The sequence below is a fragment of the Aegilops tauschii genome, chromosome 7 (genome assembly GCF_002575655.3).
Source record: "Aegilops tauschii subsp. strangulata cultivar AL8/78 chromosome 7, Aet v6.0, whole genome shotgun sequence".
In the NCBI taxonomy this organism is placed as follows: domain Eukaryota; kingdom Viridiplantae; phylum Streptophyta; class Magnoliopsida; order Poales; family Poaceae; genus Aegilops; species Aegilops tauschii.
The window spans coordinates 96,970,418-97,028,847 of record NC_053041.3 but is presented as its reverse complement, the minus strand read 5'-3'; the positions used below and the strand labels follow the sequence as shown (position 1 = coordinate 97,028,847).

Sequence of the window (58,430 nt, the reverse complement as noted above, 5' to 3'; positions counted from 1 at the left end):
TCATATGCTGACTGCCTTCATCCAAGAAGAAAAATGGAAATTTGAGAAGGCCAGGCAGCTGAAAAGAAAGCACAGTACAGGAAGGAGAAATTCCTGAAGAACAACGTTGTCTCTATGATAGTTGATGAACTTGTGAAGATCCAGTCTGAAATCAAAACCCTCAGCGATGACTTCAATGCTTACTATGCTGATTGGAAAGGAGCCAAGGTCAGGTTTGTTAAACTGACTAAGATGTTCACCTCCAATGTTGCAGCCCCATCGCAATAAGAAATTCCTTAGGCTGAAGCATCTGCTCAGCCAACTGAAGAACATGCCCGCACCTCTGATGACAATCAGGCTGCTGAAGAAAATGTAAGTTCCAGGGCTGATGACTGCTTTCCAGCCATTGATGAAATTGCCAGGGCACCCACTAGTTGTGCGCCTGAAGAAAATGAAGAAGTCAAGGCAACTGCATTAGTTGTGCCTGAAGAAAATCAACCACATTCCTCTGCTCCTCCTGCGCCTACTCCAACTCCAATCCTTCCATCTGCATCAGATGTGAAGAAGACCAAGGCTGCAGAGCGTGCAGCAGTGAAGAAAAGGAAAGCATCAGCTCCTTCAGATTCTTCAGCACCGAAGAAGATGAAGAAATTGACAAGCTCATTTGCTAATCCAATTGATGTTGTTCCAGTTTCCTCCATGCCATCAAAGGAAATGGTCCCTTTTGATGAAGAATATGTGATCCCTAGCGGATCAGATGAAGAAAATCCTTCTGCTGCTTCGTCAGAGTAGATGGATGAAGAAATTGAAGTGGATAAAATCCCTTCAACCCCAACAGTTTCCTCGCCTATGCCTCAGTTTACTGCTGAAGAAGCTGGCGTTGAAGAAATGGAAGATGAAGATGTGGACATTGGCTGTACCACACCAGTGATGAATGATGACTTTTGGGAAAGTCAGCACCCCAACTCTCCACTCTTCACTCCAGTTCAAATGGGATCTGATGAAGCTCATGAACAAGTTCCAGCCACTAGTGCTGAAGAAAATGAAAATGAAAAATTGAAGACCCAGACTGCCACTGAAGAGGAACCAGAAATTCCTCAGCCTGAAGAACCTGAGATTGCGATTCCTGAGGTTGTCATGCAACTGACTGACACTCCTCTGCCCAAGCCAAAGGATCCATTCTCAAGGAAGCAAAAATTCAAGGCTAATGATTTCTTCGGCGAGCACGTATTCTTCACTGACTACAACCCCTATGACTCTGCTTGCATTAGGAAGAGGCGTTTCTGGACTGCCAGCCAGGCAAATTTTTATTCCTCAGTGCTGTTCAACAAAGACAAAGTCTTCGATCATGAGCACATTCCTCACGTGGATATGGAATCTCTGCCATGCTTCGGGCTAGTCCTCAGTGTTCTTTACGACGCTGGACTGTTAAATTTCTGCACTGATATCAGTGATTGGAATGAAGAGCTCATTCTTCAATTTTATGCAACTCTGCACATCACCGGAGACTCTGAAGATGTGAATTCATGGGTGCTGGACTAGATGTCTGAAAATACTCACTACAAAGCACCAGCTACTGAATTGCTTTGGGCTTTGCCTCTCAGTCCTCCCCTTGAAGCTGCTTGTTGCATCTACAGTGAACCTGAGCTTACTGATCACTATATGCAAGTGCTGATGAAGCCTTTGAAGCCAGGTCAGGCCCCAAGAACAAAATTCCTTGTGAAGGAATTGTTATATGTGCCTCGGACTGTCTATCGCATTCTGACGAAGACATTGAGTCCTATCAAGAGCCACGACTCGAATGAAGAAGTCGTTGGCATCATGAAGAATCTGCTTTTCAATATCATTCATGGCGTTCCCGTCAACTTCCATGATTTCTTCATGAGGACTCTGGCCAATGTCGCAATGTCACCGTTTGAGTTGAAGCCTTATGCTCTATGGATTATGAGATTCATCAGAACAAGGTCTTCACTCAACTACAAAGCTGATACACTAAACCATTGCAGCTACTTGCCCCCGATTGAAGTCCTCAAACGGACATTTTCCTCAGCTGATGAAAAGGGCAAGGCTACTGCTGTCATTGATGAAGGCATTCGTCCATTGGATGGTCAATTTCGCAAGGCTGCATCCTACTCCACCAATGATGACTCTGCCGCCAACGCAACCAAGCCAAATCCTCAAGGCACAGCTCCCAGGGTGATGACTGACCGTGAGCTTCTCCTCAGTCTTCACCAGAAGGATGATCGTCATCACAAATGAGTCAAGCGTCAGTTTGGTTCAATTCTTCACAACATGACTGCTACCCACAATGCAGTGAAGAAAAACCACTACTACCTTCATGAAACCCTCAACCGCACCTGGGCTGTTCTGTCGCACATATATGGTGAAGAAGATCTGAAGAAAATGGGTCTCAATGAAGATTTTGACTGGGCTGCACCTCCTCCGAAGAAGTACAAGAAGGTCAAGGTTCCTTCCTTGGTGGCCAGCTCCTATTCTTCATCCCGTGACACCGATGAACATGAAGACTTGGACGACACTGCGGCAGGCCCTACTCCAACAAACGACCCCAACAACGCTGGCGCTCCTTCATTAACTTGATATTCTTCAGGGGCGTTAGTCCTCATTTTCAAACCTTTTGGTCATTTGATGACAAAGGGGGAGAAATTTGAGTTAGTCTTCAAGCGGGTCTATCTTATATGGGCTTTTTTTCTAAGTTACAACTCTCGTTCTTCTGATGACTTTGTTGCATCGGGTTGTAAACTTAAACTCTATGGTGGCCTGATACTTTTTGCTGTTCTTCTGCATGCCTATTCCTCGCTAATGTTATTGCACGCATGCTGAATTACATCAGTCACCATATTTCATCATGCATTTCAAATTCTTCATATATTATGTCAAATGCGTGTATGAATTACAAGATATAGGGGGAGATCTCAATGATTCAACTCTTCAAGTGTGCATTGCTTCAAAAGCAAATTCCTCACTATGCACATCTTCAGGGGGAGTTCTTCTATATCTTGCAATCAAATTCCTAAATATCAGTATTTACACTTCATATGTTTATCCCCGTTGAAAACTTAACCTATATTGTCATCAATCACTAAAAAGGGGGAGATTGTAAGTGCATCTAGTGCCCCTTAGTGATTTTGGTGTATTGAAGACTTATAGGTTAAGGGACTAATGTGTTTATGAGTGTACACACGTCTATAAGTCTATGAGGAGTTTGATATTTAGAGAGAAAGTCGACCCCTAAAAATGAAGTTCTTCGACTGAAGACTTTGGATTTCTGAAGACTTTGAAAGTGAAGAAATTGGTGTGACCTTGAAGACTTGGTATTCATTTGAGGAACATGAAGCGTGAAGACTTTTGTTTTCATAGTTTCATTTTCTCTTTCTTGAGTCATAGGAAACACCGTACTGTTAAAGGGGGTCGAGGAAATTACTAAGGAAAAATTTCCATGTGATGCTCAACTCAAAATCCTACACCTACCAATCCCTTCGAGTGAAGCCATTGGAAATCTCATACAGTTCAGTCATATTCTTCAGTGACAGAGACGAAGTTCTTCTGGTCTCTGAGGAATTTGTTCTGACTGAGGAGTTAGGAATTCGCCAGTGTGGATTGCCTACACAGTGAGGAACATGATAGCCCTGAGGAATTTGATACTTAAATTTCCGACCGTTGCTGTGCTATACGCCAGCTGTCCCAAAATATCTACCCACCTAACGGTCATATCATTTAAGGGCATTTATGTCTTATCATGCCGGGCTGCTCCCTAGGCTATAAATAGCCGCCCCCTACAACCACTAGCTGGTTGGCTGCCTGAGAGAAACTGACACTTGTCATTTGAGAGCATCCCATCCTTCGAGGACTTTGAGCGAAAATCATCAAGTGAGGAAAACCCAAACCCAAACATCCACAAACCCAAAGTGATTGAGCATCACTGAAGAGATTGATCCTGTGTGGATCCGACGCTTGTTGCCTTTGAAGATTGTGCTTCTTCTAGACGGTTAGGCATCATGGTCTGGAGCATCCAAGAGGAAATTGTGGATCGCCGAGTGACCGAGTTTGTGAAGGTTTGGAAGTCACCTGAAGACTTACCACGAGTGATTGGGCGAGGTCTGTGTGACCTTAGCTCAAGGAGAATACGGTGAAGACTGTGTGTCCGGGACTGTGTATCCTCAGGTTTAAATACCTAGCCGCTCCAACCAGACGTACAACTGAGACAATAGTTGGAACTGGTCTACCAAATCATTGTCTTCACCAAGCTTACTGGTTCTATTTCCTCAACTCTTTCATTTCCTCATAACTGTGTTGTGCACTTGTTCATATCTGTGTTTGAAGACTTTGACTGAAGACTTTCGCAATTTCCTCAGTTCAATTTTTTCAGTCTGTTTGTCTTCATCCTATGCTATCAAGTGTTTACGCTTTCTGTACTCTGTGCTTGTCTTCATTTCATCATGATGACCATGCTTGTGTTCTGCTATGCATTCTTTTGAGTACTTATTCCGCTGCAAGTAGTTCTTCGCTAAGGAATTTCCTCACCTACAAATTCCTCAGTGAAGAATTCATAAAAATCGCCTATTCACCCCCCCTCTAGTCGATATAACGCACTTTCAGTTGGACAACTGAATTCTCACTGTATTGATTCAGAGTTACATGGGTGCGTTTATATACCACGCGATACACATATTGTTACAACAGAAAAGAGGATAAGCCAGCGACTACCCAGGAGGTGGAGCGACTACGCTGCATGCGGAGTAGTTGGCGATCGTGGGAGCGTGGTCACCGTGGGACTCGGTCCAGCCCGCGTGCCTTCTGTACGTGCGTTGAGTGATGTCTTCGAGCACCCCCCCGCAGCCGAAACGGGGTGAGAGCGGACGTTGAGGCTGGCTCGAAAGGCGGCGAAGACACTGGTCGGTTGCCCCTTGGTGAAGACATCCGCGAACTGTGACGCGGTCGGCACGTGGAGAACGCGGATCTCGCCCAAGGAGACGCGTTCGCGGACGAAATGGAGATCGATCTCCACGTGCTTGGTCCTTTGGTGCTGGACAGGGTTGCTAGACATGTACATGGCACTGATATTGTCGCAGTAGACGATAGTCGATCGTTGCGGTGGCCGCCGGAGCTCGGTGAGGAGTTGACGAAGCCACACAGCCTCGGCAACGGCGTTGGCGATGCCTTTGTACTCGGCCTCCGCGCTGGAGCGGGAAACCGTGTTCTAGCGCTTCGAGGACCAGCTGACCAGATTGTTGCCGAGGAAGACTGCAAACCCGGAGATTGACTTGCGGGTGTCAGGGCACCCCGCCCAGTCAGCGTCCAAGTACGCCATGAGGTCGCCACCAGATGACCTGTAGAACTGCAAACCGAGATGAGTGGTGCCGTGGGCGTAGCGCAGAACGCGTTTGACCAGCTAGAAGTGAGCTTCGCGGGGACCGTGCATGAACAAGCAACACTGTTGAACATCGTAGGAGATATCGGGCCGGGTGAGGGTGAGATATTGCAACACCCATGCAAGGTTGCGATAGAGGGAGGGATCGTGGAAGGGTGCGCCGGTGGTGGCGGACAGTTTGGAGGTGGTGTCGACGGGGGTGGGCGCAGGTTTGCAGTTTAACATGCCGGCGCGATCGAGGATCTCAAGGACGTATTGTTCCTGAGAGAGGTGGAGGCCAGTGGTGTGGTGATGCACGTTGATCCCTAAGAAGTGGTGGAGCGAGCCCATGTCAGTCATGGAGAACTCGCGGTGGAGCGCGGTGATGATGGACTGGAGGAAGGAGGATGTAGAGGCAGTGAGAATGATGTCATCTACGTATAACAGCAGATATGCGGCGTGAGGCCCGCGATGCATGGTGAAGAGTGACGAGTCGGCCTTGGACGCAACGAAGCCGAGGGAGCGAAGGTAGCCGGTGAACCGGGAGAACCAGGCCCGGGGGGCCTGTTTGAGCCCGTAGAGCGACCTGTTGAGACGACACACGTCCCGAGGCCGCGAGGAGTCGATGAAGCCGGCAGGTTGCGCGCTGTACACCGTCTCAGCGAGATGCCCATGGAGGAAGGCATTCTTGACGTCGAGTTGGTGAATTGGCCACGAGTTGCTGGTGGCGATGCTGAGGACAGTGCGAATGGTGGCGGGTTTGACCACGGGACTGAACGTCTCGCCGTAGTCCACACCAGCCTGTTGAGCGAAGCCACGAAGAACCCAACGAGCTTTGTAGCGTGCCAGCGAGCCATCCGGGTTGAATTTGTGGCGGAAGATCCACTTGCCGGACACCACGTTTGCACCTGCAGGACGGGAAACCAAAGACCAAGTGTCATTCCGCAACAATGCATTAAACTCCTCTAGCATCGCGTTGTACCAGTTGGGATCCCGCAAGGCTACTCGGTAAGAAGAGGGTATGGGGCTAATGGGAGAGGCAGTCGTAGTAACAGAGAGATCGAAGTGTGTTTTGGGTTGAGAAAAACCGGTCTTCGCATGAGTCCGCATGGAGTGTTGATTGGTGGGTGGAAGAACGGGAACAGCGCGAGGCGGGAGCGGCTGGGGAGGTGGCGGCGCAGGAGAGGGCGCACGCGAAACGATGGGGGGACAGGATCCAGGCGATGGGATAGGACTGGAGGGACCAGGCGGCGTGGGAGGGCTATCGGCTGGTGGGGGGCGAGCAGGAGGGAGGGTGATTGGCTGGGGGCGTGCGGGCCCAGTGGGGCAGGCGCAGGGTGGCGTGCGGGGAGGGGTAGTGCGCGTGGGGCCGGTGGGAGCAGGCGGACCAGGGCGTGCCGGTGCGCGCGATGAGGTAGGTGGGATCCGCGCGCATCCCGGGGCAGACAAGGTAGGTGAGATCCGCCTCTCCTGCATGGGATCCGGAGCGGACGTGGGGGTGGGATCTGCATGGGATCCGGAGCGGGAGGCGCAGGTGTGGCCAGTTGTGTGGCAAAGGGAAATTTCTGCTCGTCGAAAATAACACTACGCGAGATGTGAACTTTGCGAGTCTGGAGGTCGAGGCAACGATAGCCTTTGTGCTCGAGGGGGTACCCAAGGAAGACACAAGGGGCAGATCGCGGAGAGAGTTTGTGCGGGGTGAGATGAGTGAGATTAGGGTAACACAAACATCCAAACACCCGCATGTGGTCATATGTGGGATGAAGGCCGTGGAGGAGGTAGTAGGGGGTGAGGTTGGCGACGGCGGAGGAGGGGCGTCGGTTGAGAAGATGGGTTGCTGTGTGGAGAGCTTCGACCCAATACTCGGGCGGCATGTGTGCGTGGACTAGGAGGGTGCGCAGAATGTCGTTGGTCGTGCGTATGAGGCGCTCGGCCTTGTCATTTTGGGAGGAGGTGTATGGGCAGGAGAGGCGGTAGACAACGCCGGAGCGAGAGAGGAAGTCGCGAAGAGAGGAGGACAAAAATTCGCCTCCATCGTCACACTGCAAACACCGGATGGCAACGTTATATTGGGTGAGAATATAAGAAAAGAAGCGTAGTAAAACAACGCTAGTGTCAGATTTGTGTCGTAGAGGGAACGCCCAAGAATAGTGAGAGAAGTCGTCGAGAATGATGAGATAGTATTGGTAGCCGGAAAAACTACTAACGGGCGAGGTCCACAAATCGCAATGAATCATATGAAAAGGAGCAGTAGTATAAGAGGAGGAGGTGGGAAAAGGTAATCTTGGTTGCTTGCCCAATTTACAAGATTCGCATACATGGGAAACTTGCAGGTTATTACATGAATCTAAAAAGTCTTTAGCTAAAATGGAAATAGAGGCGGGACTAGGATGGCCAAGCCGCAAATGCCAGAGGGCGCCGGAGTCGGTGGTGGAGAGCGCCATGGAGCCGCCTTTATTCTGAAGAAAAGGGTAGAGGCCGCCGCTGCTACTGGAGCGCATCAGGGTTCTCCCCGTGGCCATGTCCTTCACAGTAAAGCCGAAAGGGTCAAAACAAACAATACACCAATTATCACGAGTAAAGCGGCGAACAGAAATGAGATTTTGAACTATGCGTGGAGAAAGAAGGATATGGTTGAGATGAAAGGGTTGGGGAGGTAGGGTTTTGGAACCAGTAGCGAGAACAGGAATCACCGAACCATCGCCAATAGTAATGGTAGAGGGAGTATGCAAAGAAGGCGGAGTGAGCTTGTCGAGGTTACCACTTGGTCCGGCGATGTGGGACGTGGCACCGCTGTCCATGATCCACTCCTGGCCGCCCGACGGCTGCTGCAGCTGCATGTTGGCGAAGGCGTGCGCCATCATCGCCTGCTGGTCCCAGTACGGGGTGTTGGAGGAGGACGGGACGCGAGCGGGGTACGCCTGGTGCTGAGCGCCGGGACGCGGGTCGAGGACGCCCGCCGAGTTCGGCGGCACCCAAGGAGCGTGCCACTGCTGCGGAGAGGGAGGCGCCGAGCCCCACGGCGCGAAATACCACAGCCAGGGCTGCTGGCCGCCGTGCCCGATCGGCAGAGGGGCACCACCGGATGGGGTGCCACAGCCACGGCCGCGCTCGCGCCCGCGCCCGCCGCGCTGATGATCGCCGGTGGAGGGCGAGGCCGGCCCCTTCCCTTTGTCGGTGGGGGAGGCAGGGGCCTTCCCCTTGTCTGTGGGATCGCCGGAGATCCCGCCGCTGCCATGCCGAACGGAGAGAGCAGAGATGCCCTCGGCACATTCACGCTCGGCCAGACCGATCTCTTCCAGGAAGAGACGGGACCGGGCCTGGTTGAACGTGAGGAAGGGCTGCTGCATGGGGAGCAGGGTCGCCATCATCTGGAAGCGGCGGCTCAGCCCACGGACGAGCTGCAGAGTCAAGGTGTGGTCGATGACGGGCTCCCCGACGTCGGCGAGGGAGTCGGCGAGCTGCTTAAGGCGACGACAGTACTGGGCGATAGAGATCGCCCTACACAGTGGCCCGGAACTTGGCGCCGATGTGGATGGCGCGTCCGGCGGTGTTGTCGCGGAAGAACACCTCCAGCTCGCGCCAGAGGGTGTAGGCGGTGTTGTTCGGCGACTGCACGACGTCGTAGAGGTCGTCGGAGATGGTCGTGTAGATCCAGAGGACGATGGTTACATCATTGTTCCTCCAGACGGCGTCGGCGTGGAGCGGGTCGATGTCCTCGGTGACGTGGTCCTTGGCCTGGAACTTGGAGAGCACGAAAGCGAACAGCTGCCTCCATTTGGAGTAGTTGCCGCCGTCGATGGGGAGCTTGAAGGGGATGAAGCTCACGATGTTAGCAGAGTGCATCGACGGAAGGGGTGGAGGGGGAACCTGGGGGTCTGGATCGCGCAGGGCCAGTGCGTGCACGGGGGCGGGGATGAGGTGGTCGGCGCCGCGGCCGGCGCCGCGCCCAGCGAGGGGGAGTGGGGCGCGAGCATGCACCTGGCTGGCGCGAACAGGGCCGGCACGGACAGGGACGGGGGGCAACGGCACATGCACGTGAGCAGGCGGGGCCGGAGTGGGCTCGGGGGCGACGCAGGGCAAGTCGTAGACGGCGTCGGCGTCCCCGAAGGAGCGAGTGCGACGGAGAGGGCATCGAACGCTCATGGCGGAAGCAAAGGAAAGAGACGTCTGATACCAAGTTGGACAACTGAATTTTCACTATATTGATTCAGAGTTACATGGGTGCGTTTATATACCACGCGATACACATATTGTTAAAACAGAAAAGCGGATAAGCCAGCGACTACGCAGGAGGTGGAGCGACTATGCTGCATGCGGAGTAGTTGGCGATCGTGGGAGCGTGGTCACCGCGGTCACAGTGGGACTCGGTCCAGCCTGCGTGCCTTCTGTACGTGCGTTGAGTGATGTCTTCGAGCAATTAAGAGTTGGGCCATAGGAGTTGGATGTAGACCCCGCATGTCATAGGAGTTATTTAATTTATTAATATTTTCTAGGTATCCATTGGGTAACCCATGGCCTCAATCTTATATCTACGCTTTACCCATATATTTTGCGGGCATGGATACCCATTACCCATGGGTATAAAATCTTGCTAAGTCTTGCCCATGCCCACTATTTTTGGGTAGGGTACCCACGAATACTCATACCCATGGGCGAAATTGCCATCCCGTCATCAACACATAGACCAGCTATCAGTCACTTCCGATAATAGGTGTAAAACAAGGAAGACAATAGACAGGATCGGAAGTAGCTTTCTGAAGCAGAAACTTAACACAGTAAGAAGATGATGTAGAGCAAGGGGGCAACACTTGAGCTGAAAGAGATGAAGTGGCCTGCTCATGGCATACGATGACACAAAAGTGTCAATGTATAACACATTCTGATCAGTAAGTTTAAACATAAACCATTTCCGTAAGGAACAACAGATTGTTGGAAGAAACTTCCTGCACATACACGTACCTCCATTGCATGTCCTGTGTTCATAAGTAACGCATTCGGAACTAGTATTTGCTATTTGTGCCAGAAGCCATTTTTCTGCACTTGGAGCCCACTGACGTTACCATCGATAAACACAACTGTGATCACAGTGGCATCAGTGTGGGGCTTCAGGCCTAAGACTTGGTCCGGCTTGGGACAGTGAGGGTAGTGGTTGAATCTGGCATACGTGATGGCATCCTCTTCAATCGACGAAGTAGTCCTCATGTAAATCAAGCATCTTGGCCAGGTGCCTGAGGACAAGGCTGGCAATCTCCCTTCACCTGACTGTGTACTCACACAGAGCATTTCTGAAGAAAACTGAGTGATCAGAATTATTCAATGGCTACTCATCAGTGAACTTTTCAAATCATGCATATTGATCCTGGATTCCTGTTAAAAGCCTAAAAGGTACCTGAAAGGAGGATGATGTGTGGTCCGGTTCGGCTACAAGGTACAGCCGGTCACACCAGTCCAGGGTCTGCTTCTCTGATACGACTATGTCGTTCCCGTACTTCTGCTTTTCTTCTAGTGGGAGCTTGTGACAGTTTCATCATCTCACGGAGAAAACTTGGCTCTATTCCATGTCCAACAGAATAAGTAAAGATAAATCACAACTCTATCTGACTGATAAAAAATAACACAAAGAATTGATCAGGACAAACTTAATAGGAAGAGGCCCAGTTCTCCAACGCGGACTGCATCTTGACAGCCTCATCATCAGGGCTGTTACCAGGGGCAGGCAGACTGCTGAGTTCAATGGTTGGGATCTGCTCAGCCATCTCGGAACAGGCCACATCAAAGGCGGTCTTGCTCAGGAACCACATACTGGCTTGGTGTCTCCTGTACGCCAGTCACCAGCTACCAATTGGCAATTAGTGAAAAGTACAAACTGGTGAATCAGAGTAATGCATGCCAACACATGCCATGTTGTCTTCTTATATGGTTTGTTTTGGCTCATTAGGTTTTCTTCTTGAGAAAAAAGGAGTAGCCATCATCACTCTGATCTTTTTGGTGTTTGTTGTAGTGGTTGGTGACTGTCCTACTCACTGATGACAATGTGTGCTGAGAGGGGACTGAGACGAAGGCAACTACATCTTGCGTAGGGCAACATCTTCCTTCAAGAGAGCACAACAACCAAGGAGACAGCAGACCACCAGGATCAACAAAGAAATATCCAAGAACTCCAATGGCTGATGAGTCATGGAGGCTGCCGAATTCAGTGCAGCAACTGGCTGCCAACATGCAAGAACCACCAAGCCAGTACTTGCTCAGAGAGCAAGAACTGCTTGGTGGGAACCTTGCTGGTGCCGAGATGCCGGAGCCCATCACAACAATTGATCTTGGCCTGCTGTCTTCATCCAACGATCCTGAGGAAGCCGCCAAGCTGCGGTCGGTGCTGAAGACATGGGGATTCTTCCAGGTGAGTTTCTTTATTACTTCGTTCTTGAGTTTCCTGTTCCTAAGATTCTCTTCTTTTTTTTTTTGTATTTTTTGTTCATGGTGACTTGGTATTTCTGTAACACGCATCAGCCTATATGTAACCAGGTTTCTAACATGGAATGGAGACCTCTATGATGGATTCTGTGATGGCCGCATCAAGGGAATTTTTTCACCTACCGCTCGAAGAGAAGAAGAAATGCAGTAACCTGATAGATGGGAAGCATTTCCAGGTAGAAGGGTATGGAAATGACCAGGTGAGGACTCAAGATCAGAGATTGGACTGGTCTGATCGACTGCACCATGAACATTACGCTGGAGGCCAAGGACCAAGAATTGCCGATGCACTGAAGATCTAAGTAAGATGGCTGTAGTTCCATGCTAGAGTACCCATGGAAAGTAGTAAATAATTGGTGAACTTACAGGGAGCAATCTGGCTATAATGAAGAATCAGCCTTGTTTATGTTTGGTTTGTATTAACATGCTCTCTGAGCACTTTCATATTCTCTTATCTGCTCAAGTGTCTCCACCGTTCCTCCTTATACACTCGGTAGCTTTTACTCTTCAAAATGCATAAATCCTGTTCCCATAACATGGTGAATAATGATTTTTAGGGTGTAAAAATGTCAGCACTAGTCACTGTCATGTTGTGTGGAACTGACAGACATGTTTGGCATGGTGTACTCCATGGATGTCACCTTTTGCCAAGATACTTCCCTTCAGGAATTTGGTGTCACGGCGTAATTTTTCCCTTTTTTTGCGAATTATGTAAATTTCGTTAAAGGGTAATATATGAATATTAAGTTGATATCAAGTATATCAGGCATCGACATACGACATCAAGAGCTAGTCGAGATATCCATGATGCACTCATCCAAACTATTTAAAAAGGAAGATAAAAGACATAGCTCCAAAATTCAAGCATGAACAATCAATGGCACAGTAGCATACAACAATTTCCACCTTGGCAACACTCCGGACAGCAACAAATGTTCTCCAAAACAACAGTGCTGCACCTTAAAAAGATGGTGTCATGTTGATGCAAAGTCATCTTTCGGAAATATCATGTCCACACACACCTTTGATGGAAGGAAATAACAACATGTTATGTGTTGTTTCAATTGAAGCTATCATCCTCGTGGCCCCAGCGTAGTTAGATTGGGACAATATTATGTGAAAAAATTAAGCAAATTAGATGGAGTAATATATTGCACGTCTTTCTTCACCAGTTCAAACTTTTGGAGTAATTAGCTGGAGCATCGATTTATATGTTATTGTTTCTAAAAGTATATACTATCTCGTTTATACAAACAATTATTTCGAAAACATTTACACTATTCCGGGTGCTAGCGCTACTGTGCACTTTGTAGCTCTCTCCCGTGTGGCTGTCGTTGGATTACGACAATTTCCAACCTTTTTCGTGGTGGGCCGGATCCATCTGGCAGCAGACAGACACGGGCGGTCCGCCGTAGAAATCGCGCAGGCGGCAACGAGACCCGGCAGTGCGGCGCGGCTAATAAAGGGGAAGGGCCCGCCGGACTCGCCAAGGAGACGCGGCCTACCTCCATGCGGGGAATCGCCTCGAGGTAAGAAGCAAAGAGCACATGCATGCATTTAACTGATCTGAATCCTAATCCCCCACTCTCATCAGCCCAGAAATGAATGCGTGTGCTCTTTCCTTCTTACCCTCGAGCCAACTCCCGGAACCAGAGTTGGATTTGCAATCGCACCTACAGAGGTTTGTTTGGTTGGGTCGATTGTATGAGTTCTCCGTTGCTATGTTCTGAGATCTGAACCCGTGACATGAGAACTGATTGACAAATGATGATTTTGTAAATCAAAGTAGAAAGCACCACCGTTTTAGAATACTTCTATTTTTCTGCATATTCTTCCTACCGGCAAGGTGCCCCGGAAGATGGAACGTAACCGCAAAATTCAACTACGCATTTCGGCAAACACGCTGATGGGGTGCTTCAGATGAACCAAGATTAGACCGCTGACACCGGTTTTTACCAAGTTTTTGTTTGTTTACTCTTGTGTGTGTGTGCTTGGGGGGCGGGTTAACTGGTTCACTAGTTTTACCAAGATAATTCATAAACTAGTCCGGATCAAGGCTACATCAGCATTGACATGAATAAGATAATAAACTGTGTTTAATAAGATTGGCAACAATGGAAGGCCTCTCCCAGTTAGATTATCTGATGAAACGCTTTGATGTATGGTCCAGTGTGGAATCTTTCTCTCATCCTGTGGTCAACTCTTGGGTTCTCACAGCCTCATTTCCCCTACTAGCTGGAAACGATTGTCCTGGTGTAGTTTGTCCCCTTGGTTATTTCACTCTGTTAAAAGATTGTGGCTTTGTCAGGTCACTCTAGTTTAGAATATTGTTGGCGAGGCATACCCAATTCTTGATTAGCAAGCTGACTTTGTCTTAATCAGCATGGGCATCGACGAAGAGACTAGCCATCAGTTACTAGCGATAATACGAGGAAAATAAGGAACCAATAGACAGGATAGGAAGCACCTATCTGAAATAGAAATTTAACAAAGTAGAAGATAATGTAGAACAAGGGGATAACAGTTGAACGGAAAGAGGTATCAAGTGACCTGCAGATGGCATACAGTGACACAAAAGTGTCCACATATAGCACATTCTAATCAGACAGTTGAAACATAAACCAATGCTGTAAGTAAGAACAGACTGCCCGTCAGTCTTTTGCACTTCATAATCACATTCAGATCTCATGCACAACAGTCCATGCAGACTGAGATTAAGACAACTTGCTAATTAAAAATGAAGTCATCCATCTTGCTTAGTGCCGCTCTTCCTTCAAAATAGTTCATGCACAACAACCAAAGGCAGAGCAGACCAGAATAAGCAAAGGTGACACATCCTAGAACTCCAATGGCTGATGAGTCATGGAGGTTGCCAAACTCTGTGCAGCAACTGGCTGCGACCGTGCAGGAGCCGCCGAGCCGGTACTTGCTCAGAGAGCATGAAGGTCTTGACGGGCACCTGGCTGGTGCCGAGTTGCCAGAGCAGATCCCAACCATAGATCTCGGCCTGCTATCAGCATCCAACGATGCGGAGGAAGCCACCAAGCTACGATCTGCGTTGCAGAGCTGGGGATTCTTCAAGGTCAGCTTCTCTTCCTTATCCTACCCTTCACTCTTGTCTGTGTGCATCTCACGATGCATAAGATGCGGGACTTGGCTACTCCATTATCTCAAGGGGAAAAAAAGCCTTCTTCTTGCATTTTTTGCTTCTAGAGTACTTGCTTTTCTGTAACACACATCAGCCTGTGTACCAGGTTTCTAACCATGGAATGGAGACCTCTATGCTGGATTCTGTGATGACTGCAACAAGGGAATTTTTTCACCTACCGCTTGAAGAGAAGAAGAAATGCAGTAACCTGATAGATGGGAAACATTTCCAGGTAGAAGGGTATGGAAATGACCAGGTGAAAACTCAAGATCAGATTTTAGACTGGTCTGATCGACTGCATCTTAGAATTGAGCCAGAGGGTGGGAGAAACCTTGCACATTGGCCAACACATCCCAAATCTTTCAGGTAATCTATCAGCGGTCACAGATACCTGTTGTCTGTTTTGTAGAAGAAAGTTCATTTGCTTATTTATGTCTTTTTTTTTTGCGGGTTTGCTTATTTATGAATTTTTTTTGCGGGTTTGCTATATTATGTCTTGAGTGACGTGGGCTACAGAAACAAAACAGACACTAGTAAACTAGGCTTGGTTTAATTGGACTACCTCTACCTGAGCTCTGTTTGCAGGGATGATCTGCACAAATACGCATTGAAATGCAAGAGAATCAAAGGCGACATCCTTCGGGCAATAGCCAAGCTTTTGGAGCTTGATGAAGACTCCCTCGTTAATCAGTTTAACAGTAACGCCCGCACTTATTCTAGATTCAACTACTTCCCGCCGTGTCCAAGACCTGATCTTGTCCTGGGCGTCAAGCCTCACGCGGATTTCTCTGTTCTCACGGTTCTTCTCATGGACAAAGATGTCGCTGGGCTGCAATATCTTAGAGATGGAACCTGGTACAATGTTCCAGCTGTGTGTAACCACACCTTGCTGATCAACATTGGTTTTGCAATGGAGGTGACCATCTCTGAACATCCAGTAATTTTTCTCCCAGATGATACCACTATAATCAAGTTCTTGATGACTTTCACCTGACCATTTCTCGCGCAGATAATGACCAACGGGATCTTCACAGGGCCAGTGCATAGAGTTGTGACTAATGCCGATAAAGAGAGGATATCAGTGGCCATGTTCTATGGTGTGGACCCTGATCATGAGATTGGGCCAATAGCTCATCTGTTGAGGGATGAGCAACCGGCACGGTACAGGAAAATGAAGGCCAAGGACTTGCTAGTCGCGCAACTTGACCATTTCTCTCAAGACCGAGGAGCACAAATTGCCGATGCATGCAAGATCTAAGTGAGATGACTGTACTTTCATGCCACAGTACCCATAGAAAGTAAATAGTTGATGAATTTACAGGGGATGAATCTGGTTAAAATGAAGAATTAGTCCGGTTTATGTTTGAGTTTGTATAAACACGCTCTGTGAACACTTCCATATCCTCTTATCAGCTCCAGTGTCTCTTCCCTTCCTTCTTCTGTACTAGCTTTTATTCTTAAAAAAATCATATCCCCATGAGTGAATAAATCATTTTTATGATGTTCAAATGTTGACACCAGTGTTAGGGCCATGTTGCGTGAGACTGACAAAGACATTTTGGCATGGTGTACGGCATGGATGCCACAGTTTGCCAATACATGTATCATAATTCGGTGTCATGACATAAGTGTGGCCGATTTTTTTAAAAAAATATTAGTTTATTATTAATGAAATCTTAAAACTATATTACTGATTTTAAAATTTTCATTTCTATTACCTCATTTTATTTTCTTTTTATTAAGCAATTGTTTGCGAGGTTCACTGGATCATCTTTTTGTACAAACGCAAAAGCTTAAATTGTATACTCTGACATGCATAGTCGTTCATGCATTACTCCATTCGTTGAAGTACATGCCCTGCTCCTCCTAAGATGTCCTAGAGCGGTGGCACTTTGGCAAGCGATGGCGGAGCAGTGGCGGATCCCCTTGGCGGTGTCGTTTCTATGGACGGGCTCGGAGTGGCTTGCCCAAACGCTTTGCGACCTACCAAACACGAAGAGAATGGAGCTCATGATGACACTGGTGTTGCTGGCACATTCGCAACGAGACAACACACCATAAGCAGCCACCCTCAGTCGAAGCATCCAAGAAATATCTTCTAAGCTACGTGGACTCACTAATTGGTGTCCAGAACAACCCAGGTGCTGATCCAGTTAAAGGCCAGCAAGTTATGGATGTGGTGACACCCAGCAAGCCATTACCGCATGCTCAACCCATCAATGGCGCCCCACCCAGGTAGTCTACGTTGACGGATCGATTTGCGCCACCTCGGGAACTGCGGGGGTGCGTATGATTCTGCGCGGCTCCTCCGGCAACATCATTTTCTCATCCTGTAGAAAGTTACGTACATGTGCAGAACCATTTGAGGCCGAACTCTCAGCTTGCATGGAGGGCATCAACCTCGCCCTGCAATGGACGAAGATGCCGATAGAAGTGGAGACGGACTTCCTTGTCGCTCTTAACATGAATAATGGTCTGAACAAGACCAGTCTCACTATGCCATGTTGGTTGATCAAATCCAAAGGCTTTTGAGGGAAGAGATAATGTTCAAGCTATCTCATGTTCATAGGGAATAGAATGGTGTAAGCCATTATCTGGCCTCCTTTGGCTGGACAGAAAGTCGAACTGTGGTGTGGCTGAGTTCGAGACCAGGAAACGTCCTTGATATTTGTAAGAACGACTTATGTCCTGATTGATGAAATATAAAATCTCCCTTTCACCCATAAAAACAAAGAAGTACATGCTCTTTGTTTTGGCAGTTGCCACTTAAGATGCCGATGATGCGGTAAGGCCGTGTACATGACACAAAGGCCGATGATCATTTGCCTCTTTCGATTTTTGCAGTCTTTTCTTTTGTTGCAAAAAAGGCACCGAGATCTATTTATAAAGAATCAACATCAATACAAACGACCGTAAAGAAACTAGAAATTGCATTCCAGTCCACAGAGCATCAAAAAACTTCAGCCACCTGAACGAGACGTAGTCGTGCCGCCGCCGCTACGCCTACGCACCCGAAAACCGGCCTGGCCTTGTAAAGGGTGGACCACCTGGCGGATGGGAAGACTCCAATCTACGGCTCTGAAGGCGCACCGGTAGAGCCATCGTCGTCGTTGAAGAAAACCCACACAGGATCGGGAGCCACGAACCACTACTAAAGACACCGAGCCTTCGACCGTTCCCTTGACCTCCGCATCGGCTTGGCGACAGTGCTACGGGCGCCATGCAATTATGGCATTCTCGACAACACCCTCCTCCCATCCACACACGCACATGCGCACGTACACACACCCAACACTCCCATGTGTGTCCCTCGTGAAAACTAGAAATCCCTTGATTTATCCGTTTCGAAAAAAAAGAAATCCCTTGATTTGGGCGGCGGTGCCCTGACATCGTGATCTACATGAAAGCACTGCCTTTGGACAGTGGGGTGGCGGGCAAGGCTCTTGCACGGGTGTTTGGCCATCGACGGCGGCTGATGTTCTTCAATGGGGGTAGCATAGTGGCAGGACATGTTTGTAGGCTTGTCGCGTTGCGTGCTGACGTAGGGGTGCGCAGCTTTGCAACTTTGCAAGAGCTCTGTCTCTGTTCTATGGCGTGGCTGCACTTCTTCTTCCGCCATCTTCTTTGGCGATTCCGTCCGGCAACTTGTGTTCTGCACCGTGGTCTGTTTTGATGCGTGAGACATGATGTCTGAGGCTGCTTCGTGAGGTGAGGCACCTGTGCCTGTCGTCCTTCCTTGGCCACCACTTGGCCATGTCCATGCATGGGGTGCATCTCCGCATGTGGATGGCACGGCACCCTACGAGCCAGGGCGAGAGGGCAGGCCGTGCCGTCTTCAGAGGCGGAGACGGACGTGATAGTGTGGCATCGGAATTGTCAGGCCGTGATAGTGTGGCATCTGATTTGGCAGAATGCCGTCCCAAGGGCATAATCTGCAAATCTTCCTCCAGGTTTGAGCAGTTGGGAGATGATCTAGAGGCCTACTACAGCCACGTGCATTTATAGTTTTATACGTAACCCAAGAAAATCCGCTGATGCATGGCACATAAAATGTCATTGTTCTGAAACCGTGGATGTGTACACGGCTCGATTTGGGTGCATTTTCGGGAGGTGGATACACTATGCTATATGGCTGCCTGAGTGTCTGAGTGCCTGGTGCTCATTAGCATGCAATGCCTGGACAACCTATGATGAATAGTTCTGGTACGTTTTCACTGTGCAAAATACAAATACGAAGCATGGAAAAAAAGGTTCGAAATGCCATGCTCTAAATTAGTTGAAGATACCGACAACACCGTATAAGTTTCTTAGTAGAATATTTGTAGGCAATAGGTTCAAAGAGATTTAGCAAGAGTTTAGGTTCTTCAAATGAATACCAGACATCTCTGATGGACATGCATGCAGCACCAAGTTTACCAGAGAACCGAGCATGTTAATTCATGGAAGGATACCCCAAGGAGATGGTGTAGACATTCTTAGAGCAGGTGCAGCCTCCAGAGTCACATCATATGATTTAGCCCCTAGGAGCGTGATGAAAACACATGCTGTTGATTTCCTTGGTGATAAACATGAAAATCCACGGAAGGATACTCCAGTGAGATGCTGTTGATTTCCTTGGTGCAATCTCCGTGGCCAAGTGATTTAATCCCAGTTTCCAGTTCCACGGTCATCCTTCTAAGAGACGGCGCGCATCTAAGAATCAATTTCAAGACATCAAAGTCATGATCTTCTCCTTTTAGGCCTTTGATTTCCACTTCTTCTAGATGAACCATGGAGATACTTTGGCTTCTCCAATTTTTGGGAGAATCACATGGACAATTCCCTGGGCATGATTGTACCACCTAAAGCAAATGAACAGTATTACAATGTATTATATTTATTCATGCTAAGCTACGTATTAAAGATCTTATCTCATGGCTGCCTACAGAAATTGTGTTTAACAGGTACTCCGTATTATGGATGCAAGATATACAAGTACATGGAAGGATTACCTCGGACTTCCCCGGACTCAGTAGGATGACCTCCAATATTTTCAAACCAATATGAACCCGGAACACGCTAAAGAGATGCAACAAAGTTGCCCCATACATGTGCCCTATTGGCTTGAGGCTTAGGTACAAGGCAGAGAAGTTAGTAATCAGAACTTTCTCTATTTCTTGGGCAAAGTCCAGTTCGGTACCCCCCGAGGAATCCTGCAAAACAGTATGGCAGGGTGTCATACATAAAACCAATTTAGCCAGTAAATCAAGTAAATTGAGCAGGGCAAAAGACATACCAAAGCATACATGAAAACATACAGGGCATGGTTGTTTGTGACAAACCTCTGTCTATCTAAGCTCAGAGAGTGAAGGTGCCAAAAACCAAACACAATGGGCAAACCTGTATAAGAGCGTTCCAACGAGACATTCTCCAGCATTGGTGCCGATATGAACACATTGATGTCTTTGTCGGCCTCAAAATCCATTGTCAATTGCTTAAGCATGGGAGTCACAATGTCAACACCACGGCATTCCGTATAGTAATCCAGGAGAAGCTCCTGCAGCGATGTTGAGTGGATCGTGATCTCACATTTGGACATAGCTGCCTTCACCTTCAGCACACGAAGGCATGGGCAGAGGGAAACCAAGGTGCTAAGGTCGTTGATGATGCATTTTTTAAGGATCATACTGTCGAGCTTGGAGAACTTGCCACCAAGAAGCCGTGTGAAGCAGATTTGATACAGTTTAATCTTGATCGAGACGGCATTGGGAAAACAGGGCAGGTCGACATCTCTATACTTCTGGTCATATAGTGTGTCAATTAGGTGAGTGAAGACGAGCTCTTGCGGGGAGAGCCTCGCTGCGGCGCGGAGAAGGGTGGCATTGGTACCATGTGCACTACAGAGGTGGATGCCGAGTAGGGACACCGAGACACCACCGTGTGCCGCCACAGCTTCGAGTGTGGCCAGCGCTGGTTTGTGTGAGTCGGGCTCAACACCATGAAAGGTGATACTGATGTTGCGCAATCGTGGGCAGCGGTTCAGGAAGGTGCCAAGGTCGACAATGTTGCCGTCAAGGGCCAGCGTCTTGAGCGCGGGGAACTCGCCGGCTGACTGTGGCGTAAAGGTCCCAAGGTCCAGGATGCAGGCTTTGAGGGACAGCCTCTCCAGCGCAGTGAACTCGCCGGCCGGCGGCGGCATGACGCAGAGCCAGGTCTCCAGCTTGATCGATATGGTGCGGTCGAAGCAGGGCAGCTCGATGCGGTCCATGTGGCTCAAAACTAACTTACTAGACCCCGGGAAGTCGAAGAATAGCTCCGCTGGAGAGACTATAGCGGCGGCGCGCAGCAACGAGTTGGCTTGGGCGGCTGTATGTCCCACCCGGATGCAGATGTCGAGGAGGGACACCGCCGGCGAAGCAGCGAAACTGGCGAGCGCCGATTCGACCTTGGCGGGCGGGACGCCGCGGAAGGTGAGATCCGGGAGGTAGGTCCAGAGGCCGCGCCACCGGCGCGAGAGGAGCCCAGTGCGCGCGGCGGCGCGGACGCAGCGTAAGCGCACCAGCACCAGGAGGAGGATATCATCGGGGAGGGCGCCGATTAGGTCGGCATCTCGTGGACCACGGCCGTGGCAAGCTACATGCGGCGGCGGAGGCGAGCTGAGGCGACGCCCCGATCTCGTTTCCATCGGTGCGAAGCCCTACGAAAGTGCGTCCTCACCGATCCCATCTCCCGGAGTGGCCCAGTTTTTGTGCGGAATTCTTTTTGACCCAATTAACAAAGCCCAAGTCCATAACTGCTAGTGCAGCCCACAATTTAACAGCATCACGCATGATATTTTTTTTATACTTCGAACCCCTAAAAGAACCATATATAGTTCAAAAAGAACGGCTATTTCCCAAAGTGCCTTTCTAAGCTCGAGTGAACAGCTAAATAAATAAAAATTCAGAAAATTCTTAACCTTTTTTAGCAAGCATTGACAACTATTTTTACTGTTTGCAAAGTTTGAATCATGAAATGATATTCGTGGAAGACGTGGCAAAAAAAAAATGCTCCAAAATGCTTTTGAAAATAAGTTTTTTGGAGCATCTTTTTTTTGCCACCTCTTGCCGGCCCCTCGATCCAATCCGACGTGTCCGGTCGCCCCTCCTCTGGCGATGCGGTGGACGCGTGGAGCAGAAGAAGTGCCCCGCTGCCACCTTCCACGGAGCGCGCGCGACCTTTGCCGACGGCCTCCTCGGGTGGCGGCGAGGGTGGGTGCGAGGGAGGGAGGGGAGCGGTGGCGCGACAGGGGCGCCCCCGTGTAGCCAGAGTAGGGGCGACGCGAGGGGGGGGGGGAGATATTTGACAACGCTTATGGGCTTGTAGAGGCGTGACGCGTAGGGATTGGTCCATAGCTCTCTCATTAGCCCCATAGCCGATGGGTCATCGACGACGTAAGAAGAACCCATCGTGACGGAATTTCTTGGCGCGGCTACCAAGGTGCTTAGCCATCTGGAAGTCAACTCACAAATCCCTCTTGGCTTGCTCAACGGGGTTATATCCACTGATAGAGAGATGACTTAAGGCAACTTCAGACGTGTCTGCGGACAACTTTAGAGGAACTGGCCATCCAACCCAGTGCACCAAATAAAAAGCGGACGCAACATTTTCCTTTGTATATTTTTTACATAGCAAAAATAACCGACCCTAGTCTACTCTTTGCCAGGTGTGTGCATGCCGTGACCCACGTCCTACTCCTTCTCAGAGTTTGCCGCCAGTTTGTCGACGTCGCAGGTGGAGGTGAGGTCGATGATCGAAACAGACGGTCCGGCTCGTAATCGTTGTGGCCTCACGTGAATGACATGGAGCTCCTGACGCTGGCAGTGTTCCCCTCTGGTACCGCCTGGTCGCCTTTGCATCCGCCTCCGTCGTGATGTCGTCGAACATGCGGTCGTGCTCCGCCTCATTGACGCGGAGCTGCCACCACTCGCGAAGGATGGTGCGGGCGCTGCCATCGAATCTTACAACGCCCGCTGCTCATCCACGAAGCGCCTTTGCATCCGCCTCCGTCGTGATGTCGTCGAACATGTGGTCGTGCTCCGCCTCATTGACACGGAGCTGCCACCACTCGCGAAGGATGGTGCGGGCGCTACCATCGAATCTTACAACGCCTGCTGCTCATCCACCAAGCTAGGATTTTCCCTAAGCATGGCCGCAACGGCCTGCTCGCCGATGGACCTCTTTTTTATTGCGGGTAGAAATTTGTATTACTCAAGACCTCAAGTCATTACAGTCCATCGCAGCCAACTCCAAAGCATCTGGAGGTCCCAAACCAAGCCAAGTCATGGTTCTACCCTCGCTACGAGCAAAATATGCTAAACTATCACTAACTTTATTTTGGCTACGATTTATATGAGTAATACAAAAATCACGGAGGGACAAAAGATATTTTATCTCCTTGATGATGGACGAGTAAACCGATCTATCAATATCTAAAGATTGAATCAATTTTACTGCCATTAGGGAGTCCATCTCAACCTGCGCTGGCAAGTTGCTCCTCTGGATAGAAAAGGATAGACCTTCCATGCATGCAGATAGCTCAGCTTCGAGCGCGTCCCGACAGTGAAACAATTGCCTACAGGAAGAGAAAATAATGGCACCCCTGTCATCCCTTAACACCATACCTCGCCGATGGACCTCGAGGAGCTGCAAGTTGTATCATTGCTCCTCCTGCAATGTCGAGAACGCAGAGACCAGCGACGCCTGCTCCTCCAACTCCACCTTCACCTACTGCAGGGCAGGGACGTAGCTGCCTCATAGGATCTGAAAATCCTTCACTAATTTAGTACTAGTCATTAACATTCATAGAAGGATGAACCCACTGTCATATACATGACCCCATCCAACTTTTTTTCTAGCTTCGTCCCTGCTGCAGGGTGAAGCTGGCAGCCGACACGGGCGCCTACTCCTCCTCCTCTGCTTCTTCCATTGTCTTGTCCACCTCGTCCAAGCTCTCCTCCTCCGGAGAGCTTGGAGGTTCTTCCTCCGTAATGCGAGCCGCGCAGGGGGCATGCCATGCATCCACCTCGGCCTTGAATGGTCCCGCGGCGAAAGGGTCTTCCCCCACCAATGGTGGGTCATGATAATTGGTTGCGGAGATCTAGAAGGAAGAAGGGAAGAGGTGGTGCGTCGGCGGCTCAGACGGAGGGAGATGGGATTCGGAGGTGGTACGGTTGTGTCGTGGCCGACGGTCTTTAAATAGTAGGCGCCCAAGCAGGCAAAGCTACGGCTCAAATGCGTATGCCCGGAATGGCTTCTCATTTGCCGCGCCAGGCGGACGGATGATTAGCCTGCTTCGATACGGTCGGAAGACTTCCCTTCATCGCATCCGACCACGCCCGCTCTGACCGGCATGAACATGGTGTGATGAGCGAGCGCATGCGGCGGGCCGAAGTAGCTTTCTCGACCACGCACCGGTGTGAATGCCACGTCCTCCGCTGCAAAACGTTACATATCGTCTTCTGCTGTCTTTTCTCCCTATTTTATCAAGAAAATAAAGAAGCAGCTAACTCCCGGCTGGCTTGCTGCGATACGACTATACGAGGAGAAACGAAACGAGATATGGATCGTGCCTATTGCACACCCCGTAAGTATCAGAGGCGATGGCGCCTTCGTATCAGAAAACATGAAAATGTAAAAGGTGTTGAGCTTAATTAGCTCGGTTCATAAACTACCTAGTGTCTTTACGCGGCTCCACAGGTTCGTGGCCATCTTGAAGCACTGTAACGCTTGTATCTTCGACAACAGAGCACAGCTATCCCTACTCGGCTCGTCCAAACAGGAGCACTCTCGCGCCTGGGAAGGGGCTGGTGCCATGGTGCGTTGACGGCAATGCTGGCAAGGCTGTGGCCACTTCCGAGGCCAGCGTAATTTTTTCCTCGGCTCAGTAGCCGCCTCATGGAAGATTTTTCTCTTTTTCGAGGGGATGTTCTTCGAAGCTTCTCCGGCATCATATCCTTTTCTTGCCTCCACCACGTGATAGGCCAAGAGTCCTAACATCCTATTCCTATGGCGACGGACCGATATCATTTCTTGGAAGATAATCTTGCAAGACACCTTAAAAAATTTACCTTCGTATCGAGGTCTATCATTCACCAACTTGGAATACTCCTCCGCCGAGAAAACCTCGAGAGGATTGCCGGGAAGTTCCTCTTCAGGGTAACATGGTATCTTTAGAGCAATCGCTACTTTAACTAGGCCCCAATTCTGAGGGTCAATGTTTGAAATCTTTTTCAGGAGCTCACCGGCAGGCCGCAAGGACTCGGCGTGCTTGTTCACAAAATGATCATAGTTATACACAACAGCCGTCGTCTCAATGATTTGTTCATTAACCATCTCCGGTTCGACTTTCAAGTTGTAACGACCCAGGACAGCTTCCATCCCTTTGCTCATACGGAGGTGATCATCCTTACTCAGCTCCAACTTCTCCGAAGGCACTAGGTACTCGAAGCAGTTCTTCAGGCCCCACATGAGCTCCATAACAGTGTCATCGTACAGGCAGGATATTCCCAGCTTGTCTTGAATGATGCGTTTGTACTGAGGCTTTCCAACAGCTAGTGTCTACTGCCCGGGAACGATGTACTTCCGGATCATCGTAGCGAGATCGTTGTCGACGCCAGTAACGGGGTGAGTGGCGCTGCTCGTGTTCTCAAAGCATTTAAATTCTTTCAGCCAAACAACTGATTCTGCCAGGTAACCCTTGACGAAGTCCGCCCAGATGTCCTCCATTGCTTTGGGTCGGAAGAGTTTGAGGCCATCGTATGAGAAAAGTGCAAACCCAGATAGCGTCTCGAAAAGCACCAAGATGGTTCCACAATTACCCAACTTGACCACTAGGTTATAGAAGTTGTCCGGCATCTCCGTATCGATCCTCGGCGTCGCCTCCGTCCGCTCCGTCTCCACCTCGTTCTCCGCCGGCTCAGGCTCCGTCTCCCGCGGCGCCATCGAGGGCTGGGTTTTCTCCGCCGGCTCCGCCTTGCCCCGCGCCATTGAGGGATGAAAGATGAGATCCAGAATCAGAGGGATGTGCTGCTTATTATGTGGCTGGTTTCGGTAGGTTTTTCTTTCGATCTACTCCTTCTGTCCTAAAATATAAGGACGTTTTTGACACTACACTAGTATCAAAAACGTTCTTATATTATGGGACGGAGGGAGTATCTATGTACGTCTGCTGCGAGTACACCGTCGACTTCCTAAAAGATATCATACCAACCTTATGTAGGCGTGTAAGACAAGAAGAGCATCGTATTGGAAAGGATTTAAGATGGAAAGGAACTCTTAAATGAAAAGTTTGGGTCTTCCGATCAAGCTGTCAAACCGTGCGGCGGCCAACTCGGAACCCTAGCGTACGTGAGGAGGCGGAACACAAACAATCAACAGGTAGTACAACGCAGCCGGCAACGCAGAAAACCCAGGCAAACAGAACACATGTCCGCAGCAACAGGTAGTACATGTCCGCAGCAACGCGTACGTCCAAGCTGACGTTCGCGAACCGTAAGATTACCACCTAATCTCTATCTTGCATGCATGCACTGAAGTTGCACTGCTCGATGCCACGATCACGGCCACCGTGGCGGAGTTACCCAGAGCGCGTGGACGAAGTGCAACCCGGAGCGTGGTCTTGGCTAGCCGGAAGGACCGCATCGTGTCTAGCTAGCCTCGGCATTGGAAGCTGATGCAATGCAGCTCCATCTTCAATATGAAGCAAAGAAACCGCGAGTAAAAGGAAATAAGAGAAACATACATCACGAGAGCTATAATCTTATTGATTCATGTTGGATGATACAAACTAAATCAAGTTCACTGGAGCTAATCAAGCTTTCTTCTGGACAAACTAAGACGGATAATACATGCAAGTTTCATCTTGGCTAAGTATTATTCATCTTAGTTCGTCCAGAAGAAAACTCGATTAGCTCCAATGGACTTGACTTTAGTTTGTATCATCGAATATCGATCAATAAAATGATACCTCTTGTGATGTGTTTTTCTCTCTCTTTTCTTTTACTCGCGCGTATTAAATTCGTACCGAATATGGAGTTGCATTGCATCAGCTTCCACTGCCGAGGTTAGCCAGCCTCGCCCCCCTGGCACACATCACCTCCAGGGCACGCCATGGTATGCTCACCACGGACGCTTGTTGCTTGATATTCTCCAAAATGGTGGAGCACAGTCGTATGTGGCAAGATAAGTCGTTACCATAGAGACCCGATGAATCAAGCACCAGCCGAAGCTTCGCTGCCTTGTCATCCAGCTTGAAAAGGCGGCCGAGGTCGATGAGAGGGACCGACACTGCAACCACCGTGGCAGGCTCCTGGTCTGGTCATGCTGTCTGAGCGCCATGTACTGTGCCAGCCCGTCGGGTGTGACGAGGGCACCGGCAAGCTCCTGCACCGTCGTGCTCACTTGGCTCCACCCATGCTTTGCATAGTTGCACCACCACCCATCGTGTGATCTTTTCAGTGCAAAGTAGTGCTCGTCGACGTGACGTGTGACAATATTTTCCTGTTGGTCACTGCTAAGTTATCGTGCCCTATCTTTCAGTACTACGGACGAATGTTGCAGTCTCGACCATCCTCATCCCCACATGCTATGTTATGTGATATGTCGCCGGTTGTCAGCGGGCTACAAAGTGCCGATCAGAGGTGTAGCCGGCTAGCCGCCGATCAGAGGAGTTGTCATTGCTGCTGAAGTAAAATGAACTCATATATAGCCTATTTTATGTACGATGGACTTGTGGCATAGGGCTGACCCAACGATGAATGGAATCGTGGCACACACCTCTTGTGTATGGCAAGATTGTAGGGTATATTGAAATTCCTTGACCAAAGTGAAAATTTCATCAAATAGAGTGGCCTCTCATGGATTTTACTATTTGTGCTAGTTTCCCAAGAAGATTTGCAATGACGGAGGCGAGACACCATCATAGAAGATCAATGATGTGCCTTTGCTAGTGTATCCATATCTTTCCCTAATAATAAAGTACGGGTTGAGTTGGTTGGGTTCACCATCGCGGCATTTTTACACAAAGGTCCCTGTGCTTTTTGGAATTAACCCGCAGTCCCTTTTAAGTGAAACTGAGAAAACGCTTCGTTTTTACAAAAAACCCCTCTATTAAACCAAAATAACCAAACCGATCCTCCGCCTCCTCTCCTGCTCTCGCCGTCGCCCTCAGAACTCCACCAAATCCCTCGCTCGCTCGCCGAGATCCAAGGCGGCTGCGGCAGCTGGGAGCCGTTGCGCGCGGGAGGAGGATTTCGGCATGCACGAGCTGGAGGTGGCCGCCATTCTCGAGGACCTGCCATCCATCGTGCGGGCCAGAAACCGCCGCCGCCGCCAGCAGCAGAAACAGCAGCAGGCGTGGCCGGAGATCCCCTCGTGGGGCCGGTGCCGGCCGAGAAGTCCACGCCCGGTGACGATAGGTGTGAGGGCGTCGCCAGCTCGGACACCTAGCTCGCCATCCCCGAGGACCATGAGCACGACGAGGCGGCGGCGGCAGAGGACAAGGACAAGGCCAAGGCCAGCGCTGCTCCGGCGGCCCGCGCTGAAGGCGGGCGTCTACTCCCTGGGCGTGCTCCTGCTGGAGCTCCTCACCGACAAGTCCCCGACGCACGCGTCCCGCGCAGCCCACGGATCATCACAAAGAAAATCCCCCGATCCTCTCTTCTCTGTCCCTACAATCGCCGGATTTGCCGCCGCTGTTGGCTGGATCCGGTGCTGCCGGATCCATCCTTCCCTTGGATCCCCCAGCTCGACGCAACCGCGTCGTCCATCATGGCAGCGACAGCGAGCTCCTTGCTGCCCGACGAGACGTCCGTTACTTCGTAGAAAAGGCAACTCTTCCTCCTCCGGGATCGATTTCATATCCAGCTTGCTCTGCCACGGATGGATCTTCAGTCATCCATGTCGTCCGTGTTGTGCTCCCGCCGCCGGCCGTGTGTGAGTGGCATGGGTGGCGTGACCTGCACGCTCTATTGGCGGAGAAAGCAGGCAGTTGCAGGCAGAGGAAGCGGCTTGCTACATGCAGAGGAAGATTAGGATTGCATAGCACGATTAGAATAGCTCACTTTACTGGTTTTGGTCTGGATCAGTAAACGACCGTGAATTGATATTTGTTTCTTGGTGCAGGAGCTTCAAGGCAACAGGGCTAGCAGGCTTCACGCCAACACATTCTACGTTTTTCTTCCCAAATCTGAAATTATACATGCACTGCACTGGTGTATGAATGTTGACAATTTGATTGCAGCAGGGACTGGCAAATAAAGTGCAGTGCTCATCGTTGCATATATATTCAGGCCAACATCAAACTTCAGTGTGAAGAGCAGGCAGGTAGCTTCATGCATCATTGGTTGTGAGAATTGCTTACTATATATTGGGAATTGTTTCTGTATCTTGGAGACATTTACCGTAGCTTCTTATTAGTGCCTACCATGGTGAAAGAGCTATATTATTGTGCCTTTCTTGGATTCAGATTCTTCTATTCCATATGGTCACAAGGAACTTGAGAGTATTTCACAAATCTTTGCCTAGCCAAAATAAGGGTGACTGCAAACTCACTTATTCTGGCCTATTTAGTTTCTGGTTGCTCACTTTCTTATTTGTGTGTTGAGTTAGGAGTTTTCACAAATTAAAGGTATGGTGAAACTGTACATGCCACAGCCAAAAAGATGGAACTGTCCTCTCGCCCCCGCCATGTCGTTGTTCTATTCCACAACTAATGACATCGGCCTCTGAAGCTGCTCACCGTCGCGGGGATAGACTGACTTGTAGCAAAGAGCTGGCCACTGAAGATTAGTGCGTGCAGGGGCAAATCATGATCCAGAAGCAAGGGTAGACAATACAAAAGTTAGAAAACATCTCCAAAGAGATGAGCAGAATACCAGTGTGTGCAAAGAGTATTTACATGAGCATAGAAGAATGCAAAAATATTCGTGGCATAAACAACTTAATTACAACATGGTAGTTGTTGCTGTATTTCCTGTTCATTCTTTCTGTTTTTTTGTTACAATATAGCAATCCTTCACATCATTTGGAAAGAAGATCCCTAAAACTTTCTGTTTGTTGCCTGAGAAATATACATAGTACTCTACTGAGCTCTTACTGAAATTCTAATAGTATTTGCTTTCTTCTCTTTTGGTGCCAAAAACCAAATGAAAAATCAGTAAGTAAAACATTTTGTGGTAGTCTGAAGGAGTTACAGTTGGCTGCACAACGCCTGGGTTGGACTATTTTTTTTTCTCAGTGACAGAGTTGTCGAGTTGCACCGTCAGAGTGTATTGGGAAGCTGCTAATTGTGAGAGGGTAGTCCTGATGTTCAGAGCATGTGACCATCATGTGTTGGTCCATTGAACCTTGATTTTCTCTCTCTCAGAGAAACGTGGAAGCTGGAAGGTAATGAGACATGTATTCCCGCCGGTGTTACAACCATACCTTCATAATTATGCATGCAATTGTTATTTGATCTATTTCACGCGTTTCCTTGGTTATATTCATCCAGTTTTAAATCTAAAAAGGTGAACATTAGTCATTACTCTGAATAATAATTTGTGGCCTAGCGTCATGCATAAACGTTATCACCATAAAAACTGTAAAATTGGAGTCTTCTATGAAACTAATTTTCTTGCAATTCCTACTCTTAAAGTCAGAGTTTATAAATGGAAATGTCTAAATTACATTCTACTATTATATCTATTCACACAAATACCTTGGCACTTTTCAGTTGTTAATACATAATAAAGCCCAATAAGCATGTCTCGGGTTGGTACGCAAATAGAATCCCCAATAACGGAAAATAAGAATAAAATGTTTAAAAGAATATCACACGTAAGTATATTTAGACGGCATTTTACGAACATCTTCTTTTATCAAGTTAATATATCTTTTTATTAAGGAGAACAATGTTCAGGTTTAAGAAAAAATATTTAAGGTTTCACTACAAGAAAGAAATATGTCAACTAGTGACCTTGTGTCAGTGACCCTGGAAGAATTGGTCATAGATCTATGACCATTTCAGACCAATTGGTCAAAAGCTGTTCGGGGGCTCCAAACCCTAAACTATAACGACCATTTTGGTCAGAAAGGTCGTAATTTCCTTACACGAAATGGTGATAAAGCAGATGGCACTGGTCCGCTGCCTTATTTCTAGCTGATCACGACCAATATAGATGGTCATAACCTTGTAAATTGTGGTGGGTTGCTATGACTAGGCGCCACCTCATCAGTTTTGCCTATGTGTCATGTCCATGTGGCAATTTTTGCCCCAGGTTGTGCAGCAACCTATATTTCTGTCATTCCCAAAAAAATCTCATAAATTCTTTGGGTCATATCTTCGTCAAATATGTAAAAAACCTTCCTTGCCTAGTTCAAAAATAATTCAACAATATTCATTTTCCTATTCTGTTCAGCACTTTATGAAGGAAGTACCACTTTGGCATGTCCAAATAGTATCCATTTTCTACGGTGCTTTCCTATGCCCAAATATCCATCCTCCACCAAATGCCAGCTCAATCCATTCATTATTTTGAGCCTAGCTTCAACATTCGTATTTATGTCCAATGTGGTATTTTGCAAAGCAAGTACCACCTAGGCTCCTCCTTTTGAGCTAAAAATTTGTGAAGACGGTCTTCTTAGTAACTGATCATCCTCAGCCAAAACTCACGCCTATTAGCCATGTGCATTTCCGGTACCGCTAATCAAACACTTGGCTGCTAATTCATGTTTGAGCATCGATCGGTCTCCTCGTGAGAATCTTATGTTGTAATTTTCTTCCTAGCACCTACCTGGGGAGTGCCCAACCCACTAGACATGCCTAGGCCGCCCAGAACACATGGCAACGCCACGGTCACGCGGTGACCACGCGGCGGGCATGCGAGTTTACGCGCTCTAGAGTTGGGGCCCTCGGCCACCGCCCAAACCTCGACGTATCACCACCAAACCATGTATTTATGATTAAATAGGTACTTATGTAACTAGAAATGATTTTTGGAAAAAATAAATAGCAAACTATGAGGCACATGCAGTTCAAATTTAACCCGCTTCCAACTGAATCGGCGGGAATTTGTCTTTTTCACGAGAGGTGGATCAAAACTTTTTACACCCAACCATTTTGTCAATTGTGCATTATATATGGTCTAGTATTTTATAAAATTGATTAGGTCCAATTTTGCAACAAATATATGGGAGGTCCTTCACAAAAAAACCTCCTTTTGGGCACTCGAAAATGGAAAATGGTTTTTTCGTCCAAAGAAAATGAAAACTTCCTTAGGCAACATTGTTTGCCATTCCAATATGCACCCTTGTGCACAATATGAGATCATTTGAACAAACTATGCCATGAATGTGGCCATAAGATTGATCATTTGGCTTGAAAGCCATTGATCTCCACACGTGATAGCTCGTTTCTGAGAACACTTTTTTAAAATAATTACCGTATTACAAGTTTATTATTTTTTCTGGAAACTTGGTCACATATAATGACACAATGTGAAGGTTTTCTAATTTTTTGATTTTTTTATTTTTTATGCCCGTTTCAAAATGCGGTCAAAACGACGGGCTTGACCGTTCCTAGCTAGTGGTTGAATCTTGGAGACCTTTTGATGTTTCTCTGATTAAATAGATACTTATGTACCTAGAAATGATTTTTGAAAAAAATAAAGAGCAAACTACGAGGTAGCTACAGTTCAAATTTGACCCGCTTCCACCTGAATCGACGGAAATTTGCCTTTTTCACGAGAGGTGGATCAAAACTTTTTACACCCAACCATTTAGTCAATTGTGCATTAAATATGTCCTAGTATTTTAGAAAATTGATTTGGTACAATTTTGCAACAAATATATTATAGGTCCTTCACAAAAAAACTCATTTCGGGTACTCGAAAAATGGAAAATGAATTTTTCGTCCAAAGAGAACGAAAACTTCCTTAGGCAACATTGTTTGGAATTCCAAGACGCACCCTTGTACACAATATAAGATCATTTGAACAAACTATGTCATGAATGTGGCCATAAAATTGATCATTTGGCTTGAAAGGCATGAATCTTCACACTTGGTAGCTCGTTTCTGTGAACACTTTTTAAAAATAGTTGCCGTATTACAAGTTTATTATTTTTGCTGGTAACTTGGCCACATATAATGAAACTATGCGAAGGTTTTCCAATTTTTTTGATTTTTTTTAAATTTTTTATGCCCGTTTCAAAATGCGGTCAAAACGGCGGAAATAACCGTTCCTAGCTAGTGGTTGAATCTTGGAATTTTTTTGGTGTTTATCTGATTAAAGAGATACTTATGCACCTAGAAATAATTTTTGAAAAAAATAAAGAGCAAACTACGAGGTAGCTACAGTTCAAAAATGACCCGCTTCCAACTGAATCGGCGAAAATTTGTCTTTTTCACGAGAGGTGGATCAAAACTTTTTACACCCAACCATTTGGTCAATTGTGCATTAAATATGTCCTAGTATTTTAGAAAATTGATTTGGTACAATTTTGCAACAAATATATTATAAATCCTTCACAAAAAAACTCATTTTGGGCACTCGAAAAATGGAAAATGAATTTTTAGTCAACTACGACCAATTTTTTATTCAACTAGGACCAATTGAGATTGTCATAACATTGTACGCATATAGTGCATTTTGATTGGTCCGTGAGCGTTTCACGCGGATCGTGCATGGAACACCGTCGGATGCTCGCGGATCCAACGGCTGTCCTCACCCCAAGCCCACCTAGGCCGAAACCCTAGCTCTTTCCTCGTGGACATTTTCCATCCACCCCCCGCCTCCTTTCTTTCTCTCCTCGCGCTGCCAATTCCCCTCGTTCTCTTCTCCTTCCTCGCTCTCCCGGCATCCCATCGATCCATGACCAGATCCACCGCCTACCCCGACCCACTCCTCGTTCCACCCACCCCGATCCATCCCCCCTCGTCTCCGCCGCCCCCACCGCGACGAAGACCGTCCTCCGCGTCGCCGCCGTCTGCGGCCCCTCGTCCCCTCCTCTCTCTCCCGCTCGACTCACCTGCCGCCGCCACCTCCCACGCTCGATCCCGGCGAGGACGTAGCAGTCGATCCCGACGAGGACGCCCGATCCCGGCGAGGACGGCGGCGGCGAGGTCGGCGCCCTCGTCGAGCGGCACGCGGCGCTGGCGGCGGGGTCTGGCCAGCGACGCCGAGATCTGCTACGGTGCGACGCCGACGCGGTTCGTCACGACCGCCTGCAGTTTCCGCACGCCCAGCGACGGCTGCACGGTCACCTTGCCCAGGTCCATGCTCTGCTCCCACTGCTCTTTTTTCCCTCTCGGCCGCTACCGCCGCGTAGAATTTGATGCTGCCATGGCCGTTCCCTCGATTTGATCAGGAGCCCCCTGCCCGGACGGCGGCCGGTGGTGCGGAGGTCGCCTGGAGCCGGAGCCAGCGCCAGTGCCATGCCTTCCCAAAGCTCGAGTGGATGCACTCATCGCTGCTTGATCTGTAAGTGTTGGGTCTGTAGCTAGAAGAAGCTAGGGTTCTTGATTTCTGCTGCTATCGAGATTCAGGCGGGGATGGTTTTAGATTTTTTTATCGTAATATAGTCTAGTGCGGAGTACTCCTTGCTCCAACGAAAGGATTGCATCAGCCATTGGCAGCGTCTCCCTCTGTCCTTTGCTCAGTAGTAGCAAGATGGAGTCACTGGAGCAGAGCAGTGGAGTCTGCATTTTCTTCTTCTGTCAGACAGACATCCACATGTTGTACCGATTCTTAGTTCAGAGATAGGGATGTATAAATGGTTGCCGATCTCTCCATGCATGGAACAGTAGCTTTTTATGTAGGATCCATTCCGTATAGATGAGTCACAACATTGATTTCTTGATCCATTTGGAAACTAAAAGAAAGTACAGAGAGGACGAACTTGTTGGTAGAACTTCATCATATTCAGCAGACGGAATCCACGGGTGTAGCATTTTGTCAGTACACCCAACACCACCTGAGGATCCAATTCACTGTTAGAAAGTTAGAAATTGATATTATAGGTTCCTTATAGTGCAAACCAAAGCAGCTACTCCAACAACCATCAAATGAAACCATGTTTTTTAAAATTAAAGGGTCTGATTGATATTGGTCCTTCTTTTGACAGATATAATATGTATACTGACTTGTTATTTTCTTCTCTAGCAAGCACTACGGCGTCAACTTCGTGGTGGCCGACGCGACGGCCGTCGAGCACGACTTCTTCGCCAAGAACAACCTCAGCGTGGACATCACGCCGCAGTACATCATGATGGAGCTCGGCTGGATGTACACATACTTTTTTTACAACCTCAGCGTGCATCAACCTCAGCGTGCATATTTTTTTTACAATGCACCAAAGTTTCTTGTTTCTGTTGTGAAAGGAATGTAAATGGTGTTACACAGTTCTGAATAAAAATGCAAATTACTTGTGAATGTCAATCTCACGTGAGTCAGTCAATGAACTTATAATATCAGTCTCTTAGAGTTGTTGTTTTGGCAACCTAATACTGTTGTAGAAGTAACCGATTCATGATAAGACTTGGTGAGGCTGATGCACATAGCTACTTTCAGGACCTTATTCAGTGTTAATCTCAGAGTCCCGGATTTGGGGACAGGCAGGGGTCCATTAGGAATATGGCAGTTAATTTGCATAATCCTCGACCTCCTCCTGCAATCTCTCTTTCTCCCTTTCTTCTCTGAATTTCCCGGTGTTGTATAAGTCTGTAAGATTCAGATTTTAAGAGTACTTGCTCCCTGTACTAGTTACTTCTACTACTTATTTTTAGCTGTTTAGTACTACTCTGTAGATCTGTGATACTAGTCTAGTCGCTTGTATAATTTTGTTTATTAGTGTAACCTGAACCATGGAGTAGTACCCTGCTCGCATATGTGTGATTATGTGTGTTCTGTAGTCTCTAGCTCCAGTACATGTGAACTATATGTTGTGGTGTAAATCATTTTCATTATATCTTATAAACGTGTTTCTTCAATAGCTATTTCTATTCAAGTCTTGTTGTCATTGATGTTAGCATTTAGTTTGTCTCAAGTAAAAAAATACTAAAAATACAGTGAAGATAATCTGAACCTCCCTATGTAAAATTTAGTTTGTCTGTAATACTACTAGGAGATATGGGTGAGGGACTGAAAGGATGATATGCTTCCATGAATTTATTTGTAAGAAGTTTTTCTTGGCTGTGTACAAATCAGCCCAAATATGTGAGCCTCTATTCTGAAAACTAAAGAATTCATATATTGGTAGATAGACTGTGATTTAGGATATGCTAAATAGAAAGCTTTATAAGATGGAACTATCAATTCATCATGACTTCACTTTGTCCTTTAATTTAATATGGTTAGAACTACCATGGTTTTTTTAAGTAGTTGGGGCATTAAGAAACAGTATGCTGGATGTTTGGTCTTGCATCCGTCCTTCCATGAATTCATGCTTGTGCATTGCTAGTTATTGCTTTTTTTTGCAGGTCTTCTTCTTCCTCGATCTGGTGCAGCAGCAACAATTCAAGGTCATGGTCATGGAGCAGCAGCCATATATTTTTCTTCTTCTTATTCTTCCCTGAGATGACATGAGATGAGGTTTGTTTTCCTCAAGGTCAAGGTGCAGCAGCTCAATTTGATTTGATGTGATTGGATTCAGTTTCCTCACGCCTCTCTGTTTGCATTGCAGGCTCTGTTGGTCGGTCTTCAATTCTTCATGCTGCTGCTGCTACTGCTACATGAGGACCCTCTTCAATTTTGCATCCGTTGCGGCCACCGCAGCTTCCACCTCCAGAAGAGCACCTGCTCCTCGTGCGGTTACCCGGCCGCCCGCATCCGCAAGTGTAAGCTCCCCCTCCGTCCGTTCTAGATCTCTAGGTCTGTTGCTGTCATGCGCCATGTTCTTGATGTTGCGCGTCCTCATGTGGATGCCACGAACGGCACTGCTCCTGTGTGCAGATTTGATTCACTGCATTAGTATGCGGTTGTTGTCTCGCCGTGGTTGTTCAAATTGAGATGCACCCAGTTGATTCGTCATCTCGGGTCATAATTTTTCTGCATTCCCTGTTGCTGTAGCTTGTTGGATGCATAGTTTGATCTCCCAATGGGAATTATTAGTGAATGGTGATGTCTGTGGTCACGAGAATGGTGATGTAGTAGCTGGTATGCTTGAGGCGTGTATGTCCATCTCTTTACTGTTTTGCTAGAACCATAAATCCTGATGCGCATGATGATCATGGTCTGGTTTGTTAGATCTATTCTGCTGGTGCTTAAAATTTGACATGCCTGGATTCTAAAACTCGTTCTTACAATTTTCATTTCTATGATCAATTTAGAGAGTTGCACATGTCAGTATATTATATACCAAAAAAATTCCTAGCTAGTGAGAACATTTTAGTCACTCCATGAACGCATACTGGTTAGTGTAAGTCATACTATTTATGTACATGGCATTTGCTGTCAATCCTTGATTATAAGTTATTGGATCCCTCATTGGTTACTGTTTGATGTTCTGTACCTATTCTTATTCTTATATGTTCATTCTTATTTTTTGCACAGGTGAAGTGCGAATCCATGTCCGAAGCTGTGAAGCATATCAGCAAAGAGTAGCATATTATGTGTTGTAGTTGTAGGCAGTAGTAGGCATATCTGGGTTGTAATATACTGTAACAATTGTAATAGATTAATGCAGTATTGTTTTGGACCAATTTCATTTGCTCTGTGGTTCGTTCGAAACAATGATTGTGTATGTGATTTGAATACCCGTGAAATGGAAACCTGACAAGTCGGTCCAAGTTATAATGGTTGTTTGACAAATTTCGAAATTTCTAATGTGTGGGACCAATTTTAATCTAAGCACGACAAGTGGGACCCGCTGCAAAATAAAATGGTTGAAAATAGAAAATCACTAGACTATAAAAGGCTGCATTCTAGAATATAAAAGGCCAAATTGTTGGGCCAGGCCCATGTAGCTAGCGAAAATTAACCGAAAAAATATATATTAAAAAGGCTGAATTAATGGGCTCGACCCATATAGACACCTAATCGGACCGGGCTGAATCTTATCCACGTCAGCTTGCCACGCTGGATCCTACGTGGCTTGGGGAGGCTGCTAGTGACCAAAGTTTTGGTCGAAGAACCAACGACCTTTTCCATATCACAGAGAAGGTCGTTAATTTCAGTTTACGACCGCCAGCTTTTGACCTTCTGTTTTTGGTCAAAAAAGGTCGCAAATGAAAAACAATGACCTTTCAGCGGCCAATAGTGAGGGTCACAAGTTGATATTTCTTGTAGTGTTTGGGATAAAGTTGTTCTAGCTTCCAAGAGTATTGTTCCAAGTCCACGAGGGAAAATATCATGGGTTAATTATCCTTTTCCCTCAGTGGTGTCCTGTGCTCAGTTTTGCCCTCAAATGCGAATTGTGCTCAGTTTTGCCCCTAGTCCGTGTGCACCGACTCGTTCCGTGAACTCTACCGTCTCCGTCAGGTCAATGTTTTGACTCGGCCCTTACAGGTGGGACCAGGCGGCAGAGACGGCCAATTCTATTCAGACCGTTGCATGCGTGGCTTGTGGGACCCAGCAGAGAGCCGTTGAGCAGAGAGCCGTTGCGGGTGTGCTATATAAGCGGGCGACACACAGCGGCGGCAACCACGGCGGTGACCACGGCGAGAGAGAGAGAGAGAGAGAGAGAGAGAGAGAGAGAGAGAGAGAGAGAGAGCACGACGGTGACCACGGCAAGAGAGAGAGAGAGAGCACGACGGTGGGAAGCTAGCTGTGGAGGGCGCGGCGGCGTTGAGACCCCTTCGACTCCGAGCTCCATGTCTTCCTCAAGCTCCCGCGCCACCTCGCGGATGTAGAGCCGGGCGCGTGTGGACATGCATGTCTTCGTCTCTCCGCGGTGCCGGGCTGGCGTTGTTCGGAGGGTTTCTCACACACCGAGGAACCAGAATCGTCCGTTCTACGTGTGCAGCGAGAATGGGGTAAGAATCGGGGCAATTGCACCATTTTCGTGGTCGGGATTTTTGAGCAATGGGTTGATCTGTTTGGTGTTCATGTAGGTGACATGCTTCTTTCTTTGGGTCGATGCTCTGGCCAAGACTCTGATGAATGAACTGCAAGAATAGCATGAAGAATGGTTGTGCATGCTGCAATGAACGGCAGTGGCCGCAGCACGAGCTCCGGAAGAAGAGATGGAGGGCGAAGCACGCACTGACAGAGAGCTAGCTGTTGAGCTTAGGATGTTTAAGAAGAAGGTTAGGAAGCTTGAAGATCAAGCATTACCAATACCCATTTGCAAATACTTTTGGGCATTTGTAGGTATGGTAATCGCACTGGTTGTAATGTTGAAAATGTATGGAAAGGCATGAATTATGGAGGAATTTGTAATCTTGAAATTGTATGAGAAATTCACCTAGTTTAAATGTTGGTCAAAGTTGTTTAAATGTTGAAAAAAAGAGAAGAATTGACCAACATTTAAATATGTTGAAAAAAGGAGAAGTAATGAGGAATTAAGAAACTTTTGATCAATGAAATGCAGCTCTCTGCTCTGCCTTTCTGTAAAAAAAAGGTTGCTCTTGGGCCAAATTCAGAGCGTAGAGCCAAGTGCAGGCTAGACTAATGGGCCAACTGCATCCAATTAGGCCCATTCGGGGGTTCTCTTGCGTGTTTTTCTATTTTCTGTTCTGATTTAATTTAGGCAGTAAATCATAATGCTGAAACTTTTTGTGGAAGCCAATTGAATTATTCCAGAGCCAAACAATTAAGGTTAGAAATTTTTTAGAGCTGTTAAATATTCAATAGCAATTTAATTACTCCAATTCAAATACACCGTGATTTAAATCAAAGACCAAAATGTCATGGAAAATGTGCCTCAGCTCTGGTAGAGGTTTACACCTGGTGCCAAAATAAATGAACAATTTTTAAGGGCATTAAATTGAGAAAAAAATAATTTGCCTAAAAAATGAAGGGTGGAAAATGCACAAAAAATTGGTGCGGCTGGGGACTCGAACCCAGGACCGCGTGGGTTTGTGGCGTTTAGGGCTGCGCTGGTAACCGCTAGGACAGATGGAAAGACTTTGACAAGGGCAGGGAAGGAAGGTATACATAGTGAGACCGTGAATGTTTGCACACGCGTGAGAATGGTTTTCCTTTGTTTTGCACTGAAATTTTGGAGGATTGGAAGGATGAAAACGTATGTTTGCACTGCCACATGATTTTGATTAGAGTGGCACTTGGTTTAGGGTTAGAGTGGCACATGGTTTAGGATTTAAAGGGAATAAATTTGCATGTTAGTTCATGACTTGTTTTTTTTGAATGAAAGAGAGGGCTTCTCACCCCCTCCGATTTTCATTAATGAAACCACAAGTTCTCGAACTTCATGACTTGGTTTAGGAAAGAAATGATATGTTTGGGCACGGACATTTTTTAACACACATAATAAACCCTAATAACTTAGATAAGATGCAACACACCGTACCCTTACATTAAGCAATAATAATAAGTTCACGGACACATGACGAAACATGACACAACACGACACGACATAGAAAAGCAACAAAATAAAAATGAAGCATGACGAGCTTGACTCCGAGCTTGAGCATCCTCATCTTGACCTCCTTCTTCCACCTTGGCCGCGCGCCCCTTCAACACCATCTTCATCTTCACACCTCCTCCTCCTCGTCATAGGGAAGGGAGTGCATCTGGCCTGGAGTGGGGAAGATGCTCTCGTAGTTGGTGTAGATGGTGTACACGGTGAAGAAGATGGCCTCGCAGCCGCACCAAAAGACTTGGCCGAGGAGCTCGCGCGCGTCAAACGGGTTGGTGAAGGTGACCGTGAGCAGTAGGAGGATGCCGCCACGGCCACGAACCTCATTGAGGGTGAACATCCTAGGCGAGCCCCGTGGGAGGTGGGCATAGCCGGCTCTGAGGAAGGCGCGGGTGAGTTCGACGGAACCCCTCCACCTTTAAATAGCCCACACACGGAGCTCCCTCTCCACGAGCACGCCCAGTGGGTAGCGCAGCTCTAGCATGACAGGCGGACGGTTGAAGGTCGGCCCGTTGAACTGCATCTTCACTTGGTCTCGCTTGGGGAGGGCTCGGTCGCTAGGTGTTTGAAGTTGGAGAGAATGGATCGGATCTGGCTTGTGGGTGGGAGAGGAAGAGAGGCACCCCATTTATAGGCCTGTGGGTGGGAGAGGAAGAGAGAAAGGATGAGAATGGTGCGTGTGGGAATCCGGACGCGTGTGTGTATCCGTTACATTTTGCACTCTTTAATTTTTGCACGAAAACGATGCATGGGGCGCGTCCGTCCATCTGAATCACCGCATAGCTCTTTGACCGGCCCCGTGCATCTGACTCGCTGCCCTGAACCACTGCCGTAATTCCTAACTCTGAATCAATATGTGCATGGCCACCTAGCTCGCCTCGCTCGCATGCATGCACGTCCGCCTCCCACGCATGCAAAGCCACCTCGCCGCCTCCCATGCATGCAAGGCCTGGAAAGGCTGAGACGGGCTATTTACTGCGGTCTCAGGCCTAGACAACGAGACTGCCCAACGGCCCATCCAGCGCGCCCGGTATTTGTAAAAAAAACAACCTCCCAGCCAATCAGATTGCATCTCGCGGATCGCCCACCTCCTCCCCGCAGATTCCTTCTAGAAGGGTTAGATCGATGGCCCTTGATCGCCGCTAGGGTTAGATGGACGGTCCTTGTTCAGCGCTAGGGTTAGCGGGGTTTGGGAGGGGTTTGGAGCAGTCAAAGCTATGCTTGACCAGATTTCAAATGAGCATAATAAATTAAATAAAAATCAGAAAAATAAAAAACCTACGCATATAGTCTTCTTATGTCATATACTAACGATTTAAGTTGATAAACAAGGTTTACATACATTTAAAAGATAAGTTCATGTGTATTGTGTGATATCTCGAGTATCTCAAACTCTCTTGTATGAAGTGAAGAGAAGTGTTTTGGTGAAATGAACATGAAAATTTCAAAAAACTCACCACAGCTTCATTTTGGAGTGACTAAGAAGGATCCAGGCTTAGTTTTTCATTTTTGATGTTTTACACTTGTTTAAATCTTGGTCAAAGTTAAGTTTGACCAGAATTCAAATGAGCAAAACAAATTAAAAAAAATCAAAAAATGGAAAAACCAGCGCACATAGTCTGTATATATATAATATATGTGTAGGAAAGTTATTTGGCTGATTTAGACAAGGTCGAAAAAAACCTTGCTTAGAAATGAGGTCGTTTACCCTACCTTTGGACCCTTCTTTTTAGCACATTTTCATGAAAATTTCAAAAACCTCGCCACAGCTTCATTTTGGATTGACTAAGAAGGATCCAGGCTTAGTTTTTAATTTTGATGTTTTAGACTTGTTTAAATCTTGGTCAATGTTAGGTTTGACCAGAATTCAAATGAGCAAAACAAAATTCAAAAAAAGGAAAAACCATGTGCTCATTCAAACATCATCCAACAGATTTAAACATCATGTCAAACATGAGTAAATAGCATAAAACTACCACTTTTCGTGCTAGGGTTCCAAAAAACCACCACTTTTTTGTTCGTGACTGATACCTACCACTTTTCTCGTCGGCTGTCTCAAAAAACCCAAATCGCCCGTTGAGCGTTTTAAACCGTTTTCTGATGGTCCGGGCCCGCCTGTCAGGCCACGTCAGCGCCGCGTGTGACGGAGAGGCCGGTAACGGCCGTTAGTCGGACCGACCGGTGCGGTCGGACCGCACCCGCTCGTGCGCTCATTAAGTGGTCTCCCTCCCTCTCACTGTGCTCCCCTGCCCGCACTCATTCCTCTACTCTCAGTCTCACTCTCTCGCTCCTCTCCTCTCTGCTCTTCGACGCCGGCGGCGACTTGCGCTGTGGAAGCTCCACCGCCGCCATGCCTTCCTGGAATGACGGGGATACAAGCTCAGAGGATGAGTGCGACATCACAAGCATGGACATGGCTCTTTGGGTAAGTTTTTCGATCTGCTGAGCTAGGGTTAGGGTTCATCTGGGAGCTAGATTAGGTTAGTGTTCATCTTGGTGAGCTAGGGTAAGCTTTGGTTACTGTTATTTAGTAGGCAGGGTTATGGTTGCTGTTTGAGTTATGTTTATGTATGCTTGAAAACTAGGGTTTGGGTTAGGGTTCTTGTTGGATTGGGGAATTAATTTGTGATCTATGTCTGGTTCTGTGAGCTAAGGTGATTTTGTTGATGTGTTCATGCAGGAGACCCCTGACACCACCGTGGAGCCTCTTTTCTGTGGCCAGCTGGAGCTTTCTGAACCCACCTGCATGATGCACCACATGAGGCCAATTAAGTGTGTGGCATTTGAAGGAACCTTAACTGGAAGGCGTTTCTATGGTTGTCCAGTGCAGCAGGTATAGTACCTTAATTGGAATCATTTTCTTCTGAACCCACACATGTATTTACAAGGATGAAAAGTTGCTGTTCTGAACCCACACAGTATTATGTTGACAAGTTGCTCTTCTGAACCTACACTTATGTATAGGAAGCATATATCTGTGAATGTACTTGTACAAGAAGGTTGGGTTTCAGTTATAGTTTGAGTTATATTAAACAACATATTCAGTTTACTTAAGCCTCACCTTTAGTTTCTTAGTCTGATATGATTTGTTGTTATGAATTTGAGTGCACTTAGTGATGTATATTTCAATTTCCAAATGCAGAGTGAAGGTGTTAACTGTGGTGTTACTGAGTGGGTTGACAAGCCCTGGCATCCAATTCTTCAGAATTGCTTGTCTAGGCTGTGGGACATGTACCATGAACAGAATTGTGGCAGGGTAGTTGATAAGCAGAAGTATGAGAAGCATTTGGCCAAGCTTAAGACTGAAAATGACAAGCTGTGCATTGAGTACACAAAGCTTGTCCAAGATGTATCCAAGATGTTTGATTGGCAGGATGGTAGGGTAGGCCACATGGATAACCAGAAGGCAGTTGAGGAGGAAGAATTTGAGAAGAAGAAGAAGAAAGAGGTAGAAGAGAGTGCTAGGTTGGAGGTTCAGATGGAGAAGCTCAAACTTGCCAAGGAACAAAGGTGCATTTTACAGAGTCAAGCTGACATTATCAAGAATACCAGGAAGGCAAAGAAGGAGGTTGAACAGGAGAGAGATTTGCTTAAGATAGAGAAGGCCAAGCTTGAGCATGTGGTGAATGAGCTGCTGAGTGATGGGCATGCAAGCAAGGAGAAACTTGAGAAAATCAAGGCCATCCTTGATTCATGAAGTGTGTTCTGCAGATGGTGAAGTACATCCAAGGCCTTTATAAGTATGTGGCCTAACAATCTGATGTGAAGATATGGGGTGTACATTTTGGGGAATGTGAAGCTAATCTAGTCTATGTCTATGCCAATGTTAAGAACTGTAGTTATGCTGCTAGAACCTTTAATGCTAAGTTATGAACTAAGTTGTAATGACTGTTCTGCCTGTATTTGAACCTCTTCTGCTATGTTATGGAGTCAGTGATAAGCACTGCTGGGAGTATGCTATGTGTTTTTTTATGTTTAAAAGGTAGTTATGTTTATTAGTGCTTTGTACCAGGGCTTTGTGGCCCAGTTATATTTACAAACCTAGGCCTACTCCACCCACCCTCCACTGCTCATAAATAGCCTACTCCACCCACCCTCTTCCCTCCAGAACACAGCCGCCACACCCCACCTCTAGAAACCCTAGATGGATCCAGAGCTTGGGGAGGTGACAGATGAGGAAGAGGAGGCAGTGCAGGCAGTGGATGTGAGGAGGCAAAGGGCTCGCCCTACAGTGCAGGCAGTGGAGTGGGAGCTGGAGTTCAAGAGGAGGTTGGCAGAGAAGATCTTGGAGAAGTGCAACTCAGATGAGTTCACAGTTCTTGTCCCTGGCGGCAGGCGCAAGAGCTCAGGGAAGATCATCAGGTGGGCTAGGAGACAGGCAGTACTCGCTCCTCACCCTTCTACCAGAGCAAAGTGGTGTCTTGATCGTTACAGAGTTGTTGCTAGTAGTTTTTTTAAGTATGAATGAGAGTCTGAGCTATGTATCCCTTCCATTTCTGTACAACTCTTTGTATGAAAGAATGTTTGGATGGTGGAATCTATGAATGTTTGAATAAATGAATCAATGTTTGCATCAGTGTTGTCTGAATCTACCCAGAAGTCACAAACACTCAGGTTTCATAATGCAACCACTTAGGTTTCAGCAAGCAAATACATAGGTTTCATAAATGCAAACACTCAGGTTTCAGGAAGCAAATACATAGGTTTCATAATGCTAACACTCAAGTTTCAGCAAGCAAATACATAGGTTTAAGAATGCAAACACTTAGGTTTCAGCACTCATACAACAAGACAACTTTCTCAAATGTTGGAATCTTCAGTAGTTGCCACTAGCTGTGAAATATGCCTTCCACTTTCCAGTTGGCTTCCTAACCCTCTTGGACCCAATCTCCATCTCAGAGTTGGCAGCTTGCCTTGGAGCATTGAAAACTGTGTACCCTCTGCTAGCTGTTGATGCTCTGGTGTTCTTTGCTGGAGAAGCAATGGATGACCTTGTGTTCTTGGCTGGTGAAGATGTGCTAGGAGCCCCTGTCTTCTTGGTTGCTTTGGTCTTCTTGGCAGGTGCTGATGTGGCAGGTGCTGGAGTAGCAGAAGCAGCTCCCTTGTTCCTCTTTGCTGGTCCTGGAGTAGTTGTGGCTGTTGCAGGCCTCTTCCTAGCTATGGCTGGTGCTGATGGTGCTGATGGTGGTGGGGGTGGGGGTGCAACCACACCTGTAGAAGCTCTGGTAGATGAAGAGTAGTCTGACCTATTCTCCTACACATTTAACAAAGCAAATTATAATTAAACCACCTAGCCTATGAAACAGAAGTTTCTTTATCAATAAGTATACCTGGCGATTATTCTTTCTCATCTGCAGTTTGGGTTTCAGTGGAACACCACATGTGGTATATCTGTGACCTTGCATATTGCAATTGCTACAGGTCACTGTCCCAATTCTTGATGTATCCTTCTTGGCAGGCACCTCAAAATGTCCTTTCCTCCTAGCTGTCTGCTTTTTACCCATCTTTTCTTTGAATACTGGAGGAGATATGTCATCCCCCATGGTGTGTGGCCAACAATCAGGGCCTGGAACAGGGTATATAATATGCTTGTAGGTTTCACAGTAGAGGGGCTTCTTGAAGAACTCATGGACAAAATCCTTAGGGTGTAGCTTCACCTTCTGCATTGCTGCTATAGCATGACTACATGGAACAGCTGTGATATCCCACCTCCTGCAGTCACAAGTCTAGTTGTTTAGGTTTACACAGTAGGTCTTTTCTGAACTACTTGTAACTTGCCAAATGCTTGGTCCAGCCATATATGCATCACAATATTTTGCCCACTTCTTGGCCTCCTCCAATATCTCAGAGTAAGTGGGTGTGATATCCCACCTACATGTCTCTGTCTTCTCCCTAATCTTCTGAAACTTGATCATGAGTTTTGTCCTAATTCCTTCAAGCATTGTCCTTATGGGCTTGTTCCTAACATCCAGAATAATCCTGTTGAAAACTTCACTAAGATTGTTTACAACAAAGGTCTGTCTTGCATATAGTATCCATTCTATGCCTGGCCCAAGTATGGACTGGTATGTTGGACAACCACTTCCATGCCTCCTCACTCTCTTTTTTCAATGCTTCCATGCCCAGATCATGCCCATGCTTAGTGAAAGAATATGCAGCCTGGTCTAGATGTTTTTTCAATTCATCCCCTCTAAACCCAGCTGATTGGAAGTTGGCATATATGTGTCTTAAACAAAATCTTTGAGGGGAATCAGGAAATACATCCTCTATTGCATTGAGCAGACCCTGTTCATTGATTTTGTATTCATAACTAGTGAAGTAAGTAGAGAAAGGAAAAGCAGTACATAGTGCAAGGAAAAGCAGTACATAGTGAAAGGAAAAGCAGTTAAATCATGAAGAGTAGTTGTACCTTTTGCCTGTCTGACATAATTGTGTAGGGCCCAAACTTGTTGCCACTACCAATTACTGTCCTTAACTGTGTAAGAAACCAAGTCCAACTATCTGTCTCCTCCTTGTCAACAACACCAAATGCAATAGGGAAGATGTTGTTGTTGCCATCCCTCCCTGTTGCTGCCAGGATTTGCTGCCCAGTGCTTAGTTTGATGAAGCATCCATCAAGACCTGTATTTTAAGGCATTAGTAAGCAGCAACATGTAATGCAATCCCTATTTAAGCACTATACAGACTAGATTTACCTATGAAAGGCCTGCAACCATTTAGGAACCCCTCCTTACAAGCAAACAGACAATAAAACATGTAATGAAACCTTGGGGTAGGTGCTGGGTGGAGTTCAAATTCCTTTGTTGTCACAACACACCTACTACCAGGGTTTGTGTCCAAAACACACTGCAGATAGTCTCTTAACCTGTAGTATTGTGTCTTGTGATCCCCTTGCACAACATCAACTGCTTTCCTCCTTGCCCTGTAGGCCAAACTTTTTGGAACATGTACTCCAAATTTCTTTTTTGTATAACTCAGTATAGTCTCAACACCTGCACCAGGATTGGATCTTACAGTATCCTCAACAGCCTTTGCAACCCACTTCATGGTAACCTTTGTGTTCTCTCCACTTGCTCCACAGGTGTGATCAAGATTCATCTTCTTGATGCTAAAGGTTGACTCATGGGCAATCTTAGAAGCAGTAATATAAAACTCACAACCATGCTTTCTATCTGAGCACCAGGCTATGATCCTACTTGGATCATTCCTATGGTACTCAAAGTTCCTAAGTGTCCTAACATGGTAGTTTCTCAATGCTTCTCTGAACTCTACCACATTCAGAAAGCATGAATGAATCCTAAACTGTTCATGTGCATCAGGCCTAGAGGAATCATACCATATTCTCTCCTTCTTCTTCTTCAATTGTCTCTTCCTGCCACAAGGCAACCTAGGTGCATCATCTTCTTCATCAGAAATGCCTTCATCACCTGAAAAGCAGAACTCATCAGCTTCTGGCACGAAATCTTCAAACTTTATGTGATCTGGCTCACTGTGTGATCTGCTTGTTGGGCCTTGTTTCCTCACAGGTATCTTCTGTGCCACAGTTTTCACATGATCTGAAGCTTCTTCTTCATCATCTTCTTCAGAGCCATTTGGCTCCTGCCAAAACTTTGAGGGTTCAGAAGCACCCCCAAAATAATGCTCAGCCATCTCTTCCTCTTCCCTGTAGTGCTGACTTGTTCCTTCACCACCTTCATCTTCTCCCCTAGCCCAAGACTTGTATGAAATTTTCTTCCCTCTGTAATCACCCCTGAAAAACTCAAAATCTAAAGAGGATTTGTCCAACTCATCTTCATCTTGATCTTCTGCTTCAATGCCTTCAATTTCCACTGCCTCTTTTCCCTTGTTGAAATTACAGCTCTGTTGTGTGTTAAAATATGGATCAACAGGCACAAGTGGGGGCTGTGAAGAATTTGAGATAGGGAAAAGGACACCTTCTTGGGAAACACTATAAACAATGGGATCACCAACTTGACTAATTGGAATATGCTCTTCAAGCAAGGTGTGGTCCATGTTTGCATCTGCTGGATTTGGGTCACTAGCCTCTCTCACTGTTATGTTCAATATTTTCTTCTTAGCAAACAAATCTAGCATCTCCTCCACCTTCTCATCGCTGTCCAAAACCTCAATCCCCTCCAGCCCCTTACCCTCATCCTTAACATATGACAGATAGGCATCCAACCCATAGCCCTCAAGTTTAATAAGTGCTAACAATAACAGGTAATTCATTTCTGATAAGGAAAACTTCCTTTCCATGTTGTCTCTACCCTGAAAATGCAGCCTCAATTCCCATACTTCATCATCCAAACTATGCAAAAAAAGAAACAACACATTCAAATTTCTTCAGATTTTCAAGTTAAAAAGTATGCAACAGTTTCACTTGCACAACATATCATCCAAACCTAAACCCTAATTCATATATTGCTTACAATGTATACATAATAATATACCAAAGAAACTAATTCATTAACAATCTAAGAAACAAATCCTAACCCTAGTTCATAAATATACTAAGAAAAATAATTAAAACAATTCATAACTTACTCCACGCCACCAAGTGAGGAGGCCCACTAGTGCCCGCCTTCTGGATCCGCGTGGATGCATTTGGCCACTGCCCTGGCCGCGCGGAATGCCGGCGAGATCTGGACCTCCTGCGTCGGTGGCCCAGACGAGCGCTGGGTCGGGAAACTTGCGCTGCCTAGCCACTTGTTGACCTCGGAGTGAGCACCGCCCTCGCCGCTGGCTGTCGCCCCAGGCTCACCGTCGTCCTTCTTCTTCGCCGTCGCCATCGTCGGGAGAGACAGAGAGCACGGGGGAAAGGAGGAGCGAGAGAGAGATGCTGCCGACAGCGAGCGAGCGGGTGCGGTCCGACCGCACTGGTCGGTTCGAGTAACGGCCGTTAACGGCCTCTCCGTCACGCGCGGCGCTGACGTGGCCTGACAGGCGGGCCCAGACCGTCAGAAAACGGTTTAAAACGCTAGCAACGGGCGATTTGGGTTTTTTGAGACAGCCGACGAGAAAAGTGGTAGGTATCAGTCACGAACAAAAAAGTGTTGGTTTTTTCGAACCCTAGCACGAAAAGTGGTAGTTTTATGCTATTTACTCTGTCAAACATAGTTCTAACATAGGTCCAACATCATCCAATAGAAATACAACATTATTCATAATGTTTCATAATTATTCATAAATAGTGTTGGGCTTCTGTCTGTTCCTTGAGCTTCTTGCCATCACTTTGCTCCTTGTGCACCTTGTGCTCATTGCTTCTTCTCTTCTCCTCTTGGTTGTCGGTACCTTGCGCGTCTTCTTCAAACCTATCATAGAGCTGTGCAAAACATAAAGGGTAATGAGATCATGTCAAGTGATAAATGTACAGTAGTATTTGACCCTTGCAAGATTTACATACCGAGCAGAACTCACAACAACAGAAGATTGGTCACCATTTGGAACCTCACTTGGATCATCATTTGGAGCCTAACTTGGATCACCATGATCACCATTTGGAGCCTCATTTGGATCACCATGATCACCATTTGGAGCCTCACTTGGATCACCATTTGGAGCCTCACTTGAATCATTATTTGGAGGATATTTTGGATCATCGTCAAAATCATGTGGCTATTGACCATCATCATTTGGAACCTCGCCAAAATCCTCATCTGATGCAACCGGCTATTGACCATCATTTTCATCATTTGTTGAGGCAACCAGCTGCTGACCAACATTTTCATCGAAGCCTTCATCGAAACTCTCTCCGAACACTTGATCTACTGTGTTATCACAATACTTACCGAAATGACTAGACCCACCACACCTTGTGCACTTACGCTTCCTCGCTCCAAGTCCAGCTCCTTCGTTGCGAGGTCTGATTTGACTCTTCCTTGGTCTACCTGCTGCTCTCTTCTGAACTGGAGCGCAAAGCTTGAATCCAGGGTCCACCATATGTCCCATTGTTGTTTTCCCTCCATAGCAGGCAAGGCATAAGCATATGTGGCTTTGAACCTTGCAACAGAGTAGTAATCATGCACATACTGCTGTATGTTCCCTGCTGGACCTGGGAGAGAAGTGATGAAAAACAAGGCATGAATGCATGGCAACCCAGTTATCTGCCATTGCCTACAACTGCAAGTTCTAGCTTCTAAATCCACTGGATATCTCCATTCCCTCTTCTATTTATCCAAATATGATATCTCTGCTGTGGTACCCGAGCAAAGAGTCATGTTCATTTCCAAGCCTGTTGTTTTCTGCTTCAGTTCATTCATCATGGCAGGGATGATAATGTGGCCCATGAATTTTGCCTCGGCTATTCCTGCACAATAATGAAATTTCTGCATGTATTATATCCTTATCCTGTCAAGCAAATCCACCACATAATGACCCTTTAGTTTCCAGATCGTTGAGTTGAAAGGCTCTGCTAGATTATTGTGCACATAGTCAACTTTGCTCTGTTCACTGAATTGGCTTCTGGCCCATAACTTGGAGTGGTGTGTTTCCAAGTATTCTTTCACTTTGGAATTCATGTATAACTGCCTTAAGTGGTAGTTGTGCTTTTTCACACTGCAAGTCAAAGATGCTGGCCATAAATTGTCGGTATACACCTTTCCTTTGAATTTCTTCATGAAATTTGCAGCAAGGTGACGCATGCATTCCCTATGCTCTACTCCAGGGAACACATTGTCCACGGCCACTTCTAAACCTTTGCAGGCATCTGTATGAATGACCAACCCATTGGGATGTGCAATAGCCCGGCGCAGATTATGCAAAAACCAAGTCCAGCTCTCCTCAGACTCTGTCTCCAGCACACCGTAGGCAACTGGAAATACAAAACTGTGTGCACCAACTGCACAAGTTGCTACTAACTGTCCTTTAAACCTCCCTGTGAGAAAAGTGGCATCAATAGCCAAATAAGGCCTGCAGCCTGCCAAAAATCCCCGGCGACAAGCCTCAAAGCAGACAAAAACCCTCCTAAAGCATTCCTTGGTCTTTGTCACTCCCCTAAATGTGTACTCAACGGTGTGGTGATCAATATCTACAATACTACCTGGGTTTGTCCTCTCCACTTCACCTTTGAATGAATACAATAATTGAAAACTTTCCTGCCAGTTACCATAAATAGAATCCATAGCTTGTTGTTTACCATTAAACAACCTCATGTATGGTAAATCTATCTTGAACTTATCTTTGATGTTCTTCTGCATTTCCTTTGAACCCACTTGCTGGTTTTCTTTCATCCACTTCTTTACTTCTTCTGCCACCCATCTTGACTTGGCTATACTGATTGTATCCTTCCTATGGGTTGATTCCTGGCATGTGTGCTTAAAAGGGTTCACTTTGACCTGAACATTAGTGCTATTTCGCATTTTAGATGCGAGCAGCCTCCATGGACAACCCTCCATTGTCAACTTTGAAAGTACGTTCTACCTTGATGCAGTATGTCACAAGTGCATTTCTACACTCATTCATGGATGCAAAAATTGTACCTTCTTCCATATGAGGGTTCAAAGGGTCCCATTCAACAGCTGCAAGGTCTTCGTCCTCACCCACCGCGTCATCATCCACACGGACTGCATTGTGAGCCTCATCTTGGTTTTCAGCCTGAGGTGCCCGTCGTAAATTCCGAATAACATCAGAATATAGCTTCTCTTCATCAACCCCAGAATTGTAATCATCAGAATCCACTTCAAGGGGGACCCTACTTCCGTTGCCCACACTTGTCGAGCCACCACGTCGCCATGCACCAACTAAACTGTTCTGGCTAGAGTTGCCATTACGACAACTTGGTTCTCCCTGAGATGTTGCACCCGTCATCCTAGGTCCAAATGCCTGCTCAAGCACATCAACTTGCAGCCTCACATGAAAATTATCTTTCTCTTTATGCCTAACAAACATGGTAGCCAGCTCTTCATCATTACTAACTGTCACCCATTTCTATTCCCCATCATAGTATTTGTATACCACTTCATCAAGCAAACCCCAAGGATATTGGCTACAAATTACCTCCCCAAATTGTCTGAAACTCCAATTACTAGCCATTGGCAATCGATAATCGAAACCTCCTTGGTATTTCTTCTTATCCTTTGCATCGAACATGTACCGGTCCCTTCTAATGTGCACCAAGAAAGCAAACCGCAACTCCATCCTAACCGACGAAAAACAGAGACGCAATCAGCACACTAATTGGGCAAACCTACTCGAATTGAGTTTTCAAATGCACAACTAAGCTCAATCTAAACAGGAGGTGAGACTTACCCCTCGGGAACCCAGTCGTGGACGCGGCGGATCTCCGGCCCAATGCCTGCCTCGCCAAATACTCCGGGGTCACTGCTGCTCGCCATTTCGCCCTAGGGTTCTTCCTCCTAGTTCAAACAGCTCCAGCAGCCCCCCACCTTTGAGCGCTTCGGCCGGGCGCATGGAAGGAGGCCGCGCCGCGGGTCGAGCAGGTGGCGGGCGCCCCACCCGTGGCGTCGCAGGTAGCCGTGGAGCATCGGCGCAGGACGATAGCGGCGGAGCAGGCCGTGCAGCTGGTGGCGGGGCAGGTGGCGGCGGCGGTGCAGGACAGCCGGCCGGCGGATGGGCAGAGTGGGCGTCGACGCGGACACCACTGGGGATTTTGGGGATTTTGTTGCACGGGCCCACATGTCAGCTCTGGACCCACGTCCACGCGGTCCCACGTGTAAGCTCCGGACCCACAACCACTAACGTCGGTGGACGGAATGGACTCAAATCTGGCCGTTTGGCCTTGTCATAGTAGCTGTGCATGGACTAGGGGCAAAACTGAGCACAATTCGCATCTGAGGGCAAAACTGAGCACATGGACACCACTGAAGGCAAAAGGATAATTAACCAAAATATCACAGGTTTAGGAAAAATAGTTATCCATGTTTACGGTTCTTTCTTAATGAGCCAGTGACAACAGTTAACCTAATCAGATTAAGATGTTTTGAATTAATCTCAGACAATTAATACACCATCATGACTACATAGCACCTCAAACAGTTGAGGTGGGAATATACAACTAGGAAAGACGCAAACTGAACAAGCATACATTTCTCAGTCGTTTTGCAAAAATGGCCCTGTTGAAAACAGAATTCTTTTTCATGTTGGGAATAATTGATGTGGGAAATGAAGCCATCAATTGTATTTTGGGCCGTACTTACTACTCCCTCCGTTCCAAAATAGATGACTCAACTTTGTACTAACTTAAAATTGAGTCATCTATTTTGGAACGGAGGGAGTATCTGATAGGGAAATGTGATCGATTGCAACAAATTTAAGGCCATGATAAATATTTCTCCCGTTGCAACGCACGGGCATATTTATTAGTTGAAAACAAAGGGGGGCAATTGCTAAGTTCATTTAGAAAAAATAGTCGATATTCGTGTAAATAAACATGTGAACCAGCCATTGGAGGAGTTGCTTCCATATATCCTCCTTACAAAAATGGTAAATCTACAGATTGATCCGACAGAACCTCCCCCCACCATTTTACCCGTCCTGAATTGAATTCAGGGGCCACCCCCCTCCCCTCTCCCAAGTGATGTCAAACTGTAAAACTGTTACATCTGCCTATAAAACTAACTTCGTAAAAATCACTTGTTGATGGAGCATTGACGTCCTTTGTAGTTGTACAAACTCCAAGATTAGATCGGATGGTTGTTAATGTTGATTTTACTTACTCCGTTCCTAAATATAAGTTCTTTTAGACATTTCAATATGGACTACATACGAAGCAATATGGATGAATCTCACTCTAAAATCCGTCTATATACATCCGTATCTAGTCCGCACTGAAATCTCTAAAAAGACTTATATCTAGAAACGGAGGGAGTATAATAGTAGTTTTTTTGCCCGCCTAAGAAATAGCAAATCTGCTGGAAAAACATCCACGATTGTGCACGGAGATCATACCCAAAATTCAAAACGATATGTGATGCTGAACAAAGGGAGTACTTAATAAAGTTAGCATGCAACAATACATGGGGATAAATTGTTCCTAGAACGATTACACGTTTTGCATTACCAGCATGATACCACACTTGTTTATATCTTCACTGTATCAATAACCATCGTTCCTTGAGACACATGTTCAAAGAGTCCAGCAATGTAGTCCTTCACCTTGACCTTTCTGTACAACGCCGGTCTCTTCTCATCTACCAGCTGAGTCGCTGGCTCAATTTCTCTCTCGGGATCAAGCGAGTAGAATAGAGCCAGCGATAGCCTTTCTTTCTCAGCATTTGTCACAACTCTATGCACGGGGCTTTTGAAGATCCCATTGCTCATTATCTGTTACAAATTTTACGGTTAGGCCAAGAGCTTGGGGGACTTTTCAAAGAATAGTACAAACACATCAGATTTACTCGATGTCTGATGAATATTTTCACCTCTGACCACCTTCCTAACTGATCCACCCATGGCGGAGGTAGACCCATAATCATTTTGAAATATAATGTATATATAACAGTTAATAATGACTGGTAACACAAATGTGGGAAGAAAAATACAATCGTCATGACGTCTTTTCTTACCATTGCTATCCTTGACATGTTTGAAAATTGTAGAACCATGTAATTTTACATACTTCCACAAACAAAGATGTTAGAAGCACATGAAAATTATAAGCCCACATGTAGCAATCGTTGTATAACTTTTCTACGAATTAGAAACATTGTTTTGAAATTTTCAAATAGCATGTAAAGCTAAAGCGAAGATATTTTTTATAAAATAAATATGGCATAGTTTTTTCAAGAAAACCAACAATTGTCATGTATACAAAATAAATTTAGAGATTAAATAATTAAGAGACAACAACCCAATAAGTTTATGTGTGATTAACGGAGGCATGCCATTTTTCTACAACCCGCGATCTTTATATTGATATAGATACAAACTATAAATAAGCAGTGAGAATATATGAAATAAACTCCATACTAAATCACTGGTGGCAAGATGACTCATGTTTCTGCATAAAACCATGATCTGGACACGCTATATCTTCATTGTGTCATATAAATCTGGGGAAAATATTGTGGAACCACTTCATTAATATTGTAATGCTACATTTTCATCTAAAATTCTAAATAATTTTCTAACCAAAGGTCAAAGATAAGAATGTTTCTTCAAAACATTAAAATATAGTGCATACTAGTTTTGTCTTGACTCAAGTTTAGTAAACTTTGACCGAATTTATATAAAACATCTACAAATCAAAATCAATACTATTATATTCATAATAAAATATGTTTCCATATTCTAAATGTTTATATTTAAGCTTTCTATATTTTGGAACTGGAGCAGAGACAATAGCGGTTCGATTGGCATACTGTGAGCGTAGAGGTGATGGTGTTTACCTCAGTTTGGTCTCCTATGTTGATCAGCAGGGTGTGAGGAACTATCGGTACATCGAACCAAACACCGTCTCTCAAAATCTGCAGCCCACCAACGGTGTCATCGACCATGAGCACGGTAAGAACGCTCCCATCGGAGTGGGGCTTGAGGCCGAACACGAGCTCTGGCCTTGGGCACTCCGGGTAGTAGCTGAATCTAGCGTAAGTGTCAGCCTTCTCCCCAAACTGTTCAATGATATAGTCGTTGTCGAGCTCGAGCAGCCTCGCCATTGCCCGGACCAGTCCGTCCTTCACCACCCTACATTTCGTGGTGAACTCGTGCAGAAGATTCCTGCAAAAATAAAATTAAAAAGTTGAAGATCTTGATATTTCCGTTGTTATTTTGAGAGACGACGATCGCATCGATCTTTGTGTGATCACTAATCACCTGAAGGTTTGGGGATGGGCTGGCCAGAGGGCGAGGCTGCGCTCGTCTTCGGGCTCCACCTTGAGGTAGAGGCGGTCTGACCAGTCCAGGATCTGTTCCGATGAGTTCACCCGGTCGGTCCCATACCCCTCGAGCTGGAACCGCTCGCCGCCGATGAGGTTGGTGTATCTCTGCTTCTCTTCGGGTGGCTGCCGGAAGAACTCCCTCGACGCGACCATCATGCCGTCCATCACCGAGGTGTCCACGCCGTGGTTAGTCACCTGCAGACACACACGACAGACGACACGGTACGCTCGCTCAACACGCAAGCTTGATCGATTTCGCTCAGCGATGAGAGAATAGATGGTTAATTACCAGGAAGAGGCCCCACGACTCGAGCGCCTGCCGGAGCTTCGCCGCCTCGTCGTCAGCTGCGGCGGCGCCGTCCTGGTTGAAAAGGCGGCCGATGTCGATGACAGGGACCGGCACCGCGGCGGGCTGCTGGTCGTTTTCGTGGTGTCCGCGTGAGACGTACTGGGCCGGCACGTCGGGTTTGCCGAGGGCGCTGGCGAGCTCCTGCACCGTCGACGTCCGTCTCGCTACCCCTGTGCTCTCCATAGTTTGCGCTTGCACGACCTTCCGTGGTTGGACTGGTCTTTGAGTAGCGTTCGTTCGATGTGACGACGATACCTCGGCTGGCCTCGACGATCAGCCGTGGGTGCTGGGAATTATGGTGGTCGCACACGTCGTCGACGATAAGGTGCGATCGAGCAGAGGAGCTAGCTAAGGGACAAAGGTCGCAGTTGCCCTCATCCTGATCCCTGCATGTCATGTGTTGGTGTTGCCGTTCCTGACAAGATCTGTTTTGATCGGATAAGGGAGCAACAGTAAGTTGTTCGGCGCAGTGCGTCTGAAGCTAGTGGCTGGCGTCACGAAACATCCTGCCATAGCGGTAGCGGGTCTCATTTTAGAGAGCAGATGAAGCATGTGTAATGTGTTTAGCTGAAGCTACGTATGTTTGAATTCTTTAAAATTAAGTGAAATTTGAAATCACAAAATCCAAAATAATTTCCGAAATATGCAAAAGTTCCAATATTTCGCATATTTCTGTGAGGTCCGAGATTATTTTGTTTCCGAAATAAAAAACCTGCCTCAAACACATAATTATGACCCTCCACTATAGAAAATATAGCCGAGTATGAAACATACTCGGCGAAACCCCGAATAACCTGCCTCAATCCTACACTCAGCTTGCGGCTCTCGGCTTAATTTGGACCCGCTTATATCGTGTAACCCGAGTGTCATTTCACGGGTACTCGACTTACATATAAGCCAAGGTCAAAACAGAGGCTCTCGATCGGCGGAATAAAGCCACATGATGGCTGGTCGACATACTTTTTTCTTCAATTGTGGAAACCCCGGGACGAGAAGTAGTAAGATTGGTTCTCATAATTATCACATAATTACAACGGAGGTGCCACGTGACACCCTCAGTAAGCCAAGTGTGTCACTCAGCTTAGTTTTCCAACCAGTACCGTTAGGTAAGAACTGCTCATTTGCAAGGAGAATGCAACTCTTGCACAGGGGAAATTTCGTACTTCTAAGGATGCAAGTTATTAACATAATCTGTGTGGGATCATCGCCACGCAAAGACGTTTTATTTGTTTTGCAGGTGAAGAGCTCTGAAAGAGGAGTGAGAAAGACCAAGTGTTAGACTACGCAATTCACCTATCCGCATATGAAGTAATGATTTGAGTACGGGATAGATTGACACCCATACCGGAGACTCTTATAATATACTTTCATATGTTAATTTGGCAAAGCGGAGAGCCCTAGAACCCTAGTAAAGTGTCTATACGACAAGCCTAATATCATAGAATGGCAAGACGCACTACCCTTATAGATAAGCAACCGTGCCTAGAGTAGGATAAACGGTGAGGAATAAACCTGAAGATGTTTGAGGAGTTCCATTTGGAAGCTCTTTCATCTGATTACCATGAGAGTCTTGATATATAGTTCTGGAACTTATGAACTTTGAGCAAGACTTGTTCTTTTGAACATAAGATCAGTTCTCACCCATAAGATCTTGATGAAGAATCATCATGGAATGAAGAAACTGTGGATTCCCAATAAGTTTGTTTTTAAGGGTGGTAGGTCCCTAACACCCTGGCAGGATAATTG

At 46.7% G+C, this 58,430-nt stretch overlaps 3 protein-coding genes across 4 annotated transcripts; 1 reads left to right on the top strand and 2 right to left on the bottom strand.

The window, feature by feature from the left end:
- Positions 1 to 11,348: 11,348 nt before the first annotated feature.
- Positions 11,349 to 16,376, top strand: LOC109755786 (codeine O-demethylase-like). Of its 2 annotated transcripts, none has more exons than XM_073504976.1 (4): positions 11,349 to 11,747; positions 15,076 to 15,335; positions 15,555 to 15,885; positions 15,979 to 16,376. In XM_073504976.1, the coding sequence occupies exons 1-4, from the start codon at positions 11,514 to 11,516 to the stop codon at positions 16,225 to 16,227; spliced, it is 1,074 nt and encodes a 357-aa protein (XP_073361077.1). In that variant the 5' UTR covers positions 11,349 to 11,513; the 3' UTR covers positions 16,228 to 16,376. The 2 variants fall into 2 exon arrangements, with proteins under 2 accessions (XP_073361077.1, XP_045087715.1); XM_045231780.2 differs by lacking the exon at positions 11,349 to 11,747 and adding an exon at positions 14,657 to 14,903.
- A 2,892-nt stretch (positions 16,377 to 19,268) lies between these two features.
- On the bottom strand, positions 19,269 to 21,633 carry LOC123494961 (uncharacterized). Its single transcript, XM_073504972.1, has 4 exons — positions 20,961 to 21,633; positions 20,245 to 20,807; positions 19,961 to 20,161; positions 19,269 to 19,810 (listed from the first exon to the last, which is right to left on the bottom strand). The coding sequence occupies exons 1-4, from the start codon at positions 21,631 to 21,633 to the stop codon at positions 19,490 to 19,492; spliced, it is 1,758 nt and encodes a 585-aa protein (XP_073361073.1). The 3' UTR covers positions 19,269 to 19,489.
- Positions 21,634 to 54,427: 32,794 nt separating this feature from the next.
- On the bottom strand, positions 54,428 to 57,023 carry LOC109755784 (protein SRG1). Its single transcript, XM_020314674.4, has 4 exons — positions 56,625 to 57,023; positions 56,271 to 56,530; positions 55,847 to 56,174; positions 54,428 to 54,782 (listed from the first exon to the last, which is right to left on the bottom strand). Exons 1-4 carry the CDS (start codon positions 56,865 to 56,867, stop codon positions 54,540 to 54,542), a joined length of 1,074 nt encoding a protein of 357 aa, XP_020170263.1. The 5' UTR covers positions 56,868 to 57,023; the 3' UTR covers positions 54,428 to 54,539.
- Positions 57,024 to 58,430: the final 1,407 nt, after the last annotated feature.

What these genes read in the sequence shown, in the direction of transcription:
- LOC109755786 (XM_073504976.1), top strand. Translation starts at nt 11,514, where the DNA reads ATGGCTGATGAGTCATGGAGGCTGCCGAATTCAGTGCAGCAACTGGCT. An exon ending in ACACATCCCAAATCTTTCAG is followed by an intron (nt 15,336 to 15,554) that starts GTAATCTATCAG and finishes CTCTGTTTGCAG; the next exon opens with GGATGATCTGCACAAATACG. An exon ending in ACATTGGTTTTGCAATGGAG is followed by an intron (nt 15,886 to 15,978) that starts GTGACCATCTCT and finishes TTTCTCGCGCAG; the next exon opens with ATAATGACCAACGGGATCTT.
- LOC123494961 (XM_073504972.1), bottom strand. Translation starts at nt 21,633, where the DNA reads ATGGAAACGAGATCGGGGCGTCGCCTCAGCTCGCCTCCGCCGCCGCAT. An exon ending in CCCACGATTGCGCAACATCA is followed by an intron (nt 20,808 to 20,960) that starts GTATCACCTTTC and finishes TCCGCGCCGCAG; the next exon opens with CGAGGCTCTCCCCGCAAGAG. An exon ending in ATGTTTTCATGTATGCTTTG is followed by an intron (nt 20,162 to 20,244) that starts GTATGTCTTTTG and finishes ACTGTTTTGCAG; the next exon opens with GATTCCTCGGGGGGTACCGA.
- LOC109755784 (XM_020314674.4), bottom strand. Translation starts at nt 56,867, where the DNA reads ATGGAGAGCACAGGGGTAGCGAGACGGACGTCGACGGTGCAGGAGCTC. An exon ending in GCCCATCCCCAAACCTTCAG is followed by an intron (nt 56,175 to 56,270) that starts GTGATTAGTGAT and finishes TTATTTTTGCAG; the next exon opens with GAATCTTCTGCACGAGTTCA. An exon ending in ACATAGGAGACCAAACTGAG is followed by an intron (nt 54,783 to 55,846) that starts GTAAACACCATC and finishes AATTTGTAACAG; the next exon opens with ATAATGAGCAATGGGATCTT.